This window comes from Bactrocera oleae, chromosome 2 (genome assembly GCF_042242935.1).
Source record: "Bactrocera oleae isolate idBacOlea1 chromosome 2, idBacOlea1, whole genome shotgun sequence".
Taxonomy (NCBI): domain Eukaryota; kingdom Metazoa; phylum Arthropoda; class Insecta; order Diptera; family Tephritidae; genus Bactrocera; species Bactrocera oleae.
In genome coordinates this window covers 3,271,169-3,332,116 of record NC_091536.1, presented here as the reverse complement: position 1 = coordinate 3,332,116, position 60,948 = coordinate 3,271,169, and the positions used below count along the sequence as shown (strand labels likewise).

The 60,948-nt window shown below is 35.6% G+C and overlaps 2 protein-coding genes and 1 long non-coding RNA gene across 10 annotated transcripts; 1 reads left to right on the top strand and 2 right to left on the bottom strand.

The window, feature by feature from the left end:
• Positions 1-256: 256 nt before the first annotated feature.
• myd (stromal cell derived factor mayday) lies at positions 257-40,770 on the bottom strand. 8 transcript variants are annotated; one of them, XM_036373865.2, is made up of 4 exons: positions 40,641-40,770; positions 10,888-12,135; positions 1,261-1,945; positions 257-1,153 (listed from the first exon to the last, which is right to left on the bottom strand). In XM_036373865.2, the coding sequence occupies exons 2-4, from the start codon at positions 11,532-11,534 to the stop codon at positions 1,079-1,081; spliced, it is 1,407 nt and encodes a 468-aa protein (XP_036229758.2). In that variant the 5' UTR covers positions 11,535-12,135; positions 40,641-40,770; the 3' UTR covers positions 257-1,078. The 8 variants fall into 8 exon arrangements, with proteins under 8 accessions (XP_036229758.2, XP_036229761.2, XP_069963022.1 ...); XM_036373868.2 differs by having other exon boundaries at positions 10,888-12,064; XM_070106921.1 differs by lacking the exon at positions 40,641-40,770 and adding an exon at positions 40,525-40,627.
• A 1,792-nt stretch (positions 40,771-42,562) lies between these two features.
• LOC106622204 (BRCA1-associated protein) lies at positions 42,563-45,097 on the top strand. Its single transcript, XM_014241306.3, has 6 exons — positions 42,563-42,909; positions 42,963-43,332; positions 43,402-43,572; positions 43,636-43,802; positions 43,866-44,484; positions 44,551-45,097. Exons 1-6 carry the CDS (start codon positions 42,843-42,845, stop codon positions 44,858-44,860), a joined length of 1,704 nt encoding a protein of 567 aa, XP_014096781.2. The 5' UTR covers positions 42,563-42,842; the 3' UTR covers positions 44,861-45,097.
• Positions 45,098-50,043: 4,946 nt separating this feature from the next.
• Positions 50,044-50,783, bottom strand: LOC138857546 (uncharacterized). The gene is made up of 2 exons (XR_011396654.1): positions 50,704-50,783; positions 50,044-50,642 (listed from the first exon to the last, which is right to left on the bottom strand). It is a non-coding gene; the product is annotated as an uncharacterized lncRNA (long non-coding RNA).
• Positions 50,784-60,948: the final 10,165 nt, after the last annotated feature.

Here is a 60,948-nt window from a genome sequence, read left to right as displayed (position 1 = left end):
TGTAACTTATGAAATGTAAAAGGATAACAAATTATTGAAAAATTAATTTTCATTTTTCACAAAAATAATTTCTTAAAACATAATATCACTAACAATTCACATTGCATGTATAATATCCAATTGAGAAATATATACCATATATTATGATATAAAATACAGTGAAAAATATTTCGGTAACAGAAATTTTATAATTACAAAAATATAAAAAATAATACATCAAATACTTTGTTTTTACTTTTCATTCCAATTTTGCCAATTTATTTAAGTTATTTGAGAATATAAAAAAGTATAAAATTTTGAAATATAATTATGTTGCTTTGAAAATAAATGTACTTCAAAATTATTTGTTCATATTTTTGCATATTACCCTTTGATAGAAATTGTTGGGATAGAAAATCTGTTATGGATAACAAATATTACTTTGGTTAAAAATGTTGCATAAGCAGCTTTTTTCCTCATGACTTCACCTATAATTTGAAGCTAAGCTCATAAAAGTGCTCTTAAATTAAGTGATAAAAGATTTTAGATATTAATTATTTATTGTTCTTTGTTTAACAAAAATATTTTGATACAATACTATATTAATGAATTATAATACAATTTTAATCTGCACTTTTTTCTGCTAAAGTGTAATAAAAATGGTTTATTTTTTATTTCTACAAATTGACTTTATGATATTATATTTTATCTGTAATAATAATAATAATGCTTTGTTTTAAATCTGTGCAATTAATCCATAGTTGAGTTAGTTAAATAACAAGTTTATCGATCGATACAATTTCAATTAACTTTTGATAGCTTTAAATCGATTTGAAACTAATATTTTCATTTTGACAAATTTGAGTAAAAATGTGTATTTCATTAAGAAAATTTGGCTAAGATAGATAAAGTTACGAAATGTAATCTAAATAATTGACCAAGTAATTGAAATAAACAAAACTAAATTCTAGAGTTATCAAATAGTTAATAATAAATATTTATATACACTGTAAATTGGTTGCACGGACTTGTTGAAATCTTCAATTCCCCAGATTATGGAGACATCCTCCGTTTCCTTAATTCACTTCGGATGGTGCACTTAGAATTCCGTGTGGAAACTATTTGCCGTGTCTATCATTTTTGAGGTGAGGAAAATCTCTGCATTCTCAGTTAACTGAAGGAGAAAACGATTTTCATGAGCAAAATTTATAATTTTTTATTAAATATTTTTTTAAATACATCGTAAGTGGTTTTCACTTTATTTTTCACCTCTCCACTTACCTCATTCAACGTCAATCGTCCATCCTTGTTCTCATCACATAAACTGAATAGTGTCGCTGCCTCTTGCAGCGCATAACGTGGCGTCTTCGGATTGACATAATTCAATAATTCCTCCCTATCCGCCCTGTCATCGTTATTCTTATCAATAATTCGCTTGAATTCCGCCCTTCTCTCCACAACTGTCTGCGAGATAAGGGACTTTCTGCGTAAGTCTTCATCATCATCCACATTTACCTCGGAGAACTCATCGATCGTTAACTGATCATCGCCATCCTGATCAAATTGTCGCAGCAAATCGTCAACTAATTCGAGTAAATTAGATATACTCGATTCGGGATGTCGAAATGAAAGATACTCATCGATCGTGAGACTAAAGAGATCGGTGCGCGCTGCTTCCGACCATCGTGCCTTGTCGCGCATCATATCTTCGCGCGCTTTTCTATTCAATGCTGTGTGTTTTATCTCATTGTGTTCATCAATGTCCGCATCAGACATGCCGTGCTCTTTAAGAAAGAAACTATGATATTCTTCCCATGTGATTAAGCCATCGGCAGGAGATTTGTCCACACGCTGGAATTCGTGCGGATTATTCTGTATCGCCTCCTCAATATGATCCAAGATCTTCTGATTTACGTAAACACCAAGTTCCTGAATTGTTAACTCAGAGTTACCATCTCGATCCGCTCTAAGAGAGAAAATGGAGTGGGAGAGTAAAGAATTAAAATGAAAAGTACCAAAAGTTATTTCGTTAAGTATAGTTTTTGTCTATAACCTAGATTAGGATGTGCTATTCCACGATAGATACACATATACTGAGTGGTTTGATATGATACACCTAGAGTACACTGATATTAAATATTTCACCCTATAATTCTACATATACTTGTAGTATCGGTTGTGTTACTTTCGCAATCGGTTACTGAACATAACTTAAGCAAATGCAGAGATATCTTCGAGAACATGAGAATCGGCGTCACTTCCAAAACATTCATTGAGCAATCATGTCGATTAGGAACAAATGAGGGCAGCGAAATATTGAAGAACTACTTTAACCGTTGATTATTAAGGAGTTAAAGATTATGGAGCTCGAAAATATTCACTTCTTACTAATTTTACAATCTCATGTGTGTATATTGGACCAATTCTTGATAAATCCAAAAAAGAGACAATAAAATGTATATTTGGCTGCTATTGTATATAAACTGAACGATCAAATTGAAGTTCTTGTAAGGAAAACTTTTTTATTTGTGAAGGGAAGGGTATTCTATCATCGATGAAACCGAAGTTATCGTTTTTTCTTCTTTTTAGATACATTCGACAAAAAATACTTTATAAATAAAATATAAAATTTTATATTATCAATGTTAAAACATTTTAGCATTTCCGTTTTTTAAGATTTTTTTTTAATCAATTAACGTAAAGTACCGTTTAAAACTTTTTACTTAAGCCACTGAAAATAGTTAAAGCCCTGCTATGCTGGCTATCGCCGGAAAATTTTACTCAACTGAAACTATTTCGAAACTATTTTTAAACGTACGTACAAACACAAAAAGACATGTATAGGAGAATATACCAGCATACAAACATTTTTGTAAGTATAAATATTTTAAGATTATCACAACTTTTCGGTAAACACGTTATTTGCTTCACACAAAATTCGTAATAACCCAGTAGAGTTTCGAAGTATCGACTGATTAATTCAGGAGCGTTATTTTGAATAAATGAATAGCTTCATATTATGTTAAAAAGTTTATTGAACTTAATCGGTCTTTAGACCACAGATCACATTTTAATTATTTGCCATATTTTGAATTAGGGAAAAAAGTTAGATACCCATAATTTATTTAGCAAAATTTGTTAAGAATATTAGTTTATTTGGAATCCACACAAAACTCATTAGAAAGTGTACCTTTTTATATTTCAAATGAATTTTCACTCGAGAAGAATTTAATATAATATTAGAGAGTATAAGTTGTGCAGGAGTAGAAGTAGAGTAGTTAACTTTGGCGATTGGATAATGAAAGAAGGTGAAGGTCAACGCTAACCGAATCGAACCAAATTCCAGCGTCGGACGAAGAATTACAATACTTCCGTCAATAAATGAAACTAAAGTAGTAACTGATGAGACAAGTTCTGCTACCTTGGCTAAAAAACTTCTCACTGGTGGATAAAACAGGTCTTAGGGAGTTCGAGAGCAAGATTCTGCAGGAGATAAGAGAGGTTTTTGTTAAGTTTTTACACAGTTCAGAGGAAAGCATGAAAGTCTAACGGGTGTACTGATTTAACTTTTCTCTAAATTTAAAATTGCTGAATACTATGCTCGCTCAGAAGCCTTAACGTGTCCAAAGAGCGGCTCTCATTGGCATCTGCGGTGCACTGCGAACTACACTCACAAAAGCCCTTAGTGCGATTCTACACATAGCACCTGTGGATATTGCCGGCAGGTGCATTGCTGCTAAGGTCGCTCTGAGTTGTCTGTCTGTCTTCACCTCCTTTAATTGCTTGCTTCAAAACTTCGATCACTCCGTCACAGAGGCTACTCCTTTCGACTGTTTCTCCACTTAAATACCTACAAGGTATAAGTGGACGGAGGAAGTCGTTGAAGAAGTGGCGTAGTGAGCTTTTTTCACGGATGAGTCGAAGCTAGGAGAGAAAGTTGGATAAATGGTCTTCTGTAAGGCGCTCTCCATCAAGCTTAGCTTGATTCTATCGGACCACTGTAGTACCTTTCAGGAAAAAGGGGCTGCTATTAAAGTAGAAGTAGACTTACTGCTACGAAGTGCAGCTTCTTTTAGGAGATGAGAAAGAGCAATAAAATTTATATTATTCAAAATTGAATTATATTGCCAGCAAATAACATCAGTCATTGCTCGTATGTGAACCGAATGGGGTATATTTTTATTAACCGCGTTGAGATGTCGCTATTCAGTTTCCGACTGGGTATTTATTGATATGTATGTATGTATATATGCTCAAAAAGTAATGAATGTATATTTAAATTCTGCTTTTTTAAGTTATCCAGAAATCTTGAAATTGTTGTAGCTCTGCATTCGCATTCCGAAACCCTTAGTGTCGGTGGGAGAGGGTCGCCGCTAAAATCTGGCGCTTAAAAGTTTTAAATGCCGCAATGCAGAGCAGATTTTAGCAAAGATATCTAAGTAAAAGTTATAGCACAGCATAGATACAACAAACAAACGTTCAAATATTTATGAACTTACGTTTATGTACTTGTAGTTTCATAAACCACTTAATTTAGATAATTGTTGTCAAATTTTCTAGACACATTAGCAATAAATTGGCGTATATTTTTGGTATTATATCGGATGAGTTTACATTTGAAATTTGTGAATAACAGTATTTTCACAAATTTGTGTTAAATTAATTAAATTGTAATTAGTTCTTGAACTTATTCAAATTTAATACAAGAGTAGTTATCCATAAAATTTTTAAAGTTAGCTGTCTTAAAAGAGGATTTATTTAAACTCATTTTTTTAAACAAGTTTAGTTCTATTTTCGAAGACCACTAATATTATCTACAATCACGTTTTAATCAAAAGTCATGACCGTGCATCCTACTGACCTCCTTATACTATTCCACACGTAACGGGGTATCTTGACAGGAAACAGATGATATCTTTGTAGATTGCTAGCTGGTTGGCAACTTTCGTTTTGGTGGTTTAATAACGCAGTTCTTATTTCTAAACTAGTAAGGAGGGACTAAGTTCGGGTTTAACCGAACATTTTGTACTCTTGCAACTAGCAGGATCAAATCCGAGGAAACACCTTCAGGTGTTGGCAAACTTCATATTGTGACGAACACAGATGATAGAAAAAAATCGAATCGACGATAAATTGCCAGAAGCAACTAGTTAGCATACTCTTAGTTGCCAGAATGCTCTAGAAGCGATGTTTTGTTAAAGATTTTCTATATAAGGGCTGCCGGATTGTGTAGCTAACACAGTTCTAGTTAGAGTGTTGTCGTGTTAAGAGCAATTGAGACATAAGTTAAAAGTTGTAAGCTCGAATAACGAGCAATAAGTGTTAAGTTTGAAGAAGTAGAATTGCGATTAAATTTGATATCTTATTAAGTTATATTATAGGTCATGGACAGACTTCGATACATATTATTAATAGAAACTCAGAGGGCATGAGTTTCATTAAGGTACCTCCCATACCCATATAAGGGGTAAAGTCAACCGGATGTTTGAAATTCTTGATATTAGTTTAATGGGGGCTAGTGCAAGTTTTCACCCGATTTAATACATTTTAGGCACAGGGATGCGCCGTTAGGAGAAAAACAAGCTCACTCAATTTAATTAAGATAACTCCCATATTGGCCGATATATGGGGTATAAAGTCAGCCGGAAGTTCGAAAATCTCTCCATTAGCTATATGGGGGCTAAGGGAAATATTGACTCGATTCAACCAATTTTTGACATGCATACACAGTATTATAAGGAAATGATTCTCTCCTAATATTAATAATATTTCGCAGACAATGATCGGACTATCTGGGACTTGAATAGTTATGGTTATTATTAGACCTGAGGTCGCATACCATAAAGGCAATAGTCGTGAAAAGTTTTATCCCGATATATTATTTGGTGCTTGATTTGTATACTGAAAATTGAAAATATCAGATGCAATTTTAAGTTGCGTTATATGGGAGGTAGGCGTGGTTGTAATCCGATCTCGCCGATTTACGAACTCCTTCTCACTTTTTTGACAAGGAATACGTGTACCGAGTTTTTATAAGAGATCTTAATTTTTACTCAAGGTTTGGTTGCAAAGACGGACAGACGGACAGACGAACGGGCGGAGGGATTTCAACTTGCCTCATCATCCTGATCATTTATATATACATATATAACTCCATATCTATCTCGATTATTTTTAGGTGACACAAACAACCGTTACGTGAATAGTAGCAACATGCTGCAAGAGTATAAAAATGTAGCGAAAAGGTTCAACTTCATTGTTCCACAAAATGGTAAATGGAAATTCGGTTACTTATTATATTAGGTTACATATTAACTTAAAAGGTCATAGACTCACTTAGTTTTATGACTATATTTTACTGATTCCTGATTTCGGCAATTTTTGTGTGTAAAATGAAATATCTTTATGTTTTGGATTACCAGAAGAATGGAAATGGTGTCAAGATGCGGATGCTCTTTTTTCCACCCTCTATTTAAACAATCCAATAGATTGTATTCTATCCTAGAATACCCCTTAAAATTAGATTATTGCAAACTGTTATTCAGCCATTAACTGCAAGCTTTTGACTATTCACTTGTAAGCACATAAATGTATTTCGGCGCGGATTAAAATATGTTTGTGCGCTTTTAAGGTCATTCGGTGATGCATAAAAATTCAGTGCGACACAGCCGTTCGAGGCACCGGCGCTTTGCGCAAAAAAAAACCCTCAAATATATGCCTTTTATGCACATTTCCTGCTGCTCGTCTTTATTATTAACATTTTTAATATATCCTTTGTATAGTCGTGTTGCAGTTTACCTACTTGCGGCTTTTGTGGAACAAATTAAATTTTAATTTCTTTTAGCATTTAGCGTTTGCACGTCAGCGGCATGGAAATTCGAATCAACGTGCTGCGCATGCTGTTCACTCGGCGCCGTGTGGTGTGAATGGCGAGTAAGTAGAAAATGTGAAATGCAAAAAAAAATAATGGGAATGCTAAAAATGTGGCCTCGTCGCGTAAATAATATCTTTATACATACAATATGTACCATATATGCACACTACACGTCACTACGTTAGCACACCTTTATCAGCCAAAAACAATTGCTTCTGTTTTTTCTTATCTTTGTATGAACAATCATTGGTAAAGAAAACATGCCATCACCTTATATGGTTTTTGCTATATTCTGTTCTTTTTAGCCGAAAACTTTGCTTTATTTTTGCGTCATCAGGTTAGCACATGCAATTTGATTTGCATTTATCTTTGGAGTTTGAATACGTATTAAAACTAAATTTTGGTATTGCTTAAGTGCTTTATTTGCTTCCGAAGGCAATAATCGAAGCTTAAGAAGAGTTTCAGCTTTCAATAATTGAAATATCAAAAAAGTTGGCAGAACTCGAAAAGTTATATGAAATTGTTTGCGTAATAAATTAGTGTACGGTCGAAATAATAAAGGCCGTAACAATAAAGTGATTACCGCTGTTAACAAGAGAGCAATTTTGAGTAAAGCATTAAATACTCATTAATCCACCGCCAAGATTCAGGAAAATACTGGTGTTAATGTGAGCTTATCTACTACATATTTAAGGGATGCTAACGAATGTTCCATATTTGAAACTATTAAAGCTAACAAAAAAACCACCACTTACGGTTCCCTGAAAAGACACACGATAACATTTTGCACCGGAGCACAAGACCTTAAGGTCTGATTGGCGCTATGTCGTTTTTTCAGACGAAAAGGAAACTAATTTGGAAGGACCAATGGGCCGGTATGATGGTGTGAGGAACCATCTTCTAATATGGCACGTGCGAGGTGCAATTTTTCAAAACTAATATGAATACAAATGAATTAATTGAAGATATTAAAATTGTTTGGCCTTTAATTTAGCTAAATTATATTGAAAAATTGTGTTAATCACTACCCAATTGGATCTTTGAGGTCATTCCTAACAAAGTGCGATCGACTCATTATTAAAATATAATGCAAATGTTTAAATTAGTTAATACATAAGTTTAAAAATAAGTTCTTGGCGAAAAATTTTAAAAGTACTGAAAAATGAATATATACTAACCTGATGACCTAATTTTAATTCTTAATTTTTCTGTTTTCGGTAAAAAATTAGTAAACAATATAGAGGAAAAGGTAAAACAAAAATTGCTGTTTTAGTTAATAGAAAATTATTGCGTTAATAATTGCTAATAATTTTAGAATTTTAGCTTCTTTAGTTTTGATAAAAATTTACCAAAACTGTTTAAACCCGAGATGTGCTAATTTGATGAAGCGCAGTGTATATGGATTTGATAAGTGGGATTGCGGGCACTCATACGCCGTGTACGCCGAAATTGCGGATTAAAATATCACACAAACGCACTTACAGCTTTCACACAATTTTGTGAAGCGTCCATATGTTTATATGTCAGAATGTTTATATGTCAGAATGTGCTTGCACTTCCTTGCATAATCACATTTCGCCTATGTATGTGCATATGTGTGTGTGATGTTGAGTACAAAAACAACATAATAATTATGCGCTCACACCCGCAGTGCAAAGTCGGTGCACTACATCGCCCCCGCTGTTTACGTAACTGACTATATTGCCAGTTGAATGGCAGTTTGCATCTATGAGTCTTTGTGTCTGTGGCTGCCTGCGTGTGTGTGTGTAGAAAAATCACTTTGGGAGTTCGTGTGGCGTGTTGTTGTGTGCAACCGCGGAATGTAATAGGAGAAAAAAACACGCGACTAACGGGAGTGCTAACACATAACACACACTCTCGCAGATGTGCGAGGGAATTTGCGTTCATCGATTTCAACTCATCCTCAGCGATTTTTAACCGTGAACAGAAATGCTTCTCAATTCTTTTTTGCCGCTAATTCCCCAATGTAGTTTTGTTGGTTTTTGTGCAGCTTGGTATTTGAGGAAGCGATTAAAAAGCGAAATGCGATGACTGAGTGCTGAGTCCACATATTCGTGGGAGTTAAACCTTTTTAATATCACAGAGATGAATAGTAGTATTCATTTCGAAATCCATTAATCTAAAGCAATAGACTGCGGAGAAGATTAAATATTTATTTAAATGAAGAAATATGTACTAAATATAATATGCATGAAATTTGACCAGGACTTTTAATATTTACGAATTAGAAAACTAAAGAAAGTTTCAACGCGCTTAGGAAATTACGAAATTTAGCAAAGTCTCTTGTTATGTGAGGGAGCAAATATAGCGGGTCTATCACCAAATACCTTTTTTGTCATCTTCAAAATTTTCATCGCAGAGCCTAACCAGAAGCTCAGTGTTCGTAGTAGGGAACAAGCTTGATACTTTTAAAACTGGAGTAACTACAAATCCACTTACACTGTTCCGCGAGAGTGTTGATACTCTTAGTATTATTGGTTTGTGCTGTAAAAAATTTATAGTACATCTTATGTATTCTTCTTCTTCCCGATTTTGGAGATCTTTTCAAGCAAACCGAAAAGCTTTGCAAGTAGTTTTGGCATCCATTGAAAAATAATATGGAGCTAAGCTGCTAATGGCATATCCACTTAGGTTTCACACCGCAACCTGTAGAATAGCGTTTCGTGAGTATTTCAAGGGAGCCAACGGTAGTAGTTTTTCACGACCCATCCTCCACCCTACTGAATGCCCTTTATAACGGTTCATTGGTTAATATTTTTAAAGTCCGATGGAATGCATTCTTGGCTACTATCTTATACTATTTCCTCATACATTTATAATACTCCAAATTGATTGCTTACAGACAAAATACAGCGTATGTTTGTACCCTGAACAAGGTATATGAAGTTTGGCTCAAAGACTACAACACCCAGAAGAAGACATTTTAGAACCAAAAAAAATATATATAAATGATCAGAATGGCGAGCTGAGTCGATTTAGCTGTCCGTCTGTTTGTCTGTCTTTCGAGACATCGATCTGGATTTTGGCACTCGTTCTTTCTTTCCCAAGCAGCTGTTCCTTTGTCGGATCCGTCTGTCATGTGTAAAACGACTCAGTTCGCCACGCAAATCATATATCAGTTTTTTTGAGCGCGCGTCAAAGATGAACACTAGCAAAGAGGTATGTTTTACAGTTTTTTTTCGATATTTTAGATTTTTATATATACTTTATAAGGTCTCCGACGTTTCCTTCTGGGTGTTACAAACTTGTTGGCAAGCTTAACATACACAGTTCAGAATTTTTTTGTATCATAGGAAGTTTCAGATTACAAGAATACAAATACCATGTTTTAACAGTTGACTCAAAGTCTCTTCTAGCCAGAAAAGACGAAAGTTTTAACCAATCATTTTATTGGTAAAAGTGCAAACTTTTAGTGTTCTAATTACAATTCCTAGTATGTGGTAATATGATGATGATGAAGTATAACTTAACTTTTGTACTTTTTTTCAAAGAACTCCTCTCATATGGAAGATCTAAATAAAAGTCCTTATCACCTGCTTATAGTCATGTGTTTAATTCTCATATTGCTCATCCAGCCATTTTAATGTGGTGTGTAAGTGCTTTTGTCTACCCTCTTGCGGAATGGCAGCCTTATCCAAACTTAACCTAATGAAAGAAAATACGAAAATTTTTAGGCCATAGCCTGTGCATTGAAACCACTCCAGTTGCCCTATTTCACATTGCCATTAAAAAACTCATTGTGCTTGCTTAAAACCACCAAAAGTCTGCACAGCAATTTTTACGGATTTAGTAATTTCTCCCTCATACTAATGAAGGCATTTAGTAACCATTAATTATTTTTTCTCCCACACTGCCGACCGTCTCAGTGGGGATTGGAAAGCAAATAAAAACAAAAGAGGAAAAGAAGAAATACTGCGCGCTGAATGCCTCGCCTTTGTATTAATACTTCGTGCACACTTATCTATGTACATAGATATGCTTAAGGATATGGATCCCCACAAGGAGGTACTTACCGTTTGAATGCTTTCTCGAGAATTTGTTTCTCGTTGACGGAGCTCGCTGCTAAAATAACAGTTTCCGGTTCGCTGGGCTTACCGCCTTGCCGTGCGCCATCATTCACATTCACACCACCGCCGGCCGCGCTGTTACCCACAGCGGCAGCAAAACGCGCCGCCCCACTCTTCTCACCGCCTTTGCGCTTCGTCAGCTCATCACCAGCACCACTCGTGCGCTGCTGGGCATTTTGTTGTTGAAATGTTGTGGCCAACACAGGTTCCGGCGGTGTTTTCAGCACATTATTTCCGTTCGCTGCGCTCGACTGCTCGCGCAACGCCGCCGAAACCGCCACCTTCTCGGCCACACTCTTTTGTCCGCTTCGCTGTAGCGCTTCTTTTGTTAGCCTACTTTGCTTGTGCATTGCTGCTTTCGCTTCTATTGGATAGTTGTTTGGGTATTCCAGCATTTGTTGTGGTAGCGCGCCTGCCTGTTGTGCCGTTCCGCCATCGTCGCTAGCCGCTCGCGATTTTAGCGTGTGCTGCAATTTGTATGTGGTGCTGTGCAGTATCAGCCCAATGAAGAACATATAGAAGAGTATGGCACAAATGGTGGACCAGCGTAGCCAACGGAAAGTCTTGCTGAGTTTGCTGACAAGTGGTGACATGGTCAATGTGCTATGGTTTTTACTGCTATTGTTGTTGTGTTTGTTGGAAGTGGCTGACCGCACGGTTTGCTCGCTGCTTAGCGATTGATATGGAACGTTGCTGCGGTGGTGATACGGTAGTTGTTTTTGTTTTTGCTGCAGCTGTTGCAACAGTTTGTAGTACTTCACTTGATTTGTTTACGAAATTTTTACAATTTTTAATTATTTTTCTTGTTTTTGCTCTTTCTGCGCATTCCTTGTTGTAAACGCTTGCGAGCCTAGCCGCAGCAGGACACTGCTGGAGCCTTGTTATTTGTTATTGTATATAGTTTGTTGTGTTTTTATATACAGCTCCTTTGGCATTATTTCATTGCTGTTGTTGTTGTTGTTAGCCAACGCTTTTGCAAAGTTAGTGACAAAGCTGTCACTGTCACTGTCACTCTCACTCTCACTGTGCCACTCTAAATGTTTTGCAGTCGTTTCCAATATCGGCGCACTTCTTATATTTTGTATGTTTTTGTTGTTGCGCTGTGCTTTTTTTTGTGTGAACCCTAAAAACGATGTTGCTTTGTGAAAAATGTGATTTATGGCGGAAAGGAAATCACAAAAGCCACAGCAATCACTGTAACAAAAATACAGAAAATCATAAAATGTTCTCTTTCGAGTCTGCCGTACGAGTTGCTGTTGTTGTTTGTGCCACAGTAGTTTGTATGTATTCCGGTTTTTTTAGTTATTTGACCGCCACTTGTTACAGCATTTGTGAATTTTTTCGACAATTTTCTTTTTCACTATTGTTGTTGATGTTTTTGTTTTTGTAATACAGTATTCTTTTACTTTAGAATTTATGTCTTTTACTTTTTACTATATACCAGTTTAGGGTACAAAAAATCAAAGGCCCCAGTGTCTAACTTTATCCCCATATTTAATGTGTTATTTTGCTTATTTACTGGAATCTGAACATATTTTTACGATCTAGAGTCTCAATGAAATAGTTTATCAAACTTTGGTTGGTTGGTTGAAAAAGGAGGCGTCAGAGCGCTAGACCGCAGGCGGCCGCATTTTTATGGTAACTAATATTACTTTCTGAGCCGATAACTGTTCAATATTTATCGACTCGCAAAATAAATAAAAATATAGTAGCTTTGTATATACAAAGGTTGTTGTAATTCCTAAAAGTAATCGTTATAAATATAGAGTTTTATGGTATATACTAAAACAATTATGGTGTCGATGCGAACGGATCTCTGGATGTCTATCTGTACATTCGTCCATCCGTTTAACTACGCAAGCGACGACTTGATTAAAAGATGAGAAATATTGATGCAGCTCATTCTGCACAAATTCGATTCGTTGCTACTGGTCGAAAAATTATCGTATTTAAAAATATTTGATAAAATATAGTCATCATTAAGCTATTAAACTTGAGTTTCTTCTTTCAAAAGAATCTTTGAAGTCGAATCTTAAGCTATTTTCCTTCACAAATATATCTCAAGAATCAATGAAAATATCGATACAGATGTTACTTGAATCGGTCGAAATCAGATGTTACTTGAATCACTAAAGCATTTGGGAATATTATATCAAATGTGACTCAAATTAGTTTTTTTATCTGAAATAAATGAAGATAAAACTTGCTGGTGCCGTAAGACATAAAATAAAGTTTATAACTCGACCATCGTCGCACTGTGTCACTTCATGAACCGTTCGGAAAGCGTTTCATATTTATTATTGCGAAACTGTTTATGTACTGCGCTAATAGCTGCACTTAAAGCACTCTTGCTTCTACAATTGTTGCACACACTCACACACACTCACACACACATGTATAACAAAACACTTTTGTTTTTGTTATTGTTGTTGCTTGTATCACTTTTAAGTGTGCGCCATTGAAATGTTTTAACAGCCTTTCTCGCATCCCACAAGCACTTCGCACAACAAATCCTCTCCAAACACATTTATATGCATGTGTTCCTTCTGTGCCAGCTCCTGCCGCTGTGTAGAATGCCGAACAACTGGCGCGCTTTATTATTTATTTATGTTGTTCTTAGCATTTAAATATACACACATCAACAACCCTTGACAGCTGGTCCGGCAAAAACTGAAGTCATAATTCACTGTTAATGCCTTAAAACACACAAAACTAAATGCGGTAAAAATGTTTTATAATTGTGTCTAGTGGATTGTCGTGCTTGTTGTCATTGTACTGTATTATACACTCGCTCACTCACTGTTCCACTACGCTCGACTGACGGCTGACGAATTCAAGTTGCGCCGCGACATTTGCACGCGCCCGCACGCCAACTCGCTCGATGACTTACTGACTGACTTCTGTGTGTGTGTGCGGTATGCATGATTTTGTGGCCTCAATGGCGCCCGAGATTGTTGCTGCCTCCGCCGCCGCTGCTATTCAATCGTTTGTGGTTGTTGCAGCCGGTTTAACTCATGCTCTTTTGCTGTTGCTGGCGTTGCCTTATCGCTTGTATAACTCTTTGATTTTCTTTTGGCTTCTTGTTTGCCTCTTGCTGGTTGCGGCTCGCGAGTTGTGTGTGGTGCCCGTGTATGTGTTGCTGTTGTTAACAACAAATAACATTTAGCCGCCTCTGCTGCCGCCTCGCCTTAGCATTTACACATATAATATTTCTTTTAATTCATTTTTTTTATGCGTGTCTTTCGTAGTTGTTGTTATTGTTTTTCTTGTATTAACTTGACGATTGCTTACCGCCACTATTGTTGTGCTTACCAGCGCTTTGTCTTAGCTGTTTTCATGTCTTTTTTCCACTCGAAGTTCTCCAGTCGCTTGGTAAACCAGTTTTTTGTCACTGCTCCCCACTCTGATTGCGCCATAAAAAGTAAATCAACGAAACCCGCAGAGCAGGCACTTGAGTCCACCTTAACGTTCACTTTTAACTCGCGCTCTGCAAGTTGCCCCTGTCACACCGCTCACTTATGTACCACGGCCCACCGCCGCGTGAATGTTCATGCTTACTATTTATGCGCTTGCAATTTTGTTGTTCTCTTTTTTCTGTGAATTTTTTCGTTGCTTTTGACTTAGCTTGGCCTGGCTAAAAAATAGGTTTGAGTCTAAATTTAGTTTGGTATTTCAGGTCTTTAAATTTTTTTTGCTCGGATTAGACGTTTGTCTTTCGGTCGCTATTTTAGTCAGCTTTCGTTTTTTCTGCACCTTTCTTTTTTCGTTGGATTTTTATTTGTGTTATGCACTTTTTCTGTTGTTGTTGTTGCGTTATTCGCTAGTTTATTTTAGTTTATGTATGTTTTGTTATTGCTTTGTTGAATTGAATAAATTACTTGTTTTACAACTGGTTTAAATTTTGGCTTCAGCTCTTACAGCGTGACAAACTGAAAATATCAGTGAATAAAAGGTGTTTTGCTGGTGTTTTTGATACTATGGTTCATATATATGAGAAAGTTAAAGCGTGTGGAATATATATTGCAAGACATTAGAACATATATTCCAAGAATGAAACATTTTAATTGGGCAATGTAGTCTGCTTTTACTAGAAAGTTTCTAAAGGAGTGTCATACGCTCCTTGACTAGTTTTGAGCACACCGTCAGCGAGCCATTCGGCCATCGTAGTGAATGCATACCTTTCTGAATGAAGCAGCACTTGGGAGCAGTACATCTACTGCTACCTTGATCGCAGTCACCTCTGATTGAAAGACACTACAGTGATATGGTAGCCTAAAAAGGGTGTTAGGGGAGAGCTTCCGACAGAAGACTTCCCTGTGAGCAGAGAAGGAGCTGCCAGGAGAAGGTTCGGTGATGCAGGGATCTAGATTGTAGGGACAAATAGGTATGAATACAATAAAATTCGTATATATGTACTCCATAATACTCTTAGATTTCCAAGTATTCGTATGGAGAGTATTTTATCGGTCGTTAGGTTTCTTCTTACAAATTCAAAGTATAATTGCTGTATGGAAGATATTAATGCTATGGTCGCAGGTAGAATTTAACGCTTAATTCCTTTTCAAAGAAATTACTCCTTTGCACCTTTGCTCTTTAAAAGTATTCAATTTAACCTAATAGGCTAATACGGTTTGTTTTTGTAGCACGATTCGTGAGCCCCCATGTACTTTAAATTTATACGTGGAAACCTACCACTTTTTTACATTTTCCCAAGGACGAGTTATTGAAAAATAACATTTTTAAATATTTCTTTGGGAACTCACAAATTAAACCAAAATATTATAGATTATAATTATATGACAATTTTGAAAGAAACATTCATATTCATATATTTACACACAAAACACCAATAACATCAGTAAAACATATAGCAATGTGCCGCTGCTTTGACAGGATTTAATCGTGATTGAAATTACACCGTGTCCAATAGTGCGACCAATAATCACAGTGACCACTTGCCATTAAGTTGGTCCAATTTATTTATACCCAACTCGTGTATGCAAATTAGAGGGATAAATGTTGCAGCGCCCTATATTTACAACGCAACAAATATGTGCCCTATCTGTCGGCTCTCCTTGTAATCTCTTTCCGCATTAAAACCAAGCCTTCACTTTAACCTATCGCTGCGCCATATCATTATGCGGTATTTGCTTTTTCCGCATGTCATTAAGTGTGTTTGTTGTTGGTTGCACACATTTGCTAACTTGTGTGCAAACATGAGTAATTGCTGTGGTGTGTGTGTATTTGATGCATGCGTTGCAGTAAGGCTCACTTGTGAATTTATAATATTAATTATCTACTTATGAGACATAATATATATAAGAATTAGATTCATTTGCAATACTTCATTTGAAAAATTTTATATTAATTAGTAAGGAAGCATTTAGTTTGAATGAAGCCAAATATTAAATTATTTCATACAATTACACAATTTCCTGCTTTGAGTTATCTTTTTCCTAACGTTTTGAAGGCTTATGGTTACTACCCAAATGCTTTAAATTTCGGAATTAATAGGGATATTACTCGAAAGCAGTTTTCTGGCGATGCCTTTAAATAAAAACACCACAGCCCTTGCCGGAGATTGTGAAGTAGCAATTCCATTCCTACAATTTAATTAATTTTTGAAAATTCAAGATCGGGAAGATATTACACCCAGATATGTATGAAAGTTTAATTATGCTGCCTGCTGTGAAATAGGTACTTCATGCAAGAAACTAATCCTTAAGAATCATTCTAGAAAAAGTCTTCTACAAGCAAATGCAGGTATAATTTTGGTAACTTAAAGTAAAATTTAAAAACTTATGAATCTTTAGTTCACGAATAAAAAGTCATTATGAAGTAGCAAACAACTGATCAACAACTGAAAACTGAACCTAAACTGTGGATCTAATTGAAATCAATATAATAAAGGTACTTCCAATATTTAGTCGAGATAATCGCCCAGTAAAGTCGGTAATTCGAGCAACCAATAATCGGTTTCTTGTTTTGTTTACTCTAGTGGGTAATGCGCATGTTCAGGGACGCCGTATAGTGCGCACCGAAGAATTTATTGCTGCAGTGGAGCAGACTATGAAAGAATGAGTCCATCCGCCATCCCACGCAACCTTTGGAGCTGTGCCCATCCACTTTAGAGATAATCTTGCAGAAGGATCTGGGTTTGCGGGCTTACAAAATCCTATTCGTGTAAGAATTGAAGCTGTTCGGTGAATGGGCCCAAATCGAGATGGCCAATGATTCCGATGAAGGTCACATTTGGTTGAATTAAACAAAATTGTCACATTTTGAGTGATGATAATACACAAGCCATTGTTGAAATACCGTTACATTCTCAAAAAGTCACTGTTTGGTATACTCTATGGGTAGGGCGAATAATCGGTTCATATTTCTTCAAAAATAAATCGGCAATAATGTTACAGTAAATTGGGAACGCTATAGAGCCATGAATTAGAGGATGTTGATGTGGACGACCCTTGGTTTCAATAAAACGGCGCTACATGCCATACAGTCAACGAAACAATCAATTTATCGAAGGAAACTTTTGGTGAGCGCATTATCTCGCGTCGTAGGCCTGTGGCGTGACCCTCTAGAGCATGCGACTTGACACTGCTGGACTATTATTGTGGGGTTATGTGAAGTCGCTTGACTACACAGATAAGACGGAGACGATTGACGCATTGGTAGAGAATACTCGGCGTGACATACGGACCCAATTGTTGCGGCTGACAGCCGCGGCGGTTACTTGCCCGAAATAATTTATAATATATACATAATTGTTGGCTATAACACTAATTTATATGCGTTTTATTTCTGCTTGAAAACAACATCTCTAAAAAAGCACACTTTCTCCTTTATATTTGGGAGAATTTCTTTTGGGTTTTAGTTTTAAATGAAATAAGAAACAAGAGCCATGGCACAAGACATCATTACATCGGGTAATCGTTGAGTAATCTAATCAGTAAATTTGACAAGAGATTTAACTGATATATTCAACAACTTTTCCATGGAAAAATAAAAGCAGAGGTTTGGAATTGTCTACTGAAGACTGTTCCTTAGTTCGAATCTCTACTGTAGCTGAAGCAGGTGTTGGCAGTAAGCAAATTACTTCCGCACACACGCACTCACCATGAACTGACCGACTGACAGACCGCTCAACCGCATTTGCAACAATTCGCTTACCACAAATGCAAATTTCGAGCAACAACAACAAGCACTGACGTAATGTTACATAGGTAGGACAGAGCAAAATTTACAGAAGCCACAATAAAGTTAAACAAGTAAACAATGCCAACAACAATAAAAACAATAGAGGAAGAGACTAAAGGAAGAAGCAAGCAAAAAAAAAAATAATAATAATAAAAACAACCAAGTAAATGCGCTAAAATGGCTGCTAGTAGTAATTACTAATGCATAAGTGAACGGTAGTTGTAGTACAATGAACAAAGCAAACAACAAGAACAAACAGCGTAATAGCTTCAGCCAACACCAACAGTTGGCCAAGGGAAGTAAAGGGAAACGACACCAAAAAAAAAAGAGCAAATAACCAGTGGCGGCAAATGCAAATAAGAGGCAAATGAATTGAAGCGTTGAAGGTGGCAGGGTAAAGGCGAAGGTGCGGAGAGCGGATGGGCAGCGAAGTTCAAAAGGTTGCCAGCAACTGCAGTTACAGCTGCAACACCAAATGGCAGCAGCAATTGTTTCTGTAATTGTGGATGAAGTGCAGTTAAGTGTGAATTGTGCATAACGGTACGGCTAGTTAACAACTGTAGCTTTAGATGAGGGGCAGCGAGAGAGAGAGAGTTGGAAATAAAAGTTAAGATACGAGTTGGGAGAAGCATTTGCACTTGAATGGGGGAAACAAATGACGCATAAGAAGCGCAACAAAGGTTCTGACGATGCTTAAATGCCATACATGCACACATGTACACATACATATAAATATACTTTTATACAAACCCTTCAGTTTTACTAAATGCTTCGCTAAGCCACCACCAACATGTGGTGTGTGCCTTGAAGTTATTCGACAAATGGAGGATTCTAAATGTTCTAAGCCGACACAGAGTGATATGACAGAAATGCGTTCGGGGCTTTCTAATTGCTTCCCAAGGCATGTGGGATTTCAAAACTGACATTTTCTGCCGTGCTTTGTACTGTTTCGAAGACAAACGAAATTAACTGCAATTTATGACAATTGTTGTCGTCAAATAGCTTACAGCTAAGTGTCAACTGTCATAAGTCTCGGTAATGCGCGCATCACGAGAAAATATTTTATCCTTTTAATACCAATCCTACATTCTCAATCTACATTCTCTGTTTTTATTGCTGTGGAAGGAACAATAAGAATATATATATATATATATATATTCCATAATTATTGCTAAATATATTTGCCTACGATGAACCATACAAGTGCTTCTTGCGTGAAATGACTCTTCAGGTAACTGTAAACGAATGTGCATGTATTTATCTATTGCTAATACTCGCAAATGCCAAACCTTCACATACCAATCAGTGAAGCTGAGTCTAGCACGAATCACATGCTAGGTGGCAGCACGGTCAGATGATAAATGCAAAACCCACTCCAGAGTACACATACGCACATATACATATAGCTAGGGGGAACTAGAGCTAAAAGTGTCTTAGCCAACAGTAGGCAGCAGAATGACAACAGTGTAAACGACACAATTTTAACTAAAAATAACCCCAACAGCAGCATGAAAGGGAGGCCAAGTTCGGTCGATGCTAAACATTAGTCATTATCTTAATTTGTAAGACTTAGAAATGTGTGCAATATTTCCAGATTTCCAGAAAATTTTGTTTAAAAAACGTATGCCAAAGTTGATTCGAATTGATCAAGTAGTTTATGAAAAATCTGACAGTGCCACACTCGTTATTCTAGTACCCGTTATCTTATTCTACAGGCCTGCTCTATCTTTTATGAATTTAAAGTTTGTGGAGTAATTATTCGTTAGTGAAGTGATTTCGGTTATATAACTATTTTCTAAATCATATGCTATACCAATTTTTGAAAAACTGAAAACCATTCATCCCTTTAGGTTTTGTAAATGTTCATTTTAAATTTATGTTATGTTCCTCTACGTTTTTTCATATAACTGTCTGTTGTGGTCGTGATATTTGTACGATTCCATCCATCTGACGATCAACCTGCAATACCCTCAGAGCACCGGGAAATATGTGGGGAGGGTATAAAAATAAGATTAGGAAAATTCACGTTTACACAAGAAAAACAACAACAAAGTAAAAGTGCAACTTCGCCACTTTGGCGCACTTCAAATGCCAAGTGGCGTACGTGAGTGCAGAATTTCAAACTTTGTGAGTGAATATGGTGTATATATACATACATACATATTTGGCTGCATATGTGGCTGAGTACGTGCATGTATTTATATTTTACCTAACAATGTACACCAGGGCGGATACAGAACATTTTTAATGGAGGGCTGTGCAATTCCAGATTTCTGCGAAAGTCAGCGTCAGCGGTACAATAACTAAAGAATACTTTTGTGAAATTTTCCAGAAGAAACTAGATTCATTATTTTATGGGTATATGGTGTTATTAAGATTTCCACGAAATTTAAATTTGTAGTGCACAGTTGCACCAACCTTTTTTTCTGCTGTAATACAAAATTCGGTTTTGCCGCAGTACTGATTTATAAGTTTCGAAATTGTAGACGTATTGTTCCCCCTAACCATAGATTATACACTATAAATTTTATATTTCACTACCTTTTTTTTAAGAACCACTTTCCAGATTCCCCAAAAATGACTACCACGGAGAATATTATGACAAAAATCTACGATCTCGTACTGACAGACAGGCGATTGTGCACTACCGTTTTAGTCAAATCCTGCAACAAATTTTGAACATGGGAAAGCTGTACCAACGATAGATGGTGCGTTCACTCACTCCCAACAACAAGGCGACCGTGTCACCACTTCAAATTATTTATAATCCGAATGAATTTCTGCCTCGCTGTCGGACCGCCAATGAAATATGGATCCATTGTAACACATCAGAGGTCAAGAATAGCCAAAAGGAGTAGTGATCTACATCGACTACATTACCTGTAGGAAGTCTCAGAACGTTAATCTGATAAATTCTTGGGCTGATTCGATGCCAAAATCAGGCCTTCATACTACCGGCATTGCACAGGTAAACTAGCCAAAATAGGCTGTAGACTTCTCCATTCAAGGTGTTCACTAGGCCAAGTACTTATCGATCCTGTATAACTTGGTAAGTGTCAAACTCGAAACCGTCCGTACGACAATCTGATCTTTGATTTGCATCCGGCCAATGTCTATCAACTCGGCAGCATTGCTAAAAATTATTAGTCGAGTGCAACAACATGACACAACAGCGAAATTTATTCTGAGAAGCTTTGGTACTTAGATTTTTCGAACATGCCGATCAATATATCTTGAAAAATAGTGAAACGGGCGCATAAGCTACCAATAAATCCGTATCAGGTAACATATATGGAGTTTGCCTAAAATGTATACAATATTTTTGTTTTTATAACAATAAATGCAGTTTGGTAACGTTATGAAAACATATATTATATTTATGTCGAATTTATTCTACAACAATTTTGATTCCAAAATCAAACCGTATTTATTCAACCATAATAACTGGTAAAATTAGTGCAAAGGTTTCGGCCGAGAACATTACAGAGCGTCAAATGTTTCACCCGCAATAGTGTCACCCTTCATTTCTTCTTCTACCAATACTACCCTACCACTGTGCTCATATATAATATGTGCCACATTTATGTAAAACTCAAGTACTCAAGTACTTTTGGTGTAAGTGCATGGGATTGTAAAAGACATGTGTTGCTATAAGCCTGGTTTTTCGCATATTTTGTTCTTTTTTAGTTTAGGCACCGTGTCAATTCCCTCTGCCATATGTTGTTGCTGTTGCTGTTGCTGCGACATGTGGTTTTTTATTTCGACGTTTGACACAAAGCACAACAACACAATGATACTTGCGCATTTCATTACTTACATATACACACACGCGCTCGTCTTTTTAACCTTTGGCTCCACTTTGAGTTGCTTGACACTTGCAACACTTGCTGCAACGCCTCGCAATTCTATTATTGCCATTTTGGTTGTTGCCACAATCACTGCTGGCCCTGTTGCAACTCAGCGACTGGTCGTTGTTGCAAATCGTTGGTTTTGGTTATTATTATTGTTGTGAATTTTTTCTACATTGCTACAAAACAAGTTTCATTTCGACGTCGGCTTGTATATTAATATGCAAGTGTGTGCGTGGCGATGAAAGTGAAAGTGCATTCACACACTCATCGACACATACATTTCGCTTTCAGCGTTGACAAGCTTGACTCACCGATGTTCAACTCATGCATGCACTCAAAACGTGACAGGCGATGGACTACGAAAATGGGCGCGGTATACATACATTCACCTTTGCGGCACAAAACAAGGCCTACTATTTATTGATTACCCTGTGAGAATTTCATTTATCGCCATTCAATGATAGTTATGTGGTTTTTGTAATAACAACAAGTTCCTTAACTACTACGCTGAGGCAAACCAGTTTCCAAGTTATTGCGACATATTAAACATAACCACGATTATCATACAGAGTTAATTATCGCCGACGAAAAAATTGAAAGTTTTCAGCAATAGCACACACTGCATCTATCGAGCCTGTAAAAGAGATTGGCAGACCTATTCCGATGAATCTGAATCAATAGAGATTTAATGTAGTATGTTGTTTGTGTGAAGTACAAGGAAGTGTGCGAGAGCAACCAAAAGTAGAATAAAGATGAAATGAGATTATCCCCATCAATCACAACAACACAACAAAAATTATTAATCTTTAGCTAAGCAATTATTAAACAATTTTTTATACAACATCAATTAAGTGGCTGGTATCAAATATTTATTAGCTAATTTATTAATATTATAGTGTTTGCCTTAAACTCATAAATGGTTCGAGAATTTTGGGACACTTTGCTTTTCAAAAAATCTCACAAAACTTTAGTGACACTGAAGAAAATAAAAATTAGCCGCCAAAATACAGACTTGCTTCACAATAAACCGGTGTTTCAAGTGTAACTATCATAATCTCTGTCGTAAGGATCAGCGCCGAAATTTAAGTAAACCTTTGTATACATTAAATTGAATCAGAGGTAATCAGAGAAGCAATCATTTTCGAGTTCACCGATTATAGTTTTTGCCAGCTAGAAGCGATAGTATATATACTCGTATATAAATCTCAGTTGAAATGATCGATTGTTAAATAAGAATAAGAAGCCATGTGCTATACACAAGAAGCTGGCTCGTTCGACTTTCCAAAAAAACTTAAAACTTTCTCAAGTACTCCATTGCACAAGCTGTCCCAATGGGTCACTCAACATGGGACAGTATTTAATGGAATTACTGTGTATGAGTAAATTTGTTGATGCTGCTGCTTTGCATACGAATAAGTAGTTAGTTCGTTGGCCAGCCGACCACGCACGCCACGCCGGCTGGCAGACAGCTCCTTGTTTAGTCGTGCAGTTGTTTAGTCGCTTGGCTGATTGTCTTTGCTGGCGACAATAAGCGCGCCAGGTGATGTAACCGAGTTAAAAGAGCAAAAAGTCAACTACGACACAGCAAATAAAGGGGGATGCACAACAACAAAAAACAACAACAAATAGAATGACACACAAAGCGTTAAAGGAACATTGAAACAACAGGAACGAGTACTACAAAAGCTCCTCCATCGCTGGAAGTGGCGCCAACAGATAGAAAGCCTTTGTTACATAAATTTGTGAATGAATGAATAGAGCAGCCAGCGGTGGCGGATACGGAAGCATTTGTTGTTGTTGTTGCTGTTGCCGCTGCCGTTTTTTCTTAAATTATGTATTCAGCAGACGAGTGTTAAAGTTATTGTCGGCTGCTGTTGCTTCCCCAGTTTAGTCAAGTGAAATAAAGTTGGTCTCGAACGATTTAAGATGAAATGAGCGTTGCGAAAGAGTTTCATAAATTTATGTAAGAATTCATGCATATTTATTTTTGTCACGCTTTATACCCGTTTTGTTCAGTTTTTCCACTCAAGGGCAACATGGTATACAAAGTATGAGAATTTAATTTACTTTGCAGTTGTTTATAATAATTTAAAGAAATCAGAGCCATGTCCGTCGGTATTAGAATTATGAAAACATTACTAACGTAAGCACGAACATAATCTTAATATCCATAATTCAAAAGTGCGCTAATCAAATGGTTACTCTTACCACCAAATACTGGTACTTCTTAACACAAGGATTTGGAGTAGAGTGCGGCAAGAAATAAGTACGTACAGCAAGACCCGATCATATAAAGATGGTCGAACGAAACAAACTTTATAAGTAAATTATTTTGAGTAATACAGCTCAGACTGTCCAAAGAACTTGTTTAGATCGGATAACTCCAAAACTATACTAAAAAGCGGCAGTAAATATAATGAGAGTTATCTTTTGAACCACGTGCTGCTTAGACCATTAAACTGTTTTTATTAAAATCAGCCGAACTTCTTTTGAATTATGCCAAAAATATGCTCGAAGGTTTGTCATCGTCTGTGGAGGGTTTACCACTATTAGGAAAACTTATCGATGCTTGTCCATAAAGGTATAAAATACTGATCCAGCCCCTAACCAATAAAACATGGTGGTCGACGTGAACTGTAGACCCCTTAAACTACACATGGGCCCTTTTCGGTCCGTTACGACCGTAAACTTTTCAAAAGAAATTATCGGAAAAATAAAAATAAATAAAAAAATTCCAACAATTAGAAACTTGAAGTTTAAATTAACTTTTGCTTCTCGCTGCCAACATATGTACATACATGAACATACATGCATTAATTTATTTAGATAGGTGCATTTGTAGTCTCAGGAGAAGGTGAACAATGTAAACTCTTGGCTCATAAAAATACTTCACCTACTAACTTCAATTGTTGTTGTTGCACTATTTCCTTGTTAACAGGAAGCTTAGCAAGTGAGACGCCGAGAAGAATTGTTCGCATTTCTTGTCGACTACGAAATATGTGTGAGTGCGTATGACGACGAAGGAGGAAACGAAGGCGAAACCAGACCAGACAAGCAAAGGCGAAGGAAGGCGCAGAATCATCATTAGTTTAATTCGAGGCAAAAACGGGAGCAGAGAAGGTCTAAGGCGGTGGAAAGTTAACTAAAAGTGTCAATCAGGTGAAGTGGCGGCGTGCGTGCGAAAGCATTCATTTGCGAGATGTGGGCGAATACGCCAAGAATACTGAACAGGCGTGGACGCGCTGAGAATATACTTATGTATGTATTTGGGTATGTAGTCTGGAATGTGGACGACTAAACGCTCATCTCGACCTCGTACATTGTTGGAACTAAATTCTTGATAAGATTCAAACATGTCGGAAAGTATGAGCGATAAGTAAAAGGAGGGAGGAGCTATGAACGCTAGTTGGTTAGATGTATGCACACATACATATACATCATAGTGTCCGTTACCCGCTATTGTACAAGCACATTAAGTGTTCCGCAGGAAACTGAACGCGAAACGGATACAACACGCAATTGTTGCGCAATAAAGTCATTAAGTACTTAGCAACAGTTTATGTAGGTATTGCATGCAAATAATATTATTTGGCATTAGGAATAGCTGCTAGGGATTAAGAGCTTGTCATACGCCATTTTCCTCCTACTGAATATGAATAACAAACATTTTCAAGAAATTAATTTTACATTTCCGCTTCCGGGGAAACTCGAGAGTCCTTCTCTGACAAGGAGACCACTATGAAAAGACCTAGAGAAAGCAATTTAGTTATTTTAAGAAAATGAGAGAATGAGAGTAAAATTTTTGTGAAAATGCATGAAATCGGATGACAATCACGCCTACTTCCTGTATAGCACAATTATAAATTCCATCTGATTCTTTCACTTGACATTATAAACACCAAGCACCAGTGGAGACTTTGGAAAAACATTTGCACAAATAGTGCTTTTAAAGTATGCCATCTCTTACATGAAAATGATCGAAATCGCGGTATAAGTTTTCAAGCCTGCATATACTGACTTTGCACCAACAAGACCATGTGTCAAAAATTAGTAAAATCGGGTCAAATACTACTTAAAGCCCTAAATACCTAACATAAACATTTTGGAATTTTGGGTTGACTTTATACCGTTAGTTATCTTATTGAAATTCAGAGCGTGTTTCTATGATAATTGTTTGTCCTTGTGCTGAAAATTGTTATAATCGGGACAATAATTATCACACCCCCTATATAGTGATTTCCGATTTTTCAGTTGATTTCAATATTTTATTATTATTAGAAGAGGATTTGGATAGATAACGAAAATATCCATTAACAAAATCTTTTAAAATTACAAAAAAATCTAACTAACTAAAACTATTTGATTCATATATTCTAAACCCTATTGAAAGAATAAATATTAATATTTGCTTCCTTTCTTTCGATTGAATAAGCACTCAAATATTGTTAATGAGTAGTATTCTTCAAAAAGCATGTAGTTATACAGAGATGTTGTTGTTGTTGGCTCGGTTGGCCAAAAGGCTGCTTCTTCCCATTTGAAGTCTGCAAAGAAGTGGTGAGCTTCTGTCATTTTATTCAAGATATTGTATAGATGGTTGAATCACGCTTCTTATGAACTAGCTTAATTTCTATTTCATACTACAATTTGTTAATGAAATACAATTTCCGTCATTGAAAAAAGAAGCTTGAGTACATCAGCTTCATGTCAATGATCTGCGTCTGTGTTGGGTGATTAAAAAAATATTTTTTTAGTATGAGATTTAAAAATACAAAGAATCATGCATTAAACTACGCGTGGTTGACAATCCCAAACAATTTTCATTCGAAAGTTTTATGGTGGATACAAAATATAACTGTGTACGGTAATACATATTACAATACATATTAGCGCAAGAAGTGAATTTATAGAGTTTAATGGACCTCTCCTCGTATTTCAGTTGTGCGCCTTGTTGTTATTCCACTATTAAAGGGCAATACAAGTTTTAAAGTTCTTTTCATAGCAGGAATACGCTTTGAGAAAAACAGAAACTAGGTGGAGAAGGTGCAGATCTAACCACCACCGTTATGCTACAAAATGAAGCTTAATGGCAAGCAACCGCAAGCTCATTTTTTTGTGGCGTCACCAAACTTTTTTTTTATTAAATGCCACTGTTGCTCATTACGTTTAAGTGCACATACATACATACGTATTTATGATAGATACTGTCGCATATGGCGGGAAAGCAACAACAACACATATATACATATATTATTCGCAGTAATTTACAGCTCTCCACTAAAAGCTTATATCGCATACCAAGTCCTTATTACTTCTGCTCAAACCATTAATAACACAAACATTTGCCTATTTACATGAACATCTGCACACACTCGCAAATAAGTGCGTATGTGTGATGCTTGTACATTTGTCTACATACACACTATTTCGTGCTTTTGTGTTCTCCACTTAATACACCAACAACTCATGTATTTATGTATATGTGCTTGAGAGTTATTTTTTCTACGGTTAATTTCATTTTGATTTACATATTTCATTTCCACACACACATATGCATATGTGTAAGCAGTTATAAGCATTTTTCCGCATACACGTCTTTCATCCTTTTGTACTTGTTGTTTCCGTTGGCGTGCGGTGCTCTTATCCTGTTTTATTTATGGCTATTTATTTGTTGCTTTAATTATGTTTTACGCATACGCACCGACGCACCGACGCACAGGCATACACATATATGAATGAATGTATGTATGTAATATATTCACACATAATGTTTGCGTTCCATACACTCGTAGGCTCACACACATGTGTACCTTTGCATGCATTTATGCGCATGTATGTGTGAATGTAAGCACGTCTGTACATTTGTCAAATGTGTGACCCTAGTTCAAGGAGGTCTTCATTTGCATACAGCAACCGTCGTGGCATTCTAACATGTACAGCAATGTTTACCCAACTCTGCTCACACATACATACATACTTACATATATACACTGGTGTATACGCTGCCGAACTATAAGAAAAACAAATCAGGAAAGAAAATTCGCTTGGGACTGACAAGATTTATGCCCTTTGCAGATATTTTCTTGTTGGCACAAAATAAGATGGAACATAATTTTTCCAAAACCATAAATATTGTGTATTTTTAATCTTCCTTAATGAAAGCCAGAGAAATATACTTGTATGTAAGTTTGCTGATTTTCCGGAGATTGCCAAGTAATTAATTGTTGGTGATTCCTCTTCCGTTTTATGGTGGTTATGAGCATGACAGCAATTTTAGCCAAGTTCACAATAGCGTGGCAATTACTTTTTTCCTTGTAGGTCTAGAAGAAATTCCAGTCCCTAACAAGCAAAAATAAAATGAATGAAGTAAGGAAGGGCTAATTTTATATGTAACCGAACATTTTATTATCGCGCAAAGTCAAATGGTATACTCGTTTGAACAGGGCTTGAGCAGTTTTGATTCGATTTAGATAATTTTTGGTCACAAGGTGGCATACTTTAAACGCATTATTCACGCAAAGTTTTACCCCGATACAATAATTTTTGCTTGATTTACATAGTGAAAAGTGAAGGAATCAGATGGAATTTCCAATGATGTTATATGGGAAATAGGCGTGGTTGTAATCCGATTTCGCCCAATATGAAAAAAATGTTATGTACCGAATTTGGTTGAAATCTGTGTGAAATATGAGTTTTCACCTAAAAGTGGGCGGTGCCACGCCCACTGCCTAATTTTGAACACGGTTCCCATAAAGTCATCTCATACCATCCCAGAGATAAAATTTTATGTCTTTGGCGCGTTTAGTGCTTGATTTATCGCGCTTTTAGTAGTTTTTAACAGTACCGTTATATGAAGAGTGGGCGGGGTTGTCACTCGATTTCACCCATCACACCGTCGATAGAGATGCTAAAAACATTTGTCCCGAGTGAATTTTGTTATTATAGCTTCAGTGGTATAGGAGATATGCACATTAAACTTATTAGAGGGCGGGACCACGCCCACTTTTATAACAAAATTTTAACTGCAGATGCCCCTCCCTAATGTGATCCTGTATACCAAATAAACGACTTGTATCTTACTGTGAAGCTTAGTTATGGCAATTTATTTGTATTTGCTTAATGGCGTTTTGTGGGCGTGGCAGTGGTCCGATTACGCCCATCTGCAAAACCAACCATTTTACGCTACCAAGAAGCATGTGAAACTAAATCAAGATTTCTCTATTTTTTTAGGCGACGACAACTTAATTTTCATCTAAAAAATTTCCTTGATTTGGAAAATAGGAATTGAATTTAATTCGACACATTTTAGTTTTATCGGATTTTGATCGTAAAATATAGTATGTTAATTTTTTCCCCGCCTAAATTTTTATAATATTTCCATAATTATTTAGATAGACCACTCTTCAATAACCATTTCTCCCAGCAGCAGAACACGTGTTTCATTTTAAACTGAATATTGGATGGTAAGTTTCAGTTTACTGAATACTATACAGTACAATCCATAACTCATAAAATTTTTTTTTGAACATTTAAGGCGTCGCTTGACATAAGGCACTAATTTTCTGTTAGGGCAGACCTCACTTCTTAAGGTATATGTTCTCCCAATACTAAGTGACAGGGCCGAATTATCTCAGATATATTACATACTCTGTTTAATATTAAATATAGAGCTTTCTAAAGTAAATGTAAGGCTCATAATGTCATACATTGGCTAGACAAATGTACATACAACTGTAAAAGATTTAAAAATATGTGCAAAAATTTAAAATAAATAAGTTTGAAGGGTATAGTAGCATGGAATAACTCGAAACCTCCGAAAATTTATACACAAGAAATTATTCCCAGTTCCATCTATTTCTAGCACTTAAGCTTTCAGCAATCTGTGATATATGCTAACGCAGTTTAATAAAGATATCGATACAATTATGTAAAATATTATTTTTAAAGTTTACTAATTTAATTAGATTATTGTCTGGATTGGAGACGTGATTATGGTCGAAACAGCTACCAATTTTAGTTAAAATTGTGAAGTGGTTTGTGTACTATGAAAATTTACCGAAGATGTTGTAAGTTTTAAACCCATATATCGCTACCACATTCTTTTTAAATGATCAAAACTACGTAAATTTGAGTTCTCCAGTTTTATTGGTTATATAACGAATAATGTTTTAGTGATAAAAACAGTATTCTTTATCTTAGACGCAGCTTTGCGACATAGTTATAGTACTTTATAATCTCTTAAACCTTATTTTGGGTGCGTGGTAAGTAAAAACAGTCAAATACTCGTATGTAGTGAATGTGATATGTTTACAGTGCCACCCAATAGCAGAAATGGGTTTCCATGCTCTAGTATTTTACACCTTCAAAGATCTAGAAGCACATCACTTGTGTTGAATTGAATAAAATATTATTTAATAATAGAAGAAATCAGTGCAATACGAAATCTAAAGCAACGCTAAAACTCAAAACCGCTTATTTTATCTTAAGTTGGCTTTCTTTAGTTGACTTTCTCAAAACCGAAAAACTGCTTACTCACTTTATTTTTTAAATCTTATAAATCTTCGCTACATTATTATGCATTAAAACCATATTTTTATACATAGCGCTTACTGACTTTCCCATTTACAGTTTGACAACCGAGTTAATATGTATGCAGGCATATCATCTCAGTCACTAATCCATGCATTTATTCATATGTTAATTTCGTGCGTAAGGCTACGAGCATAAATGGAGCAATAATAGACTACTTGACTGCAAAGTATCCTAAGCCAGCTAAGCCATTCAAGCCAAGCCGAGCCAAACCGAGCGGAACGCGGCGTTGGAGCGGCGCAATGTACGAATATGGCTTTTAAATTACACATGCGTTGACAGACATACAGACAGACATCTAGATATTATATGTAGGTATGGCAGACCCGCAGCAAAAATATAGCAGACTAACACACGTGCCAGTGCATTATAAAATTGTGACTAATATGGCTATGGAGAAGCTGATATGCTTATACTTATAACATCTTCTCTTACGTTTTAAGCGCCTCGTTAAGCCGACTGACCGCCTGTCGCACTAACTGTCGGCGTAGCTATTTGTCTACGTACTTGACTGCTTTTGCACGTAACTACTAACTTGTATGTGTGCGGGATATTTTTAAGTTGGTTGTTTTGGTTGAAGCATAGTAGGAAAACAAGAATCATAAAATGTGGCTTTAAAAGTAATAAAATTCTGGCTTTTATGTATGCAGTTATGTTTACAGTTAATAGAAATACAACTTAACTTCGGTGGTTAATTAACGTACCCATTCAACCAAAAGTGAGATTTATCGCTGAACAAAATTTTCTTGGGATCGGTGGCCATCTCATTTTGGGAGCATTCACTGAACATGCGACGCGCTTAATTTTAATTTTTACACCAGTTGACACGAGCTGGATTTTGTAAGACCGTAAACTACCCAGACTTGGATGGACTCATTCGGGTCTTCTTCGATACTCTGCTCCACATCAGCAATAGCGTCTTCGGTGCGCACTGTACTACTGACTCTGCTGGCAATTATGTCGGCGGAATATTGTTTTTGAAACAAATGGAACAATTTGAAAGTATTAATATTTAGATACCAGGCCGTTAATCAGAGGTTTTGAACTTCAAATCTTCAGAGTTAATAAAAACGACTACATGTAGAGAGTCTCTGCTACTTTTTCTAAGCCTTTCATTAACTTTATATTGAGAGGTGTTGATATTTATAATTAATTAGCGAAGCCTAAAATCGATGGATAACTCAATTACTAAATAAAGGGCAATTATCTGTCTATCATTACTCTCGAAAATATATATTTTTAGTCGACCAACCAATTAGCACTGAAGCGATATATACATACTTGTATGTAAATATATGCAGTGGAAAAAAATTGCTTGGAGCATAGGAAACCAAAATTTAACTCTTCGGATTTTCCATGTCGAAATACAATCCAAGTTCTGATAATAATCTAATAACTTACTATTTGTCAAATAAATATAATATAATCAATACTTATTTGCATTTATCCATGTGCACATATATTCGAAATAATTAAACTAAATATAAATTCTGACGCCATATCCATTTTACTTCGTTGTATGATAAATGCGTTTAAATCATAAATAATTGCAAAGAATGTTGGATTTTTCGAATATTAAATGCGTTGCCTAAATTCACAAAATACACACATTTCGTTTAATCGTGAAAATAAGCACATAGCTGTTATGTGAAATTTATATAATAATAGAGACTGAACTAGAATAAAATTCTTATCACATAGCAACAGCAAGCAACAAGGACGAAATGGCAAAAGCACAGCCACCGAGTAAGTTTGCTGTTTGACATGGCGTATGAGTAACAGATAGAGCCAATAATATGTATTGGCTTTATACAGTCATTGGACACACATATATATATATATATCTATACAATTGAATAGACATATGTGTGTCCAGCAAGCAGCTTACATCCTTTACAAATATTTTTTTATACTATGTACCATTGTACTTCGTCAATAGATTGGCAACTTGTGGTTGTAATAGGTTGGATTATTCAATCACACATTCGCACAATGCAGTGGGAAAACTGTCCTTTCATTGATTGGCACAAGCTAGATATGAAGTCATATACAGCATTCAATGGCACAACAAAAGAATGCGTTTATTGTTTCCCTTTTCTGCCATAAAACTGCTCGAATTTCTACCATGAGATACAGAAATGAAAAATGAACGATTTAATCTTTGAAAAAGTCTTTACCAAACATACAAACTTACATAATAACCATTATTGCAACCTAAAACTCGAAAACTGGAGTAGAGTTAGAATAGAATCGATAAATGTACAATGGAAACTCGTGTATATGGCTTTTGAGCTAATCCTACCTAGATACATATTGTCTAATCGACTGAGTATTAATGCAGGAAAAGCTAAGATCCGGTGAAAGTGAGCATTATTACTCTCAACAAATAAGAATTGTCTAAGTTCATGTCTGAGATATTTATATTAAAAACTACTTAAAAAATCAAATGAGATATAAACTCAACCAAAACGTCTAAATTTAATAAATTTTAAATATGAGAAAGAGTCAACTAGACAAACAGAAATCATTATATTGGGGTTAAAGAGATTAGACCCCAGTCTAGACCTAGGCACTGTGAGATGGCTTTGAAGTAGCCACTATTTGTACAATGTTTTATTCCGCTAACTTCATTGCTGCTTGATTTGAAAATCATATGCAATTAAAAATTGTGATTTTACTAAGTTTCTTCATATATTGTCAATTATGCATGGCATCGAGTCAAATGAAAGAATAGGATTTTAAGCTTTTCCAAAATTTTTAAACCTTATATGCCTCTTCTCACTGTGTGTAAGAAATCTTTGACCAAAGTTATGATCTTAAAAGTTGACAAACATTCAATTAATTTATGAATATTTTGTACTATTTTTTAGTTTTTCCGCTTTTAAATACCAAAGAATAACTATGGCATAGCATACTATATTTTTATACTCTCGCAACATGCTGCAACAGAGAGCATAATAGTTTGTTTTAGTTCAAAATCATCAACGAAATCTAAAAAAACGAAATCTGCAAGAGTAACTGGTAACTGTTTTACACAAATCTTAGTATAACAGTTTCCACGAAAAACCTACAAACTAAAAATAATGACTTTTTGCTCATTCCATTCTTTATTAGCAAACTAGACCTGTCTTTCCAAGAGAGATTATTGATTTGACAACTGATTTCAATGATTTCGTATCAAAAAGTAAACACTTTGAAAAAGTATGCAGTACTTTCATGGAAATCTTGTAAGGCTGACTATTAAAACATGCACCACAATGTAATGTAAAAATAACAAACGCATACAAAACTATTTTCTCTTGAAGAATGTGGTGGGAAAAGCCGCTGTAACTCAATTCAGCAAGATTTCTAAAGGAAATTTGATGATCTGGTAGCATACTTTCAGGTGCCATTGGTGATCATTATTCTATAAGGTTGCTAGATATTTTTTATGAAAGTCGTATATAGCTACTATATACCGTATATGTATGTCATATTAATATATAAATTTTGTAAAAATAATTACTTTGCTATTATTGATAATTAAAAAATAACATAATAACAATTATTGTAGTTTTAGAGGATATTGTTATGATCTATGTGATCGTACTTGTTTTCATATTTAATTCTTTTTGCACAAAGTAATAATATAAAATTTTAGTTCCAAGTTTCCTTAATACGAATTGAGTATTTTATAACTTTAACTTCAGTTTTTCCTCTCTTGTTGATGGGCTCTGCATTTTTAACAACTAAGTTACTGTACTCGGCATGTAAATCATTTTTGTTTCGTCTTCTTCAAATACTACATAAAAATGTGATACTCACTGCCGTGTTGACAGGCTGCTAGTTCGTGGCACGGAATTTTACACGTCAGCACACGAATCGACCAACTGCGAGGCTTCCTGCCATGGCGCGATTGCTTGACTGATTTATTGCTGGCTTGCTGAGCGAGTGGTTGGTGGGTCGGTTGCGCCGGTTGGCAGCTGATTAGTGGCTGCGATATACTGTTAAGAGTCATTTGTCAGTTCATTTTGGCCTCATCTAAAGCTCAACCTTCGCAGGCACAATTTGTGGTAGAGAAGCTCTATACGACGTTTGTGTGTGCGCATGTGTCGCTGGTGTATGTAAATTTATTACACATACATTTACAAATAGTACACAGTAGAGTTAGGAACATCAAGGTACAGTACAGTATCTCGCCCATATATATATAATATATATGCTTACCTATTTTCTATGCCTCTAGTACATTTTGAAGTAAAAACTCAGAAGGAGCAAACCAAAAATATAAGAGTATTTCACGTACACTACGTACAGTGGTTGACTTTAGCCATTCATTTAGTGCTAATTCTAGTTTTAAGAAATTATAATCTTCTCTTATAGTTTTTGAATTAAAAGTACAATTTCTTCAACTTCATTCACAAGTTTTCGCTTGCTCTTGATACCAAGCGAGTCCTTCTATTTAACATACGGAATTGAAGAGTCCACGCTGGAGTGTCTGCTTCTATAATGATGACATTAACTTGTCATAGAGAGAGTAGATGCTGAAAAATGATACATATATAGATGTCCTCTTAAAACTCCTAATTTTATTAAAAGAATACTAAAGATATTGTTAATTATTACTTTAGTCTATATATTTATTAGATGGACCAAACTAATTTTATTTTTCATCGACTAAATAATCATGTAACCCTAGTTATAATAGTGGTAGTTGGGTTGTCTACGCCATTGTCACAAACATAAAATTTGTTTGTATTGTAGCGATCAAGATTAAAGGACATCCCGAAAATGGTTACAAACAAACGTCAACCTTTTGAAGTTGGCAGCACGAATACAGGATTTGAACTAGATTGAGAATCTCACGTTAAAAATTAAGGATTTTATTTAAATTTTTAATACTTTTAAAATAGCTAATCCTCAAAAGTACTTGATACTTTCCAACACCAGCACAAATTTGTACAAATCCTACCACACACATACACACATGCAACTCCATTTGTTTATGTCCCTGAAAAATCAATGGTGCCGCCTAGTTAACCTCAACACGACTGCCTCACCGAGCCCGCCACTGCCGTCTGTTAAACCGTAAAATAGTAAAAAAAAAGGTACTAAAATGCAGCAATAAACTGCGGTGAACATTGGTTGCAGGTGCCACCATATGCAGCCACTTGAGCCATTGTAGCGATTCGTTCTTACGACTCTTGGCCAACGAGCTTTACATATTTTTATTACACTCTCGAGGTTAGCGTGCTTTTTCACCATATTTGCATACAAATTATTGAAAAGTTATGGGTAAAAAGATTTAGGCCGCGTATTTCGTTCGATTTGGATTTTCTGTGGCTTTCAGTGTTACGTTGACGCTTTTATTTGAAAAAGAATTGTTTTTATTTATTGGATACAAAAATATTAACAGAAAACTTGAAATTTGATTGCTTTTAAATCCGTTGCTGGTAATCAAACCAGTGACTTTCGGACTAAAAGCAAATATCCTCATGTTCAATTACAAAAATTGCTTAAAAATTTACAAACTCATATACGTGTGTGTTTATATGCATTTGTCGCAAATATAGACCGATATCGGGCCACTATAACATATAGCTGCAATACAAACTAAACGATCGGAATTAAGACCTTGTATGGAAAACTTTTTCATTTGGAGAGATATATTTACGAAATTTGGCACAGATTGCCTAAGCTAGAGCTGACTACAGATCGGACTACTATAACATATAGCTGTCATACAAGCTGAAAAATGCACCTGTGAAGGGTATTGCAGCTTCAGCGCAGCCGAAGTTAACGTTTTTTTCTTGTTGTCAATACAGTTGCTATATTCGGTTTCTGTCACTCACTGTTGTTGTTTCGTGCAGACTACCGTAATTTTATATTACTGAGAGTATAATTTCAAGCGTTACAACATCTAAGGTGGTGGGTAGCTTTTGCACTGCTTCATTATTCTCGTCAATATTTTTCCTTTTGACTTCCCTTCCATTTCCAACTTTCCACTTTAATGTCAATGTACTCATAGCCACCGTGTTTTTTTTTTTATTTTTTGGCTTCCTTACATTCGCATGCTATAAATATGCTTGTCATTTATGTTCTTTACCTATCCATGCATGTATTGGTATAAGTCATTATAGGTGCATTCAAGCATGTCTGCATAGGGTCCGTATCGAAGTATCTATTTCTGGAAATTCGTAATAACGTTTTCTTTTGTGTGTCGTGAATAACCAGCCAAAGCGTTAATCAATAAACAGTTATGTGATTTCGAAGTCACGTTCGTGCTTGCGAGGCATAATTAATGCTCCCTCTACTCAAACTACTTAATCCAAGAAGAGACAGGCAGGAGAGGTAAGGTTAATTAAGACTTTATTTGATAAGTTTATGAATATAAAATACTCGTGCTTATATTGCCTTCACAGCTTGTACATGGGATTTATTATCACGGATTTGTTTGCAATAAATGCTCAAGTCTTCCAAGAAGAGGCGGGGTGAATCTTCGTACAGTTGGAATATTGTAACATAAGTGTTAGTGGTATGGAAGAGAAATAGTAGATACATCTTTCATTTAAATTTAACATAAAAGAAATAAACGAATAATCTGTATCCTAATTTAGCTTTCACTCTAGGTCCATAAAAAGAACAATATGGATTCAATTATATTAAGTTTCGAAAAACATATTTTTAGATTTAGAAAGTAGAGCAAATAGGTATATTTACAGTAGATTTCGGCATATCTAAATTTTTCCTGACAAACTGGAGGTTCCTCGTTCTATTAATTGTAATAGACCCAAAATAATATTCGTTCAAAGTCTGCGGTGACAGAGAATGACGAAGAGATGAAGTAACTTTCGAGGTAATATTTTATGGTTTTTTGCAACAACAGGGTGTCACTTACTTAAAAAGAGACCCTAAAGAACCGACATGTTTATTTGTAAATACGAAGTCGTACTTCTTCAACTCACTGACAACAACAACAAGCTTTATTATGGAATATATAGAGTCAAAACTTGATTATTTTCAATGCTAGGTTTTAATAATTAAGTTTTGAATAATTCAATTTAATAAAAAATATCTTATATATGACAAACCATGACAGTGTTATTAGTCCGCTCAAATTAGACATTCTGGTTACTTAATTTTACAACAACCTAAAAGTTAGTGAATATGTTCAAAATATGATTAAAAATAACCTACTAAAAGTCCCCATCGATCCCATATGTCAAAACATTTGTGTTTCCGCAAAAAAGTATTCATTTATTTTATACCCTGAACATGATATATTAAGTTTTCCACGAAGTTTGTAACACCTAGAAGGAAACGTCGGAGACCCTATAAAATATATACATAAATGATCAGCATGATGAGCTGAGTTGATTTAGCCATGTCCGTCTGTCCGTCTGTCTGTACATATACAAACTAGTCCCTCAGTTTTTAAGCTATCGATCTGTAATTTTGCACCTGTCCTTTTCTCACTAAGCAGCTCATTTGTCGGAACGGCCGATATCAGATCACTATAGCATATAACTGCAATACTAATTGAACGATCGGAATCAAGTTCTTGGAAAGAGCTTTGTATTTGTGAAGGCTATTATAGCTATTAGAAGGCTATTAACGCTTTTTCTTGTTTATAAATAGTTTTATGATCTACAATTTTTGTCTAAGGTAATTTTTTTGTTGAAAATAGCGGAAAAAAAGTGTTAGACCTGTGACTTTGAGCATTTTTTATCCACATATCGGAACGATAAGGACTTTTCGTATGTAATTTTTAATCGTGTTTTGAACATGTTCACTAACTTTAAGTTTGTTGTAAATTTATGTAACTTCACACTTATTTTCTGTCTTATTTGATCGGGCTATATACATATAAATTCTAGATTCTGATTTCAAACAATTTTTGTGGTCAAATTATGTCAATTACTAACGCGAAATATTTTCGCAATATTAACTCAACATAGTGCACTTCAATTCTAATTCTGCAAGATAATAAAAAAATTTAACTTTTATTGTTCGAAGTATCAGTAAAACTCGAATTATCTCAACTCGATTATCTAACAAAAACCTGAATATTTTTTATTAAATCTAAATTGATGTGCCTGTGTTTGTAAAACCTCGTCGACGTACTTCTTAGCCAGAAGTTCATATTATAATAGATTATGCCGTTATCTAAAAAAGCCGTTTCTAGTTCAATGATACTCCAGCAAGAAAGCAATTCACATTTTTTGATTACTTTTGCGCTCATTTCTTCGTTTTTCCAGCATTTTTGCCGTTGGCTTTTTCCGCACTTTTACCATACGCTTCATTCTTTATTCACTTAATTTATTAGATATACTTTTATAAAATTTATTTACCCGACGCTTATTGCCCGCCATCCACATTCCATTGACTAGCATTTTAAATATTTATCAGCCACTATGCAATCACTTACTCATGCTTTCAAGCACGCCAGCAGTGCGATGGCAGCAGAGTGAGGCGCGATAGCGTGCGGCGCACATCAACAATGGCAGCGGGTAAGTTGCGAGCATAGAACACACACATACGTACGAGCATATGTATGTAGTTGTTACCAGCATCGAAAGTAACTGCACTCAGCTGATGCTAGTTTGTTTAGTTAGGGCTTCTATTATCCTACCACAACATCGCTCGTTTACAAACCCGCATACGCACATATCTATATGCATATGTATGCGTTTGTGTGCCGTTTCATTTTTACCGCGTTTTCGTATTTTCGCATACGCTGCTGCCGTTACGTATCCGCCACGTCGTACCACAGCCGCCTTATTGCCTTCTGCACGCTTTCTGCGTTTATGTGTGTATTTGTATGTGTGCATGACTGCGCATTTGTTTAAGTTTTGTTTTACAGCATTTTTGCACCTTTCACCTAATGACGTTTTGCTGCTTCCCTACTTCCTCTGCTGCTTGTCTGGCGTTAACTGCTCTGCTCTGCTTTTAAACTCATACTTTCTTACTGGTGTTTATTATATCTCTGCTTTGATTCATTTTCTGCTATTCGCCTCTTATAGCGCCATCCTTCACTTGTTAACCTTATTCAGCCGCCTTCCTTTCGCCTGCCCTTCAGCCAAACATTGATTCAACTTTATCTGTTCTCTTCACTTTTCACCTTCCTTTCGCCTGCCCTTCAGCCAAACATTGATTCAACTTTATCTGTTCTTTTCCCTTTTACCTTTCCTGCCACAATCAAAATCACGCCGCGCCCTCTCTCTCACTCATCTTGTATTTTTGCGCTGCCATCACCTGCTTCCACCTTCCGACATTTCGCATTCCTCCTTTACCACTCCTCCTCCCGTTGGTTCACTCCTTGGCTCGGGCGCTTATTTACTTTTGCTGCTGTGTGAATTTCTAATTTTCTTTTGTAATTAGCTAATTAACTAATTAATGAAGTTTGTGTTTGAATTGTTTGCGCTGCACATAAAAAAAAAACACGAAAATAAAAATAACTCAAAGCAGATTTGCAAATTGAGTGCCGCCATTTATTTGCCCCCCACCGCGCGGTCGCATTCCCCTAAGTTCGTCGCATTTTACAACTTTTTGGCATAAACGACTGCTGATTTACTTGTTGTCTGTCTGCGCTTGCTTATACATATATGTTTGTTGCTTTCATTGACTCCGGCTCGGCATTTGTTGTTGTTAAATTGCTTTACCTGCCAAGCTAATTAAATGCAGCAAACAAAGCAGACAGACTCACAAATGTAAAAACCTGCAGAATGAGCGGTTATTTTGCGCTGTTGCCTGCTCTCTTTCGCTGTTGTTGCTATTTTTTCCGCCTTTTGTATTTACACTCTACAACAACAATTGTTGCAAATCAGACACTGTATAAATTTACTACACAAGTCACTCATTCACAACAAGCCCAACACACACATACACACACCTCCCCAAGCGCGCAAACACACACACGTACACACGTAGACATTAGTCCACATGTGTGCTCGTATGTACTCACTAACGGTTGCTACGCGACGCGCCACTTGCCCATACGCTCGTAAAACAACAAAAGCGAAATGATAAACCGCACAACTACAACAACTCAACGGTGAATGCAACAAATAGTAGCGTTACATCGTTACACTCGTCCACGGCACACTGCTACCGACGGCACACTAACAGTACAGTCCGTCATCGTCGCGCTTCATGCGGCATTCGCAAGAGCAACTACCACAGTATGTCCAAAAACAAAGCCGCACCAACAGTTACTGTCAGTGGAAGTCGTCGCTGGCGCCGTGTAAGGCCACTGAAATGCCTCAGAGCTGCTTGGCTCGGCTGCCAAATTGAACAGAGCCGAACTGGACATGTAAAGCAAGCAGGAGCAATGTAAAACTAGAAGAAACAGACTGTAGCGCAGAATGTTGTCCAACACAAGCGTACAGACGCCACAACAACCTCACCGACAGCGACTATACAAGGGCAACATACGAAAGGCAATTTGTGCAACAACAAAAGAGCCGACGTGATAAACACGAAAGCAACAGCGACGACGGAAGGACGAAGCCAAGGAAGGACGTGGCCGTCGCAGCAGCGTTGACTAAAGCGAAAGGAGTAGGATTGCAGTTCACGATGTTAACAGTGTGTTACAATTACATACATCGTCATAGAGTTACAGGCACTGACGAATTGTGGCATGAGCTAATTTTCAAAGAGTAGAGGAGAGTAAGCTTTATAGTTTTAATTTTTACTTTTCACGAGTTTTAATAATAATTAGCAGGTTATTTATTGTATTTTATTAGGCAAACATGATAACAGAGAGAAAATCGAACAAATTTTGAAGTATTTAAAATCTTTGTTTACTCTGAGACACCCAAAATAACTAGTAGCTAGTACAAAAATATTCATTCAAAATAATGTTTCACTACCGGTCCACATCTACTAGCTCTTCATGACCATTTCGGAGCACATTCATTTGGAAATTCATTTCTTTGATTTATGTTTCGCCCCTCATACATTGGAATGGCTTTATGGCTCGAAAGTAGAAAGTAGTAGTAGTAGTATGATAAGATGAAAAAACTTATCCGGATGTCGGTCGAGTTGAGAGATTTCTACGTTTAAAAAGTGACTACGCTATTATTACTCCAGCACAATTCATTCATTCTCTGATTTTCGAATGCCATTACAAAGATTTCATCAATGATTTGTGGTTTGGTTTCTAGAATATTCTAAAATATTAAATAATATTTTGACATAATTGGATTGAAAACTTCCAAATTTTACGGTTAATCGTCGTAAACTGCGAGTTTTGTTCTTAAAAGTATCTGATGGTTTAGTTTTGCAATTTTGCCTTGGTTTATTTTCTGGGATCCAGATGAGTCTTTGTGTCATATTGGTTAGTTACATCCACTTTTAGAGTGTCAACCGGTTATTGCCAGTGACCTCAAAGGAAAAATTGTTAGATTTTAGTAACAACACCACGACATTCCGAAAAAATGTAGGCGCAGGTAAGAACAAAGTTCCTTTTGTGATCTTAATTGATCGTTTTAGGATAAATGATTAGCATTTGGGTGTTAATGATTATAATCCTGTCGCACACTACATTTCGTATTACCTATTTTGATTCTCAATCTTGATCAACGGATAATATATCCAGAAGTTTCACTCGAATATATAAAGAACAATCCAAAAGTGCAAACAGGTAGTTCATTTACGAAGCTAATAGTCTCAATTTCCATTTTCGGTGCATTGTACATTTAATCTATTGTGTAATTAATGTAATTTATATGTTATTGTATTTCAAAATCTCTATATTTGACGTAAATTTGCCGCTTTATTTATCTAAAAAACGCGCTGCTCGACGCTTTTATTTAGGGATGGCAGTAAGTCAATTATGTATGCTCAACTTACGTTTCGGACAGAAAATCAAACACACTGTGTTGCGCGCCATCTATCAGGGAAATAAAAAGTATTGCCCGCTATTTCACTTCCAAAAGGGAAGCAACACTTTTTTTAGACTAAATTTTGATGTTTCACTATTCCTTTGTTCTGTTTTCATTCGCAGTTTCGTAAAATTTGTAAACAAAAGCCAAAAATTGTGAATTTCGTGGAGAAGTAAGGAAAAAATTTTTACAAAAATTAAACGAAAGAGCGTTAAACCGCAATTAAAAAATTATAAAGAAAATTTTCGAAGTGCAAAAGAATCAAAAGGACATTTGTGCGATAAAGTGTAAAGTAAAAAATAGCTGCTGAGGCCGAACTGCCTTCGACAAATTTTAGCTTTACATTTTTAGTTAAACATAAAGGATAAAACGAGAAATTTTCTAACAATAACAACAAATGCCAAATCAGGTTTCACTGTGCATCATAAAGATCGAAATTGACCCACAGCTGAGTGAGGATTTTGGTGCGTAGTATATAAAAACATTAGAGAGAATATAAGTAATTGTTGACTTACAGAACCCGGAGCCACATCTGCTGAACATCCCACTAATCCGCGCATGCTAAAAGAGCGAGAGCGTGATCGTGGTCTGCGACAAGCCAACCAGATTGTAATTGAAACTTACACTAATCGTTTGTTGGGAGACGTGGACGAATTACAGCTGGCAGCAGCAGAAACGCATCAACAGGCAGCAAGTGAAGGTGAAGCTTCTGCACCGATTGATATGAGTGGGGAACGTAAAAGGGATTTGCGCTCAACAGCTAGTGGTTCGCGTGAAGCTACACCGCTTGAAGAAGGACAAGTTGCACCAGAATTTCCCAAAGAAATAGGATTCTTCTCCGGTAATCCGGAAGTTACCAATGGCATTGTGCATTTATACAAGAAAAAGTAAGTCGTACTGCAATTAGATAAACACTTATTTGTTAACCTACTTGGCTCTTCAATATAATATCCTAGTGAGCGTAAGGAATTAAAAGAGGGGCCATCCGATAAGTTGTGCTTGCTCGCGGTGCCTGCCAGTGTAAGCTGTCATGACTTAATGGGCTTTGTAGCGCCCTGTCAGTCGACGATTCGACACATACGCATTGTACGCGACGGCAGCCCCAACCAATTTATGGTGATACTCGAGTAATTAAAAGGAACATCGAAACTGTGCTTTGAACTCCATTTTAATTACTATATATTTCACAGATTTCGTTCGAATGCTGCCGCCTTAGAGTTTTACCAGTCATACAATGGCGCCGCTTATAATTTGCTGGAGCCCGACTCTCTATGTCATGCCGTATGGGTATCGGCAATTGAACGCGGTGGAGATGGTGTGACACCAACTGGTCACACTGAGCTGCCCAATTGTCCAGGTATATTAACAGTATAACTGTTTAACTTATAAGTATTATTAATTTAATTAAAATTAAATACAGTTTGCTTGGAGCGTATGGACGAGAGCGTTGATGGCGTATTGACTATACTATGTAATCATGCCTTTCATGCCAACTGCCTTATCAAATGGGGTGATTCCACATGTCCTGTCTGCAGGCATGTGCAGACCCCCGAGTTGCTTGAGAACTCTGTTTGCATGGAGTGTGAGGGCACAGATTCCCTATGGATTTGTCTAATTTGCGGTCATGTCGGCTGTGGGCGCTACCAAGGTGGACACGCTGCGGCACATTATCGCGCCACGAATCACACTTTTGCCATGCAGTTGGGCACATCGAGTGTCTGGGACTATGCTGGGGACAATTTCGTACATCGTCTTTTCCAAAACAAGACTGATGGCAAACTGGTGGCTACTGCTAATGACGAAGGCGAAGAAAAGATCGATTCAATGCAACTAGAATTCACATATTTGCTCACCTCGCAGCTGGATACGCAACGCAAATATTATGAAGATCGCTTAGATCGCCTGGAAATGGAGTGGCGGGACTTCAAAGCCAGCGCTGACAACGATAGCAGCAAAGTGAGCGCGTTAGAGCAGAAAGTGCAAACACTGACCAAGGAAAAACAGATATTGGAGCGCAAGTTGACACAAAATGCTACAAAGTAATAGCCACAATGACATACATATTTAAAATGAACTCTCACACATATTTTATTTTTTTATTATAGGTTGAAAGACATGCAAAAGCAGCTCGCCGAGGAGCGGGAGTTCTCCAAAACGTTGCAGAGCAATCATAGCTCTTGGCAAACCAAATATGCAACACTCGAAAAACAATATAAAGAATACAAGGAGGCGCGAGAAGCTGAGCTGAATGATGTCAAGGAGCAACTGCGCGACATTATGTTTTATATGCAGGCACAGAGCAAAATCGCTGATTCCGAGTTGAAGGATGAGATTGTTGGTGGCACGGTAGTGATGCCTGAAGCAGAAGCAAGCACTTCCACTGGAAAAGCCGCCAGACGAAAGAAGAAGCATTAATTTGTAAAACTAAATTAGGCTTTCCTTATGTTTTTTTGGAGACTATAAAGAACTTTCATCATAACTTAAAAGCCTACAGACGTAAAGTTAATGCTATTTTTAGGATGTAAGCATTTAAGAAATAAAACATTATAATATGAATGCTTATCAAATTAAATAGCTTTATACAAACATATATACAAACATACTTTTACATAAAAATGAGAAATAAATGTTTACATATCGCTTCACAAAGAATTGCACTTTTCTTCAACTAACGGTTGTTTATAAAACCTCAAAAAAAAATAGCAATATATATATATTCTATGAAAAAGGCTTCTCAAATCAAAAAGATTTGAAATTGTGTAAACAATAAAACTGGAAACTTTAAAAACTTTTAAAAGCATTTTTGAAAAAAGAAATTCGGCTGGGGAGACACTACACAGTTGTACCTGACAATTCATACGCATAATCATATGTAAAAAAATATTACCTATTAGGATAGTTTTGTATATAAAGGCATTTCACTAAAATCATCCCCGGGCCCCGGTTTGCTCTCTATGGCCCTGATTATGAGGAATCTTAGTATACAAGTACATTGAAAGAGTTGTGGACTATGATTACTGACTAATAAATATTAAGTTATTGTACTTAAAAATACTTACGAAATTCTAAATTTTATACGAATTAGGTTGCTAGAAAGGAAGTGATAACAAAGAAAGGAAAGCTGGCAGATAGATCATAGGTAAATAATTTAACTTCTTCAATTATATAAAAAAGAAATTTTTACGCACCTTGATTTTTTAGCACATAACAGAGATCAACTCGTTGGGCCATTAAGAAATTGAAACCCTTGGCTTGATACCTGCTTACTTTCTTTTACAGAAACAAAACAAACCGTTTGAAAACCAGATAACGGTACCAATTTATTCGTATTGCACAAATTCAGGTGTAAATTTATTTTTATACGTAATTATATTGAAGAAATTTTAAACGGCTCCATTGTAAATGAAAACGTCATTGGTAAACGCGTATTTTCAACAACATCAATTCGTTCTGGATATCCCAGTTCATAATAGTCGATCCCTTCTTATCGGATTGCGATGAAATGCAAGTCATGAATTGGGGAAGGGCTTGATCAAAAATAAGACCAACCACATTCTCGATCATTACTTTCTGAATAGACGATACCGAATAGCTAATTGTTTTCCTCAAACATATAAAGGGTCTTTTTTTAGAAATTTTTGGTCCAGAAGAAATTAAACGCATATAATATAATGTTATGACCAAGAATTTAGCTTTAGTATAAAGGTAAGGGTTTGCCATTCTGTTTTAAAAATGATTTTGAGCAAGCGCAGCGACTGGCTCAAATAAAGTTCAGCCAAGAGGCCTAATTTTCGACCACTTTTAGCAGCAATTCTGATCGTATGTCAGCAATAACGCGCCGAATATTCTCTTCCAAGGTGCCAATCGTCTCGGGCTTATCTTAGTAGACAAGCGACTTCACATAACCCCACACAAAATAGTTCAGCGGTATTAAATCGCAGGTCTTGCAGGCCACGACGTGAAATAATGCGCTTAACAAAAGTTTACTTCAATAAATTGATTGTTTTGATGGTTGTATGGCATGTTGCTCAGACTTGTTGGAACCAATTTAATTATTAATCATGGCTCTATAACTTTGCCATGGCTCTATAACAGCACACCAAACAGTTACCTTTTTAGGATGTAACGGCGTCTCGACAATGTTTTGTAGATTACCATCGCTCCAAATTATTATTAAGCTACCCATTCAACCAAAAGTGAGTTTCATCGCTGAACAAAATTTCATTTTTTTAAACCATTTTTTTTTTGGTAATAAATTTGTACAATTTTCAAACGTTTTTTCGGAGTAAATCTGATAATTATGAAATGGCAAACCAAACTGGGTATAAATCAAGTAACAGCTCCTAAAAAGACCAAATCCGAAATAGGAATTGACTCATTGGAATTAGACTTTCATAGGAATTATACTTAATCTAGTAGATGCCAAGTTAATAAAAGTACAAGTAAGTTGTTAATACGCCGTTCAAGAAGAGGGAAACGTAGAATATCTTCAAACAGGTTTAACTCAAAGGCTTTGCTAAAATATTTCTTAATTTCTCTTATTATTTAAATCTTTAATTAACCATTCGACAAAGCTTTAAAACCGGTACTCTAATAAATACTCCTCAAAGGCCATCATTCATTCTACAATCTGCCGTCCCATCAGAGTCGAATAATGTGCACACACACTCACATGACTTTTTAAAATGCAAAATAGACAAAGCGTGTGCAATCGTTTTACTTCGAATCTAACAAACACACACACACACACGCATACAAACATTTTCGCCAATCATTGTTTAGTCAGTATTCTAAGTTCTAAATTTTGCTTGGCTGACCTTGACCCATGCGAATGAAATAAAAATTATTTACGAGTATATACATACGTAGATATATTTACGTGTATATTGGCAGTAATAAATACAGGAAAATATAAATATGCATACACATAAAAATATAAAAGTTTTTGAAAGCCAAAGTGCACACACAATAATAATAATATAATACATTCACATACATACGAGTACATACATATGTATACGTAGATATCGGCAACTACAACAATATGACTAATTTCAGAGTTTGTTGATAGCTTTAGTTATGTATAATTAAAAATTTTAAACATACACAAAATTTATGATAAAATGCTTGCTCATACAGTGGCAATCATACACACAGTCACATAGCCAAACACATACAATTAAGTGCTGTACATTCATATAGTGTGTAGCAAGCTGAAAAGCGCAAAAGTCTATGAAAAATACGACATTTGGCAAAAAGACACAATTCCTTTTCTCACATTAATTGCCTTTGGCCGCTTCAAATCTTCAAACACTGATACATGGCTTAGAAAAACACAAAAGCAACACCAACAAATAAAATAATATGCCATAATAATAATTATAATAAAGCGCAGCCCTCGTGCAAAAAAAAAAAAAAAATTAAAACAAAAAGCAACAAAAATTAAAGAACACCAAATTTGAAGTGCGGAACCGGTTTTACCACATGTTCCCTTCCAGCGCTTGACTGCTGTGTGCGGTGATTGTGCTGATTAGTTACTTGTGCTGTCGTCGTTGATGCCGGGTGGAGCTGAGCGGCGGGCGGCGAACAGTGTCTCACAATAACTGGAGAACTGCTATTTATTTTGGGAATAAATCACAATTTGGATCTCTATCGAAATTTAACTGATCAATCCACCTTTTTAGCAAGGTTTGTTCCTGCTGACGTCTGCTTTAGAATAACTTATAATTTTGAAAAGTTTTGCTTTTTTGAAAGAATGCTAAAGGGGTAGAATGGTCCAGCCTAACAGTTTGAAAGAACGCCAACATTTCTCGTGTAAAGTTTGTTGCAACCAAAATAGATTCTTGATATGATACAAAACTATTTTTGCGTCCGCAAGAACACCGACGTGGTCGATTACTGGCTTTAATATGGTCTCCAACTAATCAAATTTCAATTGTTATACTAGTAGCAAAATATCTGAATCTTTAGCAAAAACGACGTGTGGTAGAGGTCGCAAAAGAGATCCTTTACAACCCAAATTAGAACCCTACATCCATCAAACGTATCAATACTGGTAACGAGACGTGGGTTTATGAATATGTCGTCGAAACTGTCCAACAATGGAATGGTGCTCCAAAAATGCTTCTAAGCCGAAAAAATCAAAATTGATTGCTAATGTGAAGGCCAAGGCCGAGGTTTATAATAAGTGTATGGAAAATTGTATTAATCGTTGGCATGCTTGCATTGACTCAGCAGCCTATTTTGAATCCTCGACTCGATTCAATCTTGTTAATATTCCCATAACAATTTGCACCACTACGTCTAAATTATACTGTATATCAGTTATCTCATTTGCGGAGGCGATAATAAGCCAAACAACGTTACAGAAATAAAAATAAAATTGAGAGACCGCAAAAGCACAGGAAGGGAAATACGCAACAAAAAGCCAACGCAAATTTGAAATTGAATTTTTATTTTGCAACTACAATTTTGGTAATTAATCATTTTTTCGTAAAACATGTTGTCCAACGTGTATTTGGTTAAGTGGATATACATATACCATATATAAATATTATACGGTATACGTACATATTACATATATAAATATTCTTTAACTATGAGTTTAAATATAGAATAAAGGTTTCTCAAATATGAATACAAAATTAAAATGAAAAACAATTTAATAAAAAAAACATGAAAATTTTTAAATAATAAATCTCTGTGACATTGTTGTTGCAAATATGCTTATTTAGCAGTAAAAAGAGAAATAAAAAATATTTGAAGTTTATTAAAAAATAAAGACGGAGTTGATGCTGTAAGCTTTACAGCGCTCTGCAACTCGTGATTATTGCCAAAAACAACAAACCGACAACAACGTCATAAGCAAGTAATTAAATGAATTAATTCAACATTTTGATTATACATAAATAACAAACGAAATGTTCATTAATTTCATAATATTTACTTTAGGAAGCGGGCGTCTGCTTTGGCTGTATAGATAGCAACATACGTACATATGTATTAATTAATTTCTTAATATATTTATTGTAGGTAGATATGTATTGGAAGTATACGTTTTTTTTATTAATACATTTGATTTAGTAACCAACCCATACTCTCTTGCCAAGTAAAAATTCTAATATTCTTATCAGCGAAACAGTAATGAACTTATTAATATGTATATGTACACATGTACCATATATTAAACTATAACAATATTTTGATTTTCGTTTACTTTTCTATTTTAATTATTTTTACAAAAACTACTTTGCAGTTCACATCTTTCACATCAAATATTCTACAAGACATTTTCTCTCAAAAAAAAATGCCAAAAATACAATTTGTATTTATTTAGCAGCTATATATTTTATAGTGGTCTGATATCGGCCGTTCCGACAAATGAGCAGTTTCTTGGTAAGAGAAGGCTGGGTGTAAAATTTCAGATCAATATCTCAGAAACTGAGGGACTAGTTCGCGTATATACAAACAGACGGACATGACAAAATCAAATCAGCTCACCATCCTGTATGTGTATCCTAAATGGATTACAATCTAATTTTTTATCATATTAACTTATTTTGAAGGTCGTAGACTCAATTAGTTTTATTACTAATTAATTTTGGGATTGTTCAGATATACTTTATCTATTTAATTTATTTTCAAGCAATTTTATAAATATATAAATATAAACATATTTATGGAGTAAAGTCAGCCGGACGTTTCAAAATCATGAATATCACTTATATGAGGACTAAGGCAATTTTTCGCCCGATTTTATCCATTTTAGGCACAAAGATACACTGTTAAAATTTGCCGATATATGTAGTATAAAGGAACTTCGAAAACCTTTATATTATTCATGCCACGTTTGCCTGCTTGTTGAGCAAGTCAGGGATTGATTCCACTGAGACTCAGCTATGTTTATAAAATGTTTGTCGATTATATGTCTACAAGTAGCCAGATGCGTATACATATATGCCCTCTTTACCGGAATCTAGTTGTAAGGTGATGACTGTTCTGGCTAGTTCATCTGCTACACAGTTCTCGGGGATATCAATATGTCCTGGGACTCATTGCAGGTAAACAAAAAAGAAGTATACTCAAGTTCTTTTTGAAAACAACTCTCACGACCGATACTATAACTAACTGATGATTCTGTAAGCGGTGTTAACTTCAAGTTTCATTGGAATCTAATTTGAGATCGACAGGAATATTTCTGAAACAATACACGAAATATTAGCAATCAGCAAAAACATGTGAAGTTAAATATTTTTCACCCAAAATCACAATAATAGTCTATAATTTTTTGTTTCTACCGAGAATAAGATAATAAATAAACGATTTGTAACGAATTGACATTATTTTCCGATAAAAATTATAAAAATCGTAAAAAAATCAAAATAGTGAGAGTTTGCCTTAAAACGATTTAGTCACCCATATTGAAAATAGCGATGCTAGAGTCAATGTAATTTTAATATTGTTGTCACGAGATTACATCTCCATTGCATGAAACGAATAATGGAACTAAAATCAGTTTTTATTATAATTGTTTTCGTCTAATTTTTGTTTTAACGCTTTAAATGCTCAAGTCTAATAATTTAATTTCATCGCACAGCAAATCACCGGTTTTCTAAAAGATCTACGACGGAATTAAGTTGCACACTTTCTATAATTGGCAGCTTACAAAAAATAACAACAAAATCTGGATAAAAACACGTATACATAAAATGTTTATGATAATTTTTAATTTTTTTTAACAAAAAGCGCAACACTGTAAAAAAATTACGAATAAAAAAAAAACGGAAACCCTGACAAAAACAGCAACGGCACACAACGCAATTGAAAAAGGCAACCGAGGGTATGCAAAAAACGGATCGCAAAGACAATAACTATATAAAAAAAGCTTCATTCAAAAGCAAAAAGGACACGCACAATTCATTAGGTGAATGAGAATAAAAATGAAAAACGTGTTTCTGCGTAGAAAAACGATTTTTCGTTAATGAAAAAAACGCAAAAAATAGTAATTGTCATACATTTTCAACTTTTTTATAGCGCCAATATGTTAATGCTTTTTTTACAAAAAGGCAGGAAATACCAGAAAAAACAAACGAAATTGCATGAGAAGGTTAAAGCATCAGCGTTTGAAAAGCGCGACAGGATGCTGTGAAATTTCACATAAAAGTAGCAGTTAAATAAAAAAAAAACCAGACAAACAAGTACGAAATTGAAATACTGAAAAAGGTACTAAAAACAGAGTTAGAGCAAAAAAAATGTAAAATTAACCGGCAAAATATAAAAAATGACGGGCTGTCGTTGGAAAAAGCGCGGAAAACCTTTAAAAGGTCTGTTGCATGTGGCATCAGCAAAACAGTAGAATAAAAAAAAAAACGAAAATCACAAATGAAGCCAAAACGCATTATTCAAATTCATTTGTGAGAAAAAATCCGATGCGCATCCTAATGACTTTTCCATAAAAAATACCCAAAAGTATGCAACGTTTCCAGCGCGCACATACACCATGCTTGGCAGCCTCATTTGAATAATTCGCTACGCAGAGCCAGTTTTATCCTTTTTTTCTACCCGATATGTCCACAAAACATCCTAAGATGATTTTTTTTCTCACGATGCGATGAGGCCACATTGACTACCCCACAGCATAGTCAGGGTGTCGACGATCACTCCAAGTTGCAACTGCTGCTAGCGCTGCGCCTAAGATGATCATACATCATACATATGCACGCATAAGATACCGGAGAGGTGAGCTCAAAGAAAAAAATCCTTACACAATCCAATTTGCATACCGAAGAGACACGCGGAATAAAAAAATCCGGATTTTTTGCCTCATTTCCATGCAAGAATTCAACGCAAGAAATTAAGAATTCAAGATAGCGCGGCAAAAGAATGTGTTGTCAGTGGTGAACAATAGCAAGCCAGCGCACCAAAGGACAGCAAACCAAATACAGCACCCCGAAGAAAGGGTTCAACAATGAGTAAGTGTGTGCTCAAGGCGAGGCGCAAGGAGCAAGAAATACGAGTTGAATGCGTCAATACGACGATTAGTGCTTCGGCGCTGGGGTTGAGGTGAGGTGAGGCTTTGGTCGACATACAGGACAATAAGCGGTGCATCCTCAGCTGTAATTTATGTGTAGCACGAAGCGCTGAAGTGTACAAAAGGGTTGATCGCGCCTAGCGAAAGGGTGTTCGCTTGCCAACTGGTATCCTTTTGTGGGACAAATACAATGCGATTTGCATATTTGATCGCGTCATAAAAGCAGTAACAAACGATGTTATTTACATAAGTATATGCATGTTTGTATATACATAATGTGGACTAGATGTATTTAGATATGTATTTTATAAGGTGTGTGCTAAAATATTGATGCTTGAAAAATATTTCCTTGCAGCTCGGCAAGAATAGCGTCAACGTAATATGCTTCGAGCGCCATTCAACCAATCCCAAGAAGTTTTTCGCGAATGAAAGGAATTTACGCAGCCAATGGCCAGCGAGTTTGCTTTTCTTGAAACATTACACCCGATGTTTATATCGGATATATATGTATAGCCAAGGTTAAAATTCAAGTTTCAAAATAAACAATTTTAATTTTTTTTCTTTCTTGTGTGCTTCCGAGTTACACTTTAAGCAGCGCAGAATCTATGGTAATACCACGCTCGTTTTTTTTTTCGTTACCACTCAAGCAAATCTGTAGATGAATTTGACTTAATTGAAAATTTTCTACGCCTAATAAATGCCTTTTTTAAGAATAACCTGGATAAGACAATCATTAATGAGTGGAAAAAAAGATGCTTCTCATATTCCCCTTTGTCCTTTCTTATCACTAAAAAAGCTACCCTCACATTTCTTCCGTTATAATTCACTTATGCTTGCCATTCCCTATTGATTCTTCACTTACAGTTTGACCTTTTTCTTGATATTGATTTTGTCTTCTTATTGATTAGCTATTCCTTGCGCTCTTCCTCTCACAAATCGCCATTTGCATTTCCTCATTATTTTACATACTCATTTGATTAATTGTATTTTCTTACCACCCTTTCGTTGTTATTCGCTCAACTCTTTTACGGTAATATAAGTATCCTTCGCTTTCTCCTGCGGCATCTTTGCATTGTTTCGCAAGTGAAAAATTAATAAAAATAAATATTGATCCATTAGTTTTATTCTTGCGAACAATGACAGCGACAGCAAAACTTAATTTAAATTTTTATTTTCTTTAAGAATATTTTCCTAGTTGATTGTATTGGAAATATTGGCAGCTGTCTGCAGAATGGTAATGAGCCATACAGATAGCTATTTGATGATTGTTTCATTAAAAAATGGGAATAAATACTGAAGATGCCTTGGGATTGTAGCTCGCAGCTGCTTCCCAGTGCTTGATTTATTTGATAATTTTTAACTAATGCGAATGATAAGCTTATCCTCATAAACAATTTGAAGACGAATTCTTAAGCTAGACGATGAAGCAAAGGTATAAACGTACATAGGTATAGAATTAAAAAAAGTCGGTATTTTCGTAAGGGATAATATAATTGATCAAGAGTCTGAAATTAAATATTTGCTTTAGCAGTCCAAGTATTACCTCGACGCCGTTTGAGTTCAAACTAGTCTTTCGGCTATCTTAGTTTTTCCATTGTTAGGGTCAAGGTTCAATAGATGTAGAAATTATTCTATATTATTCTATCACAACTATGGTAACTTAAGCGAATTTTTTGTTTGTTTTACATTTGTACCTAGTACATATATAAAAACAAAATACTAACAAACAATTATTTTCTAACTAAAATTAAAAATAAAATACTTAAAAGCTAAATGTTCCCTTAATAGGTCGGAAGGCTTCTTGCGTTTCTCGTCCAGCAGTTTCGATGAGTCCAGAAGCCTCCTCATTAACATGCTGTTTAAGCCTCATTTCGTGGGACTTTGCAAATTTGATTGTTTCATTTACCACTGAATTCACGCCTAGATCACGGTGTAGGTCAGCAGATCTAAAGTACGTTTAATTTGATGCCCCACTTAGATGCCCACTTGGTAATTGCATTGACTGCTGTCTGCACTCGTCGTGTAAACACTGAGGTTGATTCTCCAGCTGCTAACAATGCTGTGTCATCCACAAATGTCGCTGTTACATAACTTCGGTCAGTAGGGATGTCACTGGTAAAAAGCAAATAAAGCATTGGCCTCGCTTCCCTGGGGAACACCCGCTTCTATCGGTTGCAAGTTAGAGTATGCATTCTCTTGTTTAATGTTGAAGTATCTATCTTGTAGGTAGGAAGCAATTATTTCGCAATATGGTTTGGGTAACATGCATTATGATTTGAGCAACAGACTCGAATGCCTAACTTTGTCGAAAGCTTGAGACACGTCCAAGAAGCCCGCCGAACAAACATTCTTTTTATCCATTGTATTTTCTTACGCGAATGGCACTGCACTTTTGCCACCGAGTGCAACTCAACTGCTGCCTGCTAGATTTAATTGAATTTAAAAATTTCAGTAATATTATTTTAGACCTTTATTTATGTTCCTTTGTCTAAAAAAATTAGGTATTGTTATTCTTATAACAGATATTATAAATAAAATTTAATATTACATGGGTTTCCTCGAGCAAAAAACTGGCTATTTTCAATAAATTTTTTTTCATATAAAAAATGAAATATTTTATTTATACTTTTTATTTTTCCAAAGAAACATACATATTTTACAAAGATTTTGTGAAATTTTCAAAGTAGAGTATTCAAAACTCGGCAATTCCGGCAGGACCTCGGAAAAAAGGTGCCTCCGCGTTGATAGCAGAACTTCTTACAGGATCATCTGAAGTTAAAAGAAAGAAGAGGTGTTTTAATTAAGACCATAAACAAGGTATTGGACGAAGGAAAAATAAAAAAGTGAAAATTTAATTTTTTGCAGACGTTTTTACTTAAAAATGCAAATTTTGGTACAAATTTTTCGACTTCTTTATAAATAGTCGTACTTGTTGTTCAATGCTTCCTTCAAGACCTTGTAAATTATATTTCGAAGACTTGTATAAAATTTCATTCAGATCGGTTGAGTAGTTCACAAGAAATCTTGGCAACCGACTTTGAAAACACAGTTTCAAGAAAAACGCGTTTAAAGTTTTAAGTGACTATATAGCTGACCTCAAAGGACCAACTTTTCAAGGCTGTATCGCCAAAACTATTACTCGGATCAACTGGAGCATTAAGGACAATATTCTAGAGATGTTATAGAATTAAATAAGATAATAAAAAAAATCGATTTTCTGAAGCCCTGAAACTCGTGTAACTCCTTTACTGAACTAAATATTTATCAAACCAAACAAGCACTTTCCGAGTGTATTTCGGACATTAAATTGTTTTGAAAAAATAAATTAACCGTTCATTGGTGGATTCATTTTTGGGTGGGCATTAAATTTCTTTTAACTCTTTTCTTCGAGAGTGAAAATATTTTTATCTAAAATCTCACTTCTACTCTTCAGTCAATTCAAAATTCCTCGTATTAACAAGTTAGTTTCGCATAATAGTATAAAAATATAATATAATCGCAAACGTTAACAAGTAGAATAATATGAGAAATTGTTCATTTTGAATTTCAATCAATTTTTTTTCTTAACAAATGGCATTGCATAATATGCGTCAACAATTTAAATATGTGAATGGATGTCATTCAAAGGTTCTTCCTTAAGTACCTGCGCATTGCGCATGCGTGGCGACCACATGTTGTTATTGCTGTTGCTGCCTTCTTTACAGTTGTTCTCGCTGCTTAAACGCCTATATCCGCACATCAATATGTCACCTTCATCCGCCAGATTGGCCAACACTGAATGAATACAATCGCTGAGCAGATGTTGTTCCGCGCAAGGAAGATAAGCCAAGGCAGTGACCGAGAAGAACAACAAACGTCTGCAAAAAGAAGTTGAAAAGACGAAAATAAAATAACAAGTACACCTCCACGCGGCCATTGACCAAACATTTGTGGTTCACGATTTCATATTTGGAAGTTGTTGTTTCATGTTTGGATCCACATTTACAAGTTGATGAAAATAGAACATAAGAAGTAAGAATGTTTCGCGTATGTCCATAAAATGGAACATACAAGTATAACGATCTACCCGGTAACACAATGAAAAATGTGCACTCTTGTGATTATGTAAGCAGTGAGAGGTAGGGGAAAGAGAAATGGAAAGTATAAGCCGGAGAAATCGTAGGACTACGTAGCATAATCACCAAAACAGCAGTTTCCTTGCGATACGTGTAGAAAAGATACACAACTTACATACCAATTGTATAACAAGGCGTGGTGAATGAGAAAGAAAAATTAGGAAAAAAATGAATCGGGGAATATATAATCATTCATCATTAATTTGAGTAGACACTCACAAAGTACATACCCTGCAGGAATTATACAGATATGTAAGTATTTAAAACTTTCATATAACTTATGCTAAATTAGAGAGGTCTGAAATCAATCTTAAAATCGCGAATAATATTAACTAGGTAAGGCCAATAAGCTCGGCTGCATTCTTCAAACTGCATTCGGGAAAATTTGGTCTCGCTTTTCTGCGAAGGATACATGGACCTTTACGCCTTGATATTGGCTAAAAACGAAATTATTAGCTGTAAGAATTATATTATATATCGTTGATCAATTGTCCAGAGCAGAGGATCCTTCTACGCTGAAAGGAACGAGAACAGCGTAGCTTACCCGAGAGTAAAAAATTTGCCTTAGCAAAAAGCAATTTACATTGTAGGAACTTCTTAAAAATCAAGTCCGGTGTGCTCACAACATTATGCTGACTCCAGAATGTAAGCCTATAGATAATATGATGGCCCTCATTTTAACTGACTGCAGTTTGGACCAAGTCTCCGTAGTTTAAGGGGAAAAGGTAATGTACTCGTATAATTCGGTTTCATGAATGAATTTCTCACAAGGCTTCCTAGAATGTCTTTCAAATTATTTTGCAATCCTTGACTTTCTGACATACCTGATATTAAATATCCGTTCATTTAGAGTTAAGATTACCTTTACTGCAAACAAGAAGTCCTTAATTCGAGATATTATTCAAGGAAATTCTACTTTGCAAACTGAGCTGCTCTAACTGCTTTAAGGAAGCCAATAATGCAGAACTTTCCGAGGGGACTCTTCAACCATCAGTAGGACAAAATTTCAGTCGATCCTCTTCAGATAAACTAAAATTTTGTCTTAAGAGCCAGTTGATATGAGCTCTATAACATGCAGTGTTCTTGTTTCTAAATTTAATACTTGATTCGAAGAATATTAGCTCACAAAACATGCTCAACTTTCTACTAAATTCGAGCATAATAAAGCCCAGAATATACTGGTATACTAGAGGTAACAACAGGATTTGAAGAAAGGTACAACCTATATGCATACATACCTACAAATAATAAATTTCAATGCTCAGCTGCTGCTGTCAGTAAAAATAATTAAACAACAACAATTCGAACATCAACACAACAAGTCGAGGTAGGAAGCTGCAGCGAAAGCAAATTGAATGAATTGAGATGAGATAAGAGTCTTGAGTCACAAGTGGCTAGAACCTGTTTTGTGAGGTTGCTTCGTGAAAATAACAAATAGACATACCTACATATATGTATATACTTATAAACAATAAAATCCCAAAGTACTCGCAGCAAGCACACACAGTAATGACATAAGTATGCAGTATAATATGTAGGTAAGGCAGACAGGTATACAACCGATAGTGCATATATATATACACACATACCTACGACATACTCATACAAATACCCAATATGGTTGCGCCTGCGCAATCTTCGCTGCCATCGCCGCAGCAAGAAATTCATACTAACATTCATTATGTAGGTTTGTAAAAGTCTTGTAACCATCTCTCCGTTCTCTGTGCCGCAACATCTGTGTCTGTCTCTGCTGCCGCAAACATTGTGTCTGCGCGCCTACGCGACTGCGATTTGCTGCACTCAACGATCTTTTTTGTGCTCAAACGTGGGAATATTCCTGCTGCAAGTGACGTAAATCGTTGCTATTGTTGTTGCTGCAGTTGATCTGGGCCATTGCATACTCGTACAACTTACGATTTCATTGATTTGTTGCTTGTGAGAATGTGAAGATAAAAGAACACGCTGTACTCAAGAATTACTGCACCTTCTTATGTTCACTTTTACTTGGAGAATTCTTCAATTGCAATGCGCTTGTTGTAGAAAACAAGTGTTGTATTTTTGATAGGCTCACGCCCACTGGTCACTCCCTGTACTTCCTTCTTCAGACAATTGGTTTCATGTATATTTAACATTATAGAGTGTAATTATTGTGCTCCTTTTTCGAAATGTTATCGATATACCCATGTGTATTTTATATTCGTGGATATACACAGATTTTGGTATTAGAAATTAAATAGAATATTTTCTCAGAACAGGTTATCAAAATTTGTTTTGTTTCATTCTTGGCGCAGTTCTTTTGGAATGGAATCCACAAATTGCCAGAAATATGAGAATATTGCTTCAGATGGGCAATACTTGGAATAATAGTACTGTAACTCCTGTAGTCCTGCCTTAATATATTTATGTTATAAAAATTAAACTTAAAATAATTTTATTTAATTTAAAAATTTTAAATTTTATTCGAAATCATCTTTTGCTTTCACACAAGCCCTTAAACGATTTGACCATTGATCAATAGCAGCACGCACAGTTTCTTTTAATTTGACAACGCTGCTGGAACCAAACATTTTTGTAGATTCTCCCTGACCACAAACTGTAGTCCAATGGATTCACATCTAGACTACCAGACGACCAATGTTTTCCATCTAAGAAACTAGGAATATTGCTTTTAAGCTACTGCTGAATAGTTTTTTGTTTTTTTAAGCGATTATGCGAAAGCATTATACGAGTATTTCACCACTATAAAATCGGGCTATGACTTCGTCGATCACTCAAGATTTCTTAAAAATAGCAATAACCTTTTGAACAATAACGGATGTTGGCAGATATTGGATCATTTGCATCAGTTAGAGGAATTTCTCACAAACCATTCTAATCAAATTTAGTGCCTACAAAACTCATAGAACCCTCATAGGACGGTTGTAAAATGGATCAAAATTGCATGCCTGCCAATGAAACTTAGTTTAAATCATTAGCGAAAAGAGCTAAACAAAAGTCAATGGAAATAACTCTTCTGGTATTAGCCAAATTTCTCCAAACTTTCATTCAGCCTCCATATACACGATTAATATATCTGTTTTCGATTCGCCAAGTATTACTCTCCAGCAAATCTATCAAACTATACCAGATGCTCAAACAAACGGGCAGCACTTGTGGTACAACCCTGCGCTAACATGTCTTTTTACGCATGCGCAATAGTATTATGATTCTTTTTTAGAGGAGAAATTCTTTTCTCGCGTTAAAAAACGCTACTGCAACCATTTATTTTGATATTCTATAAATTATTAAAATTGTTAACTCAAAAAACTTCATGAAGAAATTCCCATCTGCAAATCGCTGCTGAATTGCTACAAAATCGATCCATTTCTGAAGCAGATGATTACTGATGATGAAAAGTGGGTTACTTACGACAACGTTAAGCGAAAACTAACTAAACATGACTAAACCAGGACTAGTGATCTGGAAAATTTTGCTATGTTGTTGGTGAAATTGGCAGGGAATGATCTACAATAAGCTGTTCCCTTATGGCCAAAATCTTAATTCGGACCTATACTCGTACAATCAACAATAGGACCGTCTAAAGAAAACAATTGCAGTGGCCAGTTTTGGCCAATAGGTGAGCATTGTCAATATTGTCTATGACGAATAATTTTGTTGTTGAAAATCAGCCACAAGAGAAGTTTTTTAAAATTGATTGTGCCAGTTTTTTGCCAATATGAACGAGGGATTCTATGAGAGTAGCCTGATAAAATTACCTTCAAAATGAGAAAAAGTTATCGAAACGGTGCATATTTCACCAAAATCGGGTACTTCTAACTATGCTAAATAAAACCTTCAATTCAAAGCAAAAATAATGGATTTCTTTTTAGTAGACCTAATATATTAATAAAACTAGATGGAATTGTTTCCTATAACATAAGTTAAATTAAGTTCATCTCGTATATAATATAATTGTAAAAGGTTTTAATGTTCGGTTCAAACAGCACTTAGCTCGTCCGTACTATTATGTGAATCTACATATTTATTGACCTTAAAAGTTTAGATGTGAAAAATGCATTAAAAAGCTGTCAACTGGAAAAAGGCAAAGTTGAAATAATTAATACATTAAAATGTGAACTTGGCAAAAGTCTAGAATGGAAGCATTTCTTCGACCGGTGAAAGCATTACAAGTCACAGCTCAAGTGTACGTACATATGTTTACATATAATACATGCACATATAAATATATTACTATATATAGTTTTATTTCACAGTAGACCGTTAACTAACAATTTCAAAGAAAATCGAAAGAATTGCATACAAATGTCTACTTAACTATTATTTATTTATTCTATTTTTACTATTCATATTTTCATTTT

Excerpts from the sequence above, each read along its gene's own strand:
- myd (XM_036373865.2), bottom strand. The coding sequence starts at position 11,534 with ATGTCACCACTTGTCAGCAAACTCAGCAAGACTTTCCGTTGGCTACGC. Across the intron at positions 1,946-10,887 it reads CTCGAGAAAGCATTCAAACG|AGCGGATCGAGATGGTAACT; the intron begins GTAAGTACCTCC and ends TTTCTCTCTTAG. Across the intron at positions 1,154-1,260 it reads GACGATTGACGTTGAATGAG|TTAACTGAGAATGCAGAGAT; the intron begins GTAAGTGGAGAG and ends TTTCTCCTTCAG.
- LOC106622204 (XM_014241306.3), top strand. The coding sequence starts at position 42,843 with ATGCCAAATCAGGTTTCACTGTGCATCATAAAGATCGAAATTGACCCA. Across the intron at positions 42,910-42,962 it reads ACAGCTGAGTGAGGATTTTG|AACCCGGAGCCACATCTGCT; the intron begins GTGCGTAGTATA and ends GTTGACTTACAG. Across the intron at positions 44,485-44,550 it reads TTGACACAAAATGCTACAAA|GTTGAAAGACATGCAAAAGC; the intron begins GTAATAGCCACA and ends TTTTTATTATAG.